General features: G+C 33.7%; 4 protein-coding genes across 6 annotated transcripts in view; 3 read left to right on the top strand and 1 right to left on the bottom strand.

Moving 5' to 3' along the window:
* The window catches only part of LOC123655376 (protein FAM76A), a 5,850-nt gene extending 3,488 nt beyond the window's left edge, over positions 1 to 2,362 (top strand). For 2 of the 3 annotated variants that reach the window (XM_045591189.1, XM_045591188.1), the window contains 2 exons: positions 983 to 1,122; positions 1,198 to 2,362. In XM_045591189.1, the coding sequence (XP_045447145.1) occupies positions 983 to 1,122; positions 1,198 to 1,434 (377 nt within the window). In that variant the 3' untranslated portion in view covers positions 1,435 to 2,362. The remainder of the gene's footprint in view (positions 1 to 982; positions 1,123 to 1,197) is intronic. The other variant, XM_045591190.1, reaches the window with a different exon arrangement.
* An 11,752-nt stretch (positions 2,363 to 14,114) lies between these two features.
* Positions 14,115 to 19,135, top strand: LOC123654999 (scoloptoxin SSD976-like). The gene is made up of 6 exons (XM_045590848.1): positions 14,115 to 14,255; positions 14,330 to 14,448; positions 15,521 to 15,602; positions 16,456 to 16,637; positions 18,044 to 18,141; positions 18,624 to 19,135. The coding sequence occupies exons 1-6, from the start codon at positions 14,201 to 14,203 to the stop codon at positions 18,724 to 18,726; spliced, it is 639 nt and encodes a 212-aa protein (XP_045446804.1). The 5' UTR covers positions 14,115 to 14,200; the 3' UTR covers positions 18,727 to 19,135.
* Positions 19,136 to 23,053: 3,918 nt separating this feature from the next.
* LOC123654868 (putative serine protease K12H4.7) lies at positions 23,054 to 32,578 on the top strand. The gene is made up of 10 exons (XM_045590730.1): positions 23,054 to 23,059; positions 26,290 to 26,484; positions 26,817 to 27,001; positions 27,891 to 28,123; positions 28,875 to 29,013; positions 29,923 to 30,068; positions 30,752 to 30,868; positions 31,355 to 31,493; positions 32,035 to 32,205; positions 32,432 to 32,578. Exons 1-10 carry the CDS (start codon positions 23,054 to 23,056, stop codon positions 32,544 to 32,546), a joined length of 1,446 nt encoding a protein of 481 aa, XP_045446686.1. The 3' UTR covers positions 32,547 to 32,578.
* Positions 32,579 to 32,643: 65 nt separating this feature from the next.
* Positions 32,644 to 42,303, bottom strand: LOC123655375 (S-adenosylmethionine synthase). The gene is made up of 10 exons (XM_045591187.1): positions 42,086 to 42,303; positions 41,674 to 41,751; positions 41,426 to 41,548; positions 40,651 to 40,763; positions 39,740 to 39,883; positions 38,779 to 38,865; positions 38,010 to 38,141; positions 35,868 to 36,050; positions 34,270 to 34,403; positions 32,644 to 33,760 (listed from the first exon to the last, which is right to left on the bottom strand). Exons 1-10 carry the CDS (start codon positions 42,198 to 42,200, stop codon positions 33,655 to 33,657), a joined length of 1,215 nt encoding a protein of 404 aa, XP_045447143.1. The 5' UTR covers positions 42,201 to 42,303; the 3' UTR covers positions 32,644 to 33,654.
* Between the last annotated feature and the right edge of the window lie 29,786 nt (positions 42,304 to 72,089).

Raw genomic sequence — 72,089 nt, 5'->3', positions numbered from 1 at the left:
TTCATTATTATTTTGTTATTACTCAGTATGAATATCCTATACATAACAAATAAAATACAAGTAATGTAAAATTATAATAAGAATGAAAAAAAAAATAGTTTTTGTTCTATCATAGCCCAATATTCTTTTAAAATAAAAGTGAGTGTTTCAGCTCCGAGCCGCGACTACAGTGTGCTTCTTAAGTATGATTATCGTGATATTAAATCATTAAAATGTTCTATTTAACAAGGCGAATTTATAATTATTTAAAACATTAAAAGTCAAAAATCATAACACAAATTGTCATTTGCTATTTATAACGGTACAGTAAATGCTGGTACCCCTAATATCTTACCCATATCTTGCTACATCTAAAAGCGCTGTAAAAGCAAACTCCAACATAATTCTCAGCATCACTGCTATTTCGTTGTTTCATGCAGTTTCACTTTCCGTATTTTTTCTTACCGTGCTTTATATTGTTTTTTTTTTTTTTTTTAATAAAGTCCAAAAGATACAATAATGTTTCTTTTGGACTCAGCATTAAGATGCAGTAATGATTTCCAGTAGTGTTCAATATATATTCATAGAATTTACAAAACAAAAAGAAATTTTAGATCTTGCAAATAACATTGAAAGAAGGAGACAACTATATATTGTTGTGGTATAGATGTGTTTGCGTAAGCTTTGGGGAGTCAGGCATTATAACGATTATAGAGTTAAAAGTTTTTCATAATTATTAAGTTATAAAAAAATGCGAATGTAATTTTTAAATTCTTGAAGACTGAATATTTGTCCTAATATATACTTGAATGGTGTTAAACAATACCATTTCTAAGTGTGTATGGAATTTGATAGTTACTATTATTTCTTTTTTTGTTTTGTTTGTTTTCTTGTTTGTATTATTGCTTGTTGCTATAATTTAGTTCATTATTATATAATATGACAAATTATTTATATTGTTGTTTTTTATTTGTTTTATATTAAAAAATGTTTTTCCTTATAGATATGTACTGTTTGTTAGGTGAACTAGACCCAAACAGTTCAGACCATGTTGTTGCTATGACTCAGCTCAAAGAAACTATCGCAAGTCTTCAAAAGAAAGTACAACAGAAGGATAATGAATTACTTTCCAAAGATAAGCTGGTGCGTACTATATTATTAACATATATTGTTTTATTTACATGAGTGTATTCTACTGATAGTATTTTTTTTTTTTAGATAACCGAGCTAAAAGCACAGCATCATAATGACACGACGGAACTACGTAATGAAATGAAAAATAAGGAACGAATGAACGAAACCAAATTCAATTTAATGAATACGAAAATTCAAAATTTACTCAAAGAAGTCGCGACGCTCAGCAAATCTGCTAAGAAAAATAATAAATTGACAAAATCCGCTCTCGCGAATACAGAGAACAGCGGAAGTGGAACAGACAGCCCTAGCACTAATTAGAACAATTACTGGCATATTATTCATAGTGATATTTCAATGGGAAATAGGTATTTTCCTTTTATTTTTTTACTCTACAAATGGTTTCATTTGTAGACATATTTAAAACTTAAGCTTAAGTAGTTTTCCATTTAATAATTTTTTTACTATAAGTAACCAATACCATTATTATTTTTTATTGTGCTAAGTAAGTTATTCGATATGATGGTGAGTTATAATTTTTATAATTAATAAATGCGGGTCAAAGTTAGTAAATCATTGTTCAAGGGGTTGCCATTTATAAACAAAAAACATTTTCATTAAATCTATTTCATTTTTCAGTGGCAACTCTAAATTACAAAAGACAATTAATTAAATTGTGAAAACTGTAAATTTCAAATTAAAGATAAAATATTCAAATGATGAAAATGCCATTAAACTATCAATTAAAAAAAAAAATTGACATGTGTTCATTGTATATTTTATTTTTGTATCATTAATTATTGAGTCTGTACCAAAATTAGATTTACAATAAATTATGTCATATCAATATTTAGTACCTGGGCGGCAGAACTAGGTTCCAAATTGCTACTTATTTTAAGGGTCACGAATATTATTAAACATTTATCAAAAGAATCTTGTAACATTAAGTTAATAAAACATTGCATCGTTCCACAAAATGTAAACTAGGTTTGTGTACGATTTCTTGAATCAAAAGTATTGATTTGTCATAATGTTGATTTCACAATTCCAAAAAATCAACAATTTTTATAATGTTAGAAGTTTAGCAGGAGTGTCGATCAACAAATGTGTAAAATCACGTTTTATTTTGTGTTTTATCTTAGAATTTTAATTGATAGGGTTTCAATAAGGACCCGCTAAATGTCTCACTTAAAAATCAACTTACTGGTGATACTAATTAGAAAGAAATAAATTGTTTCATTTAAAGAAATAAATAATGAATTCTGACATACCCAAACTAAGGACAAATAAAAATTTAACTCTTTCTCTTACCTCTATATGTTATAACAAACATTTTTTTTGTGTTGACACTAGAATTAATCTCCACTATTGTATTCTTTAATGGTACTAAGTACATGTGTTATTAATAGTAAAATACCTTAAAAATCGAATCGTTACACTGATATATAAGAAAAAAAAATTGTATCGTCAGAATTTACCGCCTCCGTGAATAAAAAATATGTAAATTGAAACTAGATAAACAATTTTTAACAAAAGATAAACGATTTTTTTACAAATACCAAAAAACATGTAAAAATTTAATTTAACATCATTCTATAGGTATGTGTAAAAAAAAATTATATACCTACAGGTATTTTTTATTTTAAGTCTGATTATACTTAATTATAAAAAGTAAAAAAAAAAAAACTTTCAACAAGACGTAAATGTGTAAAAATCGAATAAACAGTATTGTTAATTTAAAAAGACTATTGGAAATTCCAATTATGAATGGATGACATAATTAGTGAATTAAATAAATGTAATAAATGGTGTTAAAAAGTATTTTTTATTTAAACCCTTTCACGTTATAATAATTAAAAAAAATAATAATAGAAGCATTTCTCGTGTCTTATAAATGAGTAAGTGACTACGATATACGATACCTACATTTCATTTTATGATACACTCATGATGTTACCTGTAAAAGTTTGCAAGCATTGCACCTTTACAGCCATTTTATGAACAAAAATTGAATAGAAATGTGTAAATAAAATTAAATTTATAACGTGAAAAAAATTGGAAACATCAAACGTATCATAATTGTGCTTGCAGGCAAACGAAAAAAAAACGACTTCAATTATATCGACAAGTAATACAATGTAGGTAGATGAAAAAATAGTTAAGTAAATACGCATTACCAAAGATTACTCGAAAAGTTGCAATCAGATCTCGATGAAATTTATATGTAGTTTTTGTCTGGGCAAAATTTCATATTACGATTACCCTTTCTCGAGAAAAAACAAAAAAATACTAAATTTTCGACTGTTGACCTTGAATAGCCTTTTTTCAACAAACGGAACTTTTGGCACTTTTTTTCTACTGGCAAAATTCAGAAAAATTCATTTCATTCACCAAATTTCAGTTCTGTCGAAATTTTTGTCATTAAAAATGTCTACTAATTTTGACCGGACTTTATTTTTTCTTAACATATTTACCTCCACTATTAAACTGATCGCTTAAATTCGACATCTTATACGAAATAATACCTATTCATTTGATTAACGTTGTTAAATTTATAGATTACTGCACTTAGTTTATTTTTTAATACTTACAGTTTAAAAAATACAAAGAATATCTTATTTATTTTCTATTAACAACCCGGTTCGTGACGTCAATGAAATAATATAAATTATGAAAGTTTTATGCCAGATTTTAAATCCGTAATATCATCAAAAACAGCTAAGGCATTTATTTAGCTTTTCTTGACTTAAATCGAGATTGTTCATAGTTTTTTTCCCGATTTAAGCAAAAAAAAAGCATCTCTTACCGAAACAATCGATCGCTAATCATAAACCATGAAGTGCTATATCTAAGTTTGATTTATAAATGTTCACTACATAATGTGTGGACAGAAACTAGAACTAATAACGACATTTAGGCACTAGTGTGAATGGACAATATAGAAGGCGTTTAGAAATGTTAAAATCCAGCATTGCACTGGCTAGATTACGATTGAAACTCTATATAGGTAGTTTCTGTGGATTCACTGTCAAGGGAATCCAGAACCTCGAGAGGGTTCTTTCGCCTTTTGCTAACGATATCCGTTGAGGGGAACATTCACATGCGCTCACATGTTCTACTTAAAAAATTAATGATTAAAAAATGTCTTAATACCTAACTTTCTCAGCCGCACTTTCTCAGGCAAAGTGTTAGTGACTCAGAAAATCGCTGCATAACTCTGTTCGTAGCCGCACAAGAATTCTACAAAAAGATTAATAATTTCTTAATAACTCTTCTGGCAGAGTCCCAAATCTTCCAATTACTCTGTCTTATTAAACCATATAAAACGTTTCTTTGACCCAATAATACGTTTTCAGAGTTTCTAAGAGAAAATAAAAATTTACAAATTATAATAATATTTTGATATTTATACTTTTTTAATAGTTTTTCAGAGTAATTTTTTCGACACGGGAAAACAGGCCACTATACAAAATAGCTCGATATATGGGTACCATAATGGTAACATATGAACTCACTGGAAGAATCCTAATGGACCTTGTACTCATTTGCGATTCTTTCTTAGGCGTAATGTTATTGAAACATTTTTGAACAGATTGATCACTGGTGAGGAATAGTTGATCAGCTACGATAATAGTGTACGAAAAAGATCGTAGTTAAAGGTAAGGCAAGAAATTTAGAATAAGTAGCCAAATGAAAATGTGTGGTCTTTCATCGTGACTACGCTCGACCACATATGTCATTAGCCACTCAACAAAAATGAGAGATTTTATCTGGGAATAAGTCTTAATGCATCCACCATATAGCCTCAATCTTGCACCTTGATATTTTGATGTGTTTCGATCACTTTAGAATTTTTTTGGTTAACATCAAGAGGACTATCAAAACTAAGTACTTGTCGCGGTTTTTAATGAGGAGTCCTAAAATTTCTATAGTAACGGAATCATGTCATTACCTACGAGAGGGCGGCAAGTTATCGAACAAAATGGTACCTTCATAGATATTATAATTAATATAAATGGATTTTGTAAAATCTTATCTTGAAATTCTATATAAAATACGAAGAAACTTTTTCCCCGACTTACCTACTATTTATTTTTATTCTTATCTTTAATGCTTTTACGCTCTGCTGTCACTTTAAAATATTTATAAAATAAATAAATCATTTCACGTGTTTTTATTAAATATATATTTTTAGCGCTTAACAATTGACGGATACGGTCGTATTACGCTTCAGCCTGTAATATCCCACTACTGGGCATAGGCCTCTTTCCCCATGTAGGAGAAGGATCAGAGCTTAATCCACCACGCTGCTCCAATGCGGGTTGGCGGATATATTCCCTACTATGAGTAACGATCGCTATCAGGTGTACATGATAACAACCGGGACCGACGGCTTAACGTGCTCTCCGAGGCACGGTGGGGAGACACACAAGGACTGCACAAACACCCAGACCACGGCAAACATATATATGGCCAATATAAATGTTTGTCATGTGCGGGGATCGAACCCGCAACCGTCAGTGCAACAGCCACAAACCTATGCTGCCACAGGGCTATGACCGTTGCGCCAACGCGTCGTACCTATTACCACATAAAAATACTATTTGTCGGCAAAAAATTTCAATAAAAATAAATTCTAACGCTAATTTTCATAAGTTTTACTATATAGTACAAGTATTCCCGAGTAAAATAAAACAAGTATACTAAAATAACCTGTAATATCTTCGAAAATATTAATTTAAATCATATGCTGTAAAGGGCCATATATATAATATAGATTTATATTAAATCGACAATGTATTTAATGTATTTAATTAGATAAGGATTAATGCTGTATTGGTTAAAATCGCTTTAAAGATTAGGCATTATTTGTCGTAAAAAGTAAATGACAAAAAAAAATGTTATTGTGGGATATCCATAAGAGACATATACCATAGCGGAGTTTTCTGTAGACCTTTTCAATGTGTACAATACTTAGTACATTATTTTGATAAATCTCGTGGGGTTCAAGCTGCGTTTGCAATGTCAGCGGAAAAAATGTAATTATTTACGACATCATATTAGAAACCTCAAAAATAACAGTATTTCTCCACTATTTAATGGATGTTATTATTCATATAAAACTTCCTCTTTAATCACTCTATCTATTAAAAAAACCGCATCAAAATCCGTTGCGGAGTTTTAAAGATTTAAGCATACATAGGGACATAGGGACAAAGAAAGCGACTTTGTTTTATACTATGTAGTGATTTAAATGGGACTAGATGACACGCACCACCTTTGGATTAAAAAAAATCGAAATTGGTCCACCCAATCAAAAGGTTTTAGATAACATACGATACATAAAAAAATATATACTAGTCGATTCGAGAACCTCCTCTTTTTTGAAGTCGGTTATAAGCTAACATTAATTTAAGTTTTAAAATGACGGAATCAAACGTTTTTGTAGTCTAATTGTTAAAAAGCCATAAATATGTGTCAAAAATTAAGATTAAAAATTATCTTTTAAAAATGTTTTATAATTTGAATTTTGTTTAATATTATCGTATAATAAGTTAATTGTTTTGTTGTTATTATAAATATTAAATTCAAGGCAATAGCAAGTAGCGTTAAATTAAATCTATTTGTAATATTTCTAAGAGTTTTTGTTTTCCATGTGCTTAAGTGCTCTGTAATCGCTTGTTTTAATTTGTGAGATATCAATTCTAATATTTCCAGAATGTTAATACTTAAGATTAAAAATATATTCTACTTATCTGGTAGAATTGTACTCGTTTTGTATAGGTATATAGATATATCGCTTCAGCCTGCAATATCCCACTCCTGGGCATAGGCCTCTTTCCCCATATAGGAGAAGGATCAGAGCTTAATCCACCACGCTGGCTTAATCCACCAAGCTGGTATATATAGATATATACCTCTGTAAAAAAAAACGAGTATGCTTTACGACACGACTGAAATAAAACTTCTTCAATTACCCCTACAGTAATATACGAAACGTAACTCTTTCTCTCTTTTTATATTTACTGACTTATATCTCCCTCTCAACTTCCGTTTGCCTCGCCCTGTCACACTATTCGTAGCACTCTCGTCACGCATTCACCAGCTTACTCCTCAAGTCAAGTGTGCATAAAGAAGTTTTACTTCAAACAGTGCCGGATTAAGGTAGCTTGATGTAAGTTTAAATCTGAAAACGTATCATTTAAAGCGCGCGAATTTCGAAATTGCTTTAACTTTCGTGTGCTCGTTTTTTTTCTCGGTCATCTCTGGTTCCCTAAACGGCATGCCCTAAGCAATTGCTTAAAAAGCTTATATTCTAATCCAGGACTGACTTCAAATCGGGCGAGGTGGCGAATGCTAGCGCGACCCCATCTATCCACCCAGGCGGACGACTGCTCACACGTGGTGGTTTTTTAGTCAGTAGGAGTATGAAATAACCACGCCGAAGGGTGTCCATGACTGACTTCAAATAATTGTTTTTGCTTGAAACGAAAAATAAAACCGACTTCAATCACAAAAGTAGTTATCAGATCTCGATCAAATTTAAATGGGGCCACAAGACAAGCATCGGCTTTCGATCAAAACAAGAATCATCAAAATTATTTACAAACAAAAAACTGCCACTGCCCTCTAGTGGATATTATAGCTCACTACGTTACACGATAGTTCGAACCGAAGTAGTTTCTAATAACCTACGCACCGTTACATAAATACGCGTTATCAAAGATTACTCATTATATCTCAATAAAATTTAAATGGAACTACAAAACAAGCATTAGCCTTTATTTAAAACAAAAATCATCAAAATCGGTAACACCAGTGAAAAGTTATGCAGTATAATACAAATGTAGATCGACGAAAAAATAGTCAGGCAAATGGGCATTCTTAGATATAAATTAAAAAGTACTTGTTAGAACTCAATTAAATTTAAATGGGACCACATGACACGCACCACCTTTCGATTAAAAACAGAATCATCGAAAGCAGTAGTACTAAGGTAGCATACATAAAAATAATTGTGTTTGCAGGCAAACGAAAAAAAACCGACTTCAATTACATCGACAAGTAATACAACGTAGATCGACGAAAAAATAGTCAAGTAACTACGCGTTATCAAAGATTACTCAAAAAGTAGTAATTAGATCTCGATAAAATTTAAATGTGACCACATGATAAACATCAGCTTTCGATTAAATTAAAAATTATCAAAATCGGTACACCTAGTAAAAAGTTATGCGGATTTTCGAGAGTTTCTCTTGATTTCTCTGGTAGCCCATCATCAAATCCTGGTTTCCTTATCATGGTACAAAACTAAGGATATCTCCTTTCCAACAAAAAAAGAATTATCAAAATTGGTACTTCCAGAAGAAAATTATGCGGTATAATACAACGTAGGTCGACGAAAAAAGCGTCAAGTAAAAACGCATTATTAGATAGATATAACTCGAAAAGTAGTTGTTAGATCTCAAATAAATTTAAATGGGAACAATTGACACACACCACCTTTCGATTAAAAAAAAAATTGTCGAAATCGGTCCACCCGGTCAAAAGTTCTGATGTAACATACATTAAAAAAAAATACAGTCGAATTGAGAACTTCCTCCTTTTTTGGAAGTCGGTTAAAAAATACAGACGACTTGAGACTCCTTTTTTGGATGTCGGTTAAAAACGAATGTGCTGTAGACCACACGACTAAAGTAACACTTGCACACTAGGCCTACACTGTGTCTTAGATACACGAAACGTAACTGGCTATGAGAGAAAGAAAATGTGTGCTCGTACTTCTCTCTCTTGCTCTGTTCGCCCCGCCCGATGACACTTTTCGTAACGCTCTTTTCACGCATTCACTAGCTTATTCCCCAAGTCAAGCGGCTAGGTATATCAGTCAGCTGTTACCAATAACAAAAGAGTGAAGTTATTTAGCTTTGGAACAGGTGACCGTGTGAGAATGTTAAAGATATATATTTATTTAAGTATAGGGAGATATAAGTTAGAGAAGATAAAAAGAAGGAGAGTTACGTTTCGTATATTACAGTAGGGGCAAGAGAGAGAGGTGCGAGCATATGGAGCTAAACAAGTTTTAACACACTCGTTTTTTAACCGACTTCAAAAAAGACCTCTTATTTTTATTTCTCAATTCGACCGTACATATATTTTTTTACGTGTGTTCGCGGATAACTTCGTCGTCTATAAACTGATTTTGACGTTTCTTTTTTGTTTGAAAGGAGAGATCCCAAGGGTAATAATAATAATAATATGCTTTATTGCACACCATTAAAAGATACAAACAAAAGTAGTACAATTAGAGGAAGATGTGCAAAGGCGGTCTTACCGCTAAAAGAGCGATTTCTTCTAGACAACCTTTGGGTACAGGACAGGGCATAGAAAAGCGGCAAGGGAGTGTACAAATAATTGTTATAGAAATTAGAATAAATTAGAATAGAATATAAAATGATACATATATACATAAATATAAACAATTCATACATATTTATATCATCCAAAGGTGAAAAGACAATCATGGCGAATTTAGCGACAATACTTTTTGAAACTAAAGAGTGATTGAGCTTATCTTATAGAGAGAGGGAGATAATTCCAGAGCTTAACATTTGTTACGGAGAAGAAGTTGGCGTAGAACGAAGAAGTGTGATGTGGAATCTTAAGAACCAGATTTAAGTTAGATCGAAGAGACCGATCCTGGGTGTCGCAAAGAAACGCAAAGCGTTCTTTCAGGCAGTGAGATGTGTCACGATGGAATAATACACAATATAACAACGAGAGGATATGAGTATTCCTGCGAAGACGGATTGGGAGCCACTTGAGTTGCTTACGAAAGTTGAGACATTGTCATATTTGCGGAGACCAAATATGAACCGAATGCAAAGATTCTGAAGGCGCTCAAGTTTATTCAATTGCTCCTCATTGAGATCAAGATAACAGGTATCAGCGTAGTCAAAAATTGGTAGAAGGAGTGACTGTGGTAACGCAGTCTTAATGGGCAGTGGAAGGAAATATTGAAGCCTTTGAAGTGATCCGATGGCTGCGAATAACTTGCGGCTCAACTCGCTCAATTGAGATACCCAAGAGAGATGGCTATCGAAAATGACTCCGAGATTTTTTTACCTTGTCGCTAACTAATAGCGGAATTATTCAAAATGACAGGAGGTATGTGTGACCGATCTATTCGGCACACTAGTTTTGGACTACCAATAATAGTCACTTGACACTTCGATGGATTGATGTTTAATCCACATGAGTTGCACCAATCAAGAATGTTGTTTATAAATTGCTATTTATCCTTCGAATACATGTTAGTAAGTCAATCAGTTTGGCGTGGGAGTAAATCTGGAGATCGTCTGTGTAAAGGTGGTAGGGAAAAGATATATAGGGACAGATGGTATTTATAAAATCGAAATAACGAGACGAGATAAGACGCCTCCTTGTGGGACGCCAGCTTTTACGTCTAACTAGTCTGAGAAAATATCCTGGAAGCGAAAATTCAGTCGACGCCCAAACAAGTAGCTACGAAACCACTCAATTACCGATGGAGATATGGCAAGGGAACACATAACTGCAAGCAATATATCAAAATCTACAGTGCTGAACGCATTGCTAAAGTCTAGCAAGGTCAACACCGTGAGACTCTGATTGTCCACGGCGAGTCTAATGTCATCGGAGATCTTAACGAGAGCCGTAGCCGTACCATTATAGCCATATTATAGCCGTACTATACCGTTACGGAAACCAGACTGGTAAGGACTTAGGAGATTGTTCGAGGTAAAGGTTCGAGGAATGATGTAAGTTGTTGATGAACAAGGCGCTCCAAAACTTTGGACAAAAAAGGAAGGATTGTAATTGGATAAAAATCGGAAAATGCTCTTGAATTAGTTTTTTTGGGTAGAGGAATGAGTTGAGCGTCTTTCCAGGAGGTAGGAAAGGAATTGGAAGTTAAGGATTCATTAAGAATGTGGGTTGGGACAGGTAGAACAGAATCTATAATAGCGATGATCAGGTAGTACTACGATAAGGAAACCGGGATCTAATGATGGCATCCCAGGGAAATTGAGGGGAACCTACGAAAGTAGTGGTAGCGACTAGTGCGTTTTTTAATTTTTTTTTTTTTCGTCTTCTTACGTTGTATTACTTGTAGATGTAATTGGAGTCGGTTTTTTTTTGTTTGCTAGCAAACACTATTCTTATTTAAGCAATAACTTCAACTCTCTTAATTAATATGTAAATTGCCAACTTGTACGTTGTATGTTCATTGTAATTTTTTTAAACAATCAACAACAATAGTTATCGTTCTTATCCAGCTAGTACTATAACGTCTGCAACCACTTGGGCGTCATAATTATATTATTTACTAATAATTTCATTTGTTGAGATTCCGTGGGTGACTTGTATATTCAGACATAAGTAAATATGATAAGAAACAATCATAAACATGTTTTGCTCAACTCTGCATGTTTATCTCATAATACGATTTAGTACGCTGTCTATCTCCTGTCAGTTATTACGTTTGCCCATCACATTACAATGTCCTGAAAAATACAATTTAGACATGAATGAAATCATTCATAAGTATGAGAAAACAAAGGTCATCTAAGTCTTAAAAATACGTCATTTTTAAGAAAAAAGACAGCGTTTTTAAAAATTTAATGCACTGAACCTTGTTTTTTTTTTTCAGGTGATGTCTTAAAAAATGCAAAAATAAATAACAAAACTCAACAAAGTACGAGTTGAAAATGTAATCACAGGTTTCGTACTACAATGGATAGGTATCTACAATACTTAAAACCAATGTTTCTCAACTTTTTTCGGTCACGGGAGGACTGGTCCTCCCGTGACCATGGTTGCTGTAAAGTATCCGAAACGTCGGGAATCAAAAGTTTATTAATAAACCGCGATAAAATCCGAAAAAAGTTGTTTCATTAAATGAGTAAAATTCGCGTAAACATTAGAAAACAATATGAGAACCAATGTTTCTTAATTAAATCAAGTGAAGACGTTATTTTTGACTGAAATATGTTTCTTGTATTTATTAAAACTTAATTTCAATAATGCATGAAAAAAGGTTAGACATCAATCAATGGAGATGACAATACCGACATTTTAAAAACAATTAATATACAGCTAAGACTTATTACTTATACACACACACACACACATACACACACACACACACATATATATATATATATGTATGTATATAAGTCTATTACTATTATACTTGTTATACTTATTGTTAGTTACTTATTAATACGTGAAGCAAAAACTTGTAACCCTTTTTACTAATATTGCACGGCCGGAGGAGCATGAAATTTCGCACACTTATAGTTGATATAGAGAATGAGTGCAGAATGCTTATATATATGTATATATAAATTATACTTTTTCTGTTGCTTTTAATAGAAATCCCAAAAAAAACAACATTTAACGCCTTTATTTAAACTAATTTTCTAACAATCTTAATGTAAAAATATTTCTGTCATCACAACAAAGTTTTATTTTTCTGTCCTGACAATAAAATAAACAAAAAGGTTCTAACTAAAATTGTAACGAAATATAAAACAAATGTTGTGTTTTCTTTACATATATATATCAATATTCATTAAATCAATAAAAAATCACACTCTACCGTGAATTTGACACAACACGCATAGAACCTTAATAATGTTCAAACTTATGTGCTGAAGCTCTTATAATATTAATCGATTTTTAATTGTCTAACCATTACAACGCTTCAGCCTGTAACTGTGATAACAAGCGGGACCGACCACGCGGACCAGCTTAACGTGCTTACCGAGCACGGTAGGGAGACCCACAAGGACTGCATCTTAAAGACCCAGACCACAGCAAATATCTGTATGGCCAACACAAATAATTGTCATGTGCGGGTATCGAACCCGCAACCGCGAGTGCAACAGCCACAAATCAGTGCTGTGACCGATGGGCCAGCACTCGTAACTATTCAAAGTTTCACATTACAATGAATTCTTTGACAGGAGACGACAACCATGCTATTTTTAAATTAAAAATGCTATTTTTAAATTGTGCTGTAAAGGACTCACTATAGATGGCGCCACGGTCGCTTAGACCGAATATAAAATCATCATATAAGAAATTTCGATCTAACGGGTACATCGTTCCATAGCTTAATTGGCTAAAGCACCGACACGGTAAGTCAGAGACGCAGGTTCGATCCCCGCTGGAACGGTCGATTTTTGATATGATATTAAAAAATTGTTTAAATTTATATACATTTTGCGTCACATTGTTTGTCCGCGATGGACTCCTAAGCTACATTTAACCAATTTTAATCAAATGTGCACATCGTGTGCAGTTTGATCCAACTTGAAAGATAGGCTATATTTTATTTTGATATATGTCATTATTATATATAAGAAAAATTAATAAGGCGACGAAGTTCGCCAGATCAGCTAATAATATTATAATAATCTACATTAGGTACCTAAACCTATTTATTTTTTTTACTTATTTATTTTTTAGAAATTTTACTTTTGAAGTAAAAGTTTTTGACGCACGCTTGACTTGGGGAATAAGCTGGTGAATGCGAGACGAAAGCGTTACGAAAAGTGTGATTATGCGAGACGAACGAAGCAACAGAGTGACATGAGAGCAAACATTTTCTTTCTATCTTTCTCTCATACCCAGTTAAGTCCCGTATATCTAAGACACGGTGCAGGGCTATTGCGCAAAACTTTTACTTCAATCGTGTGTTCTTAAGCACGTTTGTTTTTTATCACATAATATAACTCATAAATAAAAAGGATCTTCATTGCAAGAATAATTAAGTTAAACAAAAATTCATTACAATATTTTAAAACGTGCCAATTTTTTAATGACATACTTGAAAATATTTGCAGACTTTCAACACGAATGTTGTCACATTTTAAAACGTTTGTTCGCTCTGAATCTGCTGAATGCTTTGTATATTTAATGCAGTATAAATTGTATGATAGACGTTTACGTGTACCTATAACTTGACATAACTATATAACTGAGCGACCAACGTAAACGAAATTCAGTTAAACATTTACCTTGTTAGCAGATCGTTACGACAGACATGGATATCCGTATATTCTTACTTGTTTGTCTTCTTCGTTTGGTCCAATCAAAAGGTGATTATTAGAACAATTTTTACGTTTTATATTATCGATTATGGAAGATTTCAACTACTTACATTTTTGTTTAGTTCTAGACTTATCGTGTAAACAAATTCGCGCTTTTGTTGACGGCCATAATTCGCGACGGCTCAGTTTGGCTAAAGGCACTGTATCAAATCAACCTGCGGCTTCGGAAATGAAATACATGGTAAGTAAAAATACTTATGGTTTTAAATCAAACATTTAATTCTTAAAATTTTGTAAAATTAAATTAATGACGTCGTTTAGACTCAATTTGAAGCGTGTACAAAACGCCGTAAAAGTCGCGCCAAAAAATAATCACAATTTTTTTTTTAAATCTTGTTCTACTTTAATCATAGGTTCTTTTTTTCATTTTTAAGCATTTATTTTTAAAGACCCTTGCTTTTCACAATTTATCAAATATACTTAGTTAGCGTAATTCTACCCGTTTTTAGTTTGGTCAAGTAACAGACGGTAGACACTAAAAATTATGTACGCTACTAATACATGTATTTTCAACACCTAAAACTCACATCTTGTCATAAACGATCAACTTAATGTAATAATAAGTATGGTGTATTTTCTCGAAACAATATTCCTACCTAAAATAAAATGGATACATTTATATATTTACTACCTGACCCAATGCTTAACATTGTTTTGCCATATATGTTATTAGCCCCCTTGATCCCCCACCCCTTATAATTGAGGGGTATAAAAATAGATTTTGGGCGATTCTTAGACCTACCCAATATGCACACAAAATTTCATAAAAAACGGTCCAGCCGTTTCGAAAGAGTATTGTAACTAACATTGTGACATGAGAATTTATCTTTGTCTACCCAAAAATTTGTTTAATTTTTTTTTTAATTTGCGTGCTATTATTTGTATTAAGATTTTGTTACGAGTTTAAAGCAACAAAATGATTGTTTTATATAATCACCATTTTTTAAAGCACCTCATAAACTTTGTAAATATGATAGGCTTTCAATATTTACAGAAATACCTAAAGATAAATATTTTTTCTTTTAAAGTTTTTATTTCACAAATCTGGAAATGTTCAATGGACAAATTGCGTCTTTTATCTTTAGAGTACCAAATGTTCTTTGTAATAAAAATGCGACTACTATGTGTGGTATCATACAGTAATGTCCGTTAATTTTGAATATAAAATGAAAATGCTGCGACTTTTTATACATTACTGCATAATTTATTTCAATACCTACATTTTAAAGCGTGATTATATGTTGTTTTACTAGATTTGGGACGAAGAATTGGCAGCAAAAGCAGCAAGATGGGCATCAAATAATGAGTTTAGTCACAATCCAGACCAAACTATAGGTAGGTAAATATTACCGTTTGACTAATTGTAAGCAAAATGGTTTTAACAATAGTAACACGAAAAAGTCTTAGTGTATGTCGAATTTTGTACATTTAATAATATAGCTACCTACCTACTCTATAGTTGGTACCTGGGTGACGGTAATTTTTTTTTTTGGTAAATCTTGTGTTTTGGAAACTATATTTAGATACGAATTACATACTGATGAAATATGAATAATATTTTTCCGACCTCTTCTTACCGACATAAAAATAAAAAATATCAATTTTTTTAAATATACTTAGATACAAATTAAGGATTAAAGGATACGGACTGGTGACATCTAGATTAAATCCGGTGTCATCCTGCGATATTTTAACTTTGTAAATAGTGGCCAAATTTACCTTCGTACCCTAATGATATTATAGCAGTTTTTGATTGCCTAAAAACACGGACTTTCTAAAAAAGAATCCTAGCTAGATCAATTTATCTCCCCCGGAACCTACTGCATACTAAATTTCATGAAAATCGATAGAGTCGTTTCCTAGATTCAAAATAGGTATGGGTATATACAAGAATTGCTCGTTTGAAGGTATTAGATTTTTAAGCAAATAACTGACACAAAGAAATTAGTAATTTTGAAAGTACCTATGTAGTAGTAATGGTTCCTATATTGTCTGTGAAAAAATAATTTCGAATCGATCGGAAACAAAATAAATACGTGATTAATAAACTTTTATAAAATATTTTGCGTAAGAAATACCACCTGTTTTAGGGTTTATTTTTCTTAGATTAACAAATATTTTATCACTTTTACAAGTATTTTCACATAAATAAGTTTTGAGTTTTTCTACTATTTTGGATTTTTCTCAGGATCTGGAAGATTTACAACAGGTGAAAACATATATATGGCGTCCTCTCCTGATCCAAATTGGAAACTTGACATAAATAATCCATTACGGTCTTGGTTTGACGAACACAAAGATTATACTTTTGGACCGATAAAGCTTTCTGATTTCAGCGGCTCAAGTAAACAAACTGGACACTATACGCAGGTGAAAAATAATTCTTCGGATTATTGTTAACAGTTTATAGGTTAAAGATTTCTTTTTACAATTAGTATAAGGATTTGGAACTTCCAGATGTACTAACATTACGATTTGGTATGTACCTAGGTTTCTTCACAATGTTTTATTTCGCTATTTATAAAATGAATCATAATTTTTTTTGTGACATGACATAAAAACTAAGGTACACGCTAAATACACTACGAGCAACTCTGTTAAGGTATTTTTGCATAACCGCCCAATACTATTCTTAGCTCTAAAAACGCCTATAAAGTAAAATATTAATATGTATGCCGCATACAATTAAAGAATCTCACATGGAAACGAATTATTTTTCTGGGAGAATGTTTTTATTGTAAGTTAACTGCCCGGACAACTTTGTTCTGTTAAAAGTGGATAGAATTTTTTTTTTTTAATTATTAAAACCTTCCGTGGGCCTTAAAAAACATACAAAAAAAAATTAGCCGAATTAGTTGAGCCATCTATATATCCTTTCGTTTCGAAATCGCTTGTTCAAATCGAACTAACTCTGACGGGCGACACCGGGCTCTTTCTCACACCTTCTAGAATGTGCTCGACATTATCGTCCGCCGTAATAATAGGTTCTGCAGCTGTAGCATACGTAGTAAAGGCGCGAAATTAAAAACTTAAATGTTAAAATGTTTTCAGAACTAATTTGAATAATCAAATTAAGTCGCTTTAAGTCCAAAATATAAGTTAGCTACTGCTGTATAAATACATAAAATTTAATAACTTTATTATAGTAACAAATGTAATTTAAGACTATTGAAATTTCCCGCCATTACTACATGTTGCTGCAATTGCTCGCAACGCCTTTCGAAATGCAACCCAAATAATTGTTGTTCTGAATGAAGTTCAAATACTTGACAACAGATGGCGCCACTACACTTATTTCCAAGTTGAAGGATTTGGGCTTATATCTTTAAAAATACGTCCTTCAGGTTAAAACGAGACTTTCTTGTTCGAGCGGGGATAAAGAGCTATCACACTATATAAGTTCCTTTATCGTGCCGGGACTCCTTTTTAAGTTTTATCGGCACGCACATTTTATCAACTTAGTTTTATTATATATAATGATAATAATTATAGCTCACAAAAAGTATAATGAGGAACGAGGCTATCAAAGTAGCACGTCTATTTCTAAACAAAGTCGAATTTAAAAATGGGCTAGATTTTTTTTCATGTGGTACGTGATCTATTACACCTACAAAACCCACCATTTGAAGGAATGCAGTTAGAAGTCGAAAACTTTATATATTTAACCTTTATTTAACTATCTTGAAGTATTGTACTTAATTATAGTATTAACATGTACTTTTTTATTTGGAGATGGATTGTTAGTTACAAACTAAGTTAATTTATTTATTTTTAAGATGGCGTGGTCTACATCGATATATCTTGGATGTGGAATTTCTGAAAATTTAATAAATGGCAAGAAAGAATATTTTGTCGTCTGCAACTATGGTCCAGCGTAAGTCCCACAAAGTTTCATAATGTTCTGTATTTATTATATTGCCCAAATGGATCAATAGCTAAAAGGTCGATTTCATGAACGAGCAAGAAAATAAAACGTAATTTTTTCCTAATACAATTTAGAATTTTACAAAACTTTTAGGAATAGCCGGTATGCATAGGTATATATTTTATCTTAAGATATGAACGAGTAACACAATTTATGAACGAGATGAATTATTAAACTAATTTAAATTCAAAAAGCGAACCTCCATATCGTCATCATATATAATCGAAATCAATTTAACATTTAGTGGACAAATAAAAATAGTTACTATAAGAAATCACTTGTGTATTTTAGCCTAAAAAGAGAGAAATGTAAGACTGACAGTACGATAACTTTAATATTAGAAAAAAAACTTTAACAATAGAAAGAACTAAAATTTACACCAATTTATCTAAATAACATAAGCTTTTAGCATTTTTTTATTATTATTTCAGCGGGAATTACATGGGCGAAACTCCATACAAAGCGGGTAACAAGAGTGGAAAACTGATATGTTCAACAAAAAACTGCAAACACCTATACGGAGACAAATGTTGATTAGCACGAAATCTATTTAGTAATTTTATTTTCACAACCACATTATTGTAATTAATACTAAATAATATTTACAGAGATTTATTTAATTATATAGTAAATAAAATATTGTTACGTTTGGTCGACATTTGAACTTGTATTTTACCTTCATATGCACCTATGTTGAACATCGTTAGTTTACAAGTCGTAATATGAAAATCGTAAATTTTTTTAAGGGTAAACCAAAACTATGAATAGGTTTGGTCATAGTGACACTCTTGATTTAATTAGTAAAACAGGCTTTAGTAATTATCAATACAAAATTAATGCTATACTTAGATATTTTGTAAACTAACTATGCTTACCATCCTTAGGTGATCTATATTGTTTGACTCTTAAAAAAATGTAGGCTAAAATATATTATTGTCAACTATAAAACCCTTTTATTTATTTTTGCTCTTCTTTCTCGAATATTGAAACACGGAGTTCCTGGTTCCTGCTTTTAACTATAAAGGCATCTATCTATCTACGGCCTTTACTTCTATTGCAAATGTTTTAAGCAGTGTAAATCCATGTTGATTTCACCGCTTTTGAAATTGCGATGGCGAAGTGTCCTCTCCATAGATTAACATCTACTGCTTTGCATGGGATTGAATTTAGGAAGTGCAGGTTTTCCCACTGCCTACACCACCATCTCGACCTTGCCAGCGGGACTCACAGGAACGACAAGTCGCTACGTGTGGAGCTGGTTCGGTTGCAGGCCCTGACTCGTGTCTTCCGCTCCGAGTAACATAGTCACCTCTTACGATACCTGGTACTTGAGGAGGGTACTATTCTATTCTGCCGATGCCCCACGGCTACAATAACAATAAGGCATACGTAATGTAAATATGTACATAGTCTTGACCTAAATACAAAGATATTTTTTTTTATTGCACGTGACATTTATTATTATTACAGCGTGCTAGCTTAATGCATTAATATAAAACAATTAAAAGTACATAAAGCTTATTAGAAGTGGTCTCCTTTGGCTACAATACAGTTCTTGAAACGTTGAAGCCAGCTAATTATCGATAGAAGCAAGCACTCTTTCTTTTCAATTCTTCTCTCTTTCTTTGCAATTCTTCACTGCCAATCGTATTGATTGTTTTAGGAACTCCAAATTATCATAGCATTTAGAGCAAGCTATACTCTCTAAAACTGACCATAAATCATGATCCAGCGGCTTAAGATCGAGAGTAGATGACGTTGGTTTCTAACCAAGATTGGGTGGATCGAGCTTTATGACCCCGCACCGAGTCTTGCTGAAAGGACCATTCTTGGTTATTGAACATGGTGATGTTAAGGGGCTTAACTACCTTCTCAAGAACGGTATCTTGATGCACTTGTGCCGATATTTTTAAAACCTTTTTCACAAAAATATGGCTCAGTCACTCCTTCATAGCTAACAAGACAAACCATCACTGGAGTCGGATAATGCCCACGTTGTTTTTTTTTTATTACTCTTTTGATTGATTAGAAAGCTTCCTTAGAGCTTTCAGCATAAATACGGTCATTTAGTTTGTTAAAATATTGCACGATTGTATAAATTTTCACATCCGTAAACAATTTTTTTCTGTGACCTCCCTTTTCGTACCGCTTATGTAGTTGTTTTGATTTTACCAACCTATTCTTTTTTAACACTTCAGCCTGTAATATCCCACTGATGGGCTTTTTTTTAAAATTATCAGTTAAGAATTGACCAGTGCGGCTCTTATAGGCTGCAAGAAGTCACCTTTTAAAATACTAATAGAGTAAATTGTAAAAAACCTCTAAAAATCGCTAAACATCGTAGAAATGAAATGAAAACTAAAATATTTCTTATGTATTTCGATGTGCGACCCTCCAAATAAGGAATAAATTGCAAAAAATCGATTATAATCGCTAAAAAAATCGTGGAAAATTGCAATTATACATGAACATTTTTTTCTTAAACTAGATCAAGTATATCATACTCTAGACGCATATTAGATTTGATTTGATTGATGCTTGCGACTAGCTAAGGTATGGTACCTTAGCTAGTCGCAAGCATTTCCCATTGACAGGTAATTTACCCGATTAGCCTGAAAACTCTGATTATTAGTACTTGATTATGATTTAATAGTTATGTTACGTAACCAATTATGAGTGTTAAACTATATAGGACATGTCAAATAAAAGTTTACATACATAATATGATATGTTAAACAAAGGTTAAAGATCAAATATTTCTCAAAGGAATATAATTCACTAAAATTAAACAAAAATTTATATGTTGGTTACATCGCAATACAATATATAAACAATTTATAGTCGAGACAAGAAATTAACAATGTGTAGGGTAGTATTAAAGTATGTATACGAAAATTAACAGAAATATGCGCGACTGGAAGTGTCATTGTTAAGGAGTTATTTTATGTTTCATTATATAACAAAAAATTAATACAAGTATTAATTTTTTTAAGTGAAAACGTATCAGTTGTTTTTCTTTATTATAAATTTTAGTATTTTTTTTATTATAATTAAAAAAATATATATTATTATTATCCTTTTTTCCTTGCCAAATTACATAACCCGTAGTTTAATTTTAATTTAATGACATTCATGTAGTTTAATTTTTAATTAGATAATTTTTATGAAATTGAAATAATTAGTGCTTAGTTTATAAATTATTGTTATTTATAAATATTGCGAGCTTGGGGAGGCCTATGTCCAGCAGTGGACTGCCATAGGCTGAAGTGATGATGATGATGAAGTGATTATAAATTATTATGATTATATTATTCGATTTTTTAAAAACAAAAACCTGTAGTTTCATTTAGATTTTATAATAAAAATAATTCTTTAAGAGTGAGGGATCCCACGGGGAATTAAAAAAGCTACAGTATTGCAATTCAATACATAGTAATTTTTACTTAATATTAATGAAACTCGTAAATCTCAAAATAAAAATTCTACTTTTTATATTTTATTTTTTGGAATAAAGAGAGTAAAAGCACGTAATGCTGTCTGTCCCGGTTTTTATCCTAACCTATATATTGCTATAAGGACACCTAACAGCAATCATTACTTGTCATCAGGAAATTATATGCCAACTATATGAAGAAAGGTGGAATCAATCAAATTCGCAGCTTAAATTTTTTCCTTCATGTCACAATATCACCTTTACATATATTTTGATTAGCCCGTTGGCGCAGGTTGAAGTGACCCTGCTTTCTGCTCCGGGGGTTGGGGTTTCGATTCCCACTCCGAGCCAATATATATATTTATTTATTTATATTACTGCAGAAAATTGAAACTAACATATAAAATTTAAAAAAAATACTGCACGTATTTTATATTGAAATAGTTAAGAACTTGTGTGAAAACGGCTTATTCTTAAAAAATGGATAAAATCGTTAAAAAGGTCTTATAAACCATTAAATACAAAATCTGCACATATTTTACAAAGAACTGATGAAAACCGCTTGCTGATAAAATTTTGCTTACACATAAATTACAGTGTACGCATTACGTCTATATACTTTAAAAGTAGCAAATAAGCGTACACTTCCGCCTGATGGTTAGCGGATAAGTAGGTACCTTAATATGGACGCCTGCAACACTAGGAATGTTATAAGGACATTGCGGATCTTTTCTGCTCTAGCTATCATTTTTCACCACAAGGACACAACACTACTTGAGAACGTACTATTTGGAGTACTGCCCAAGTCGGGTTGTCTTAAATTTTATGCAAGATGTTTCCTTCTGTGCCTTTCCTCAATAAATGAATATAGGCTATTAGAACTTTAGTAAAAGGAAGATCGAAGAAGATGTTCGAAATTAAACGGGTCAAAATAATTTGGGCCTGTTTCAGCAGAAATTATAAACGACGGCTTTTTATTTCACAGGCTGACAGAGAAAATGGAATTTAATAGGTTTCAGAAAAAACATCTCAAATTCTTTTATCCGATAGATGTAGTTATTATTAACATTGCCAAAATGCCATCTTTATTATCAAGTAGTGAAATTGACCGTAAGACTAATTAAATAAGTACCTACAGTACCTAGTAAATTAAATTTGAAACGAAATTAAATAAGGGTACGTACCGTTTTATGTTACATAAAATAGTATGCTTATTGTACAATTAATACTATATTATTTATCACTATGTACTGTATTGATAACCGATAGTACTAATTAACTGTTTACAACTTCGATAATTTATTGATATGCTAATCGTATTTTTAATAAAAATGTGATAAGAAATATCTTAATCAGCGATTAAATGTCCCTATTTTAGCATTATAACTATTTCAAGTAACATTTTCGTGTTTGATACATTAGATATACATGATGGTAAGTAAAAATTTATTAACGTTTTCGGTTTTAATATATTAACTAGCTGACTGGTGAACTCCGCAAAACCGTGTTTATTTTCGTGTATATGGGTGACCTTTTTAAATTTTAGTTTATACAAATCTAGTCCTGAAAATAACAAACACAAAAAATAACTATCTAATTTAGTGCAGCCTTTCGGAATTTAACGATTTCATACATTACGGTAATTTGTTTTGAGTTATGGGTCGATTTCATGAATCGAATTAAATGGCATTTTTTTTCGCTTTTCGAAAATTCTCCTTTAGTATTGGGCTTTCCTTTATTATAGGCTACTATAATGTTTACAATTACAGATTTATGTGCGGAAAATCTAAAATTATGCATGGTATTTGCTTTAAAGTACCAGATATTCAAGATTGAGTTAACACGAATGAGTGAGCAGATGTGTCGAATGAAAATATTTCATATACAAATGAAGTATACATATATGTGACACTAATGATTAACTTTGTGACAGGTTAAATATTTTAATAGTAAAATAACAGTTAAACTATTTGATTCGTTTCTTAATTCAAAACGAACAATATAAATAAACGTTGTGAAATAAAAAGAACAAAATCAAAAACGATAAGAAGAACCAAAAGTTCGCAATTTTTTAACTTTAAATATTTATGTTATAAAGGCAAGGAGACGAGATACGGAATAACAGCGATCTTACGTAATAAGTGTAAACTAAAAAATAAAATAATAAAATTAAATGAATCGCTTAATATATACAAAAATACTAAGCGAATAAAAACAAGAGGAATGGGCATATAGCTAAAGTTGTCACTGTAATTTCTATATCTTTTCTGGTTGGTACGAGTATTAGTTACTTCTTGCAGCTTATAATATTATATTATTTGATACTAATTTTATGACGTTTATTATTAGTTGCATTGCATTTCAGTTTTTTTTTTCATTTTTATTGATGTTAATCAATCTTTGTTAACTTGTAAATTAACATTCATCATTCTTCTCTCTATGATCATTTACTTTGTGAACATGGTACATTAATGAAGCGCAAGGAAACCTCTTCGTATCGAGATATCTTTTGATGATTATTTATCTATTGGGACTGTACATCTAAAAGCCTTTTTAACTTACATTTTTTGGTTTTACATGTGTCGGAATTTGATACAGTATTATGATTGAGGTATTGGGAGGAATAACTTTAATAGTTTCAACAGCCGATGAGAAGGCACTTTTATAAATTTTATGTAATTGCATATGATTTATTTCATGTTCGCAAATTTTAACTACGGCAAATTTTAGAAACAGCCAAGTCTTCGTAACTCAAGAAATTCTGATTCTGAATTCTACTTGACTTAGTGAGTTAACATCTGTCCCTTTAAAAAGCGAAATGTCTTTAGGAAGAAGAATTTCTTTTTCCAAGATTTTGTGTTCCTCTACTTCTATTATCCCCACTTTTTTAAATTTTCATGAACAACTGCCAGGAATGAAGAAAAATCTTTATTCATCTTTTTCTTTCTTTTCGTTTTTAACGTTCAAAGGGTCTAAAAAAAATCAGGGCCAGTTATTTCTAAGCTAAGGGTACTTTTTGCATTTTAGTAGTCACTTCGTGCGTCTTTCGTTCTTTTACTTTGTTTTCCAGGTAACGTTTCGATTTTTTTCTTCTAAGCTTTTGTTAGAGCTTTGTTCCCACAGAGACATTTGTTCGATACTTTTTAATTTTTTAGCTCAGTTTTTCTTCTTAGATAAGCCTCTTTTTTCTTAGATTTTTGAGCAGTAATTTTCTCTAGATCATTCGTTTATAATTTTCCCTTTTAGGTATCCCTATTCTTCCTAACTCAGATTCACTTTTCTTGATTTTTTCTTTAGCCATTATAATGCTTTAAATAAATAACAGCATAGTTTTACTTAAAATTGCAAATCATTATAAATATGTATTTCTTTTAAGCTTTTAAATTTAAAAATAAAATAAGGAAAAAACTAATATTTGTAGTCAGAGTATTTCGTTATTCATTTTTTATTATATGAAATATATTAGAAATCCCAAAGAGTCTAAGAATGAGCTAATTCATTCGTGGAACATAGAACTTCACTTGTGTTACGCAAAAATCGTCACGAATGAAAGTGACGCGAATTAATTTTTTACAAGTATCAATATAAATATTATGCGTTTGAATATTCTAGAAACTATACAAATTACGTGAAATATTCCAACTATTAGTTGCTTATTTCCGTACGTGGCACATAATATACTGTCTAAATATTTATGAAGATATTAACTTAAAAACGAATGATTTCAATTTAGAAATAAGCACTGAAATTTAGTAAAATAGCTATTTCTTACCAGAAAAACGAAAAGCACGTCCACTGTTACTGGACGATTAATATACGACTCTGGGGTTCCTTTTACCGGTGGCGTAGCGTGCCCTGTATCAAAATTAGTTCGGGCTTCCGAAATGAAAAGTAAAGGTTTCTCACAAAATATAAAATGGGATTGCTTTTTTTGACTGCATGCATTTCTGAAATGAAAACTCTATAGGCACGTATGATAGTTTTTTTTTATATATTTTTTCTCGGGAAGTACGAGATTAAGTGACATCGTGGATAACGTTTTACTAATTTTTGCTTTGCTGCTTTTGCTCTGTAGCCCGGGGCCCCCGTATCATTGATACGGCTAATACGGCGGTAGCTATGCCCCTGCCTTTTACATACAGTTAAAACGAAGGGGGTGAGAACGCGCAGAATATTTTTCTAGAGCTATGTTTTTTTTGTTGACACTAATGATATGTAGAATAAAATGGTCTCACTGTAAAAGACAGAGAGATCATTACTAACCTTTTTTTTCTCTGCAGATTTACAAGGTTATTTTGATGAGTTAATAATCTGTAACAGGAATTTAAAATATACCAGTTTCCAAGAGTAACTTTTTTTTTAAAATTCATATTTGCTTTTTAAATCGCTATATAAGCCGTGAATGAATAAAAATTGTATAAGTTTTTTAAATAAACTAAATAATATTTAAAAGTACAAAAATATCACCCCATCAATTAATAATCACTGGAATATTGACAAGTAGAAACAAGTTATAATCCAAACAGTTTTTACAGCTGTTTTGAAATCGACCCTTAAATAGAAAAATCAAATAAGTAGTAGTATTGGGAATATTAAACGATTGTAATTCATTCATCAACTTGTCATAAGAAATGATGTATTGCTTTTTTTTTTAATAATTTCAGATTAAAATATGTATATTTCTGAATTTGCTTGCTTTAATATGGGCTGAACCACGATTGGTCGAACCTCCTTTGCGTGTCGATCTCCAACCTCCCGAAGACTTTCAGTTTAGATCAAGTAGAAGCAATGTCAGGACATCCTGGATTACAATGCCCGTGGATCATTTCGATCCACAAAACAAGGATACGTACCAAATGGTAAGTAGTTACTTAAATCAATTTACACGAATATAGTTATTAAAGTGATGCTAATACGATACATATCAGACGATATGACACCTGAACTGAAACCAGGAATATCTGTGTTCCTATAATGCTTAGAACATTAATAGCTGTTAGACAAAAAACCTAGCGGACCAATTGATAAAACAACTACTTAGATTGAAAGCAATACTGCCTGGAAGTTGTTGTGTCTAAATTTCTTAACGTGCTCGGCGGTAATTAAAAAAAACTGCATGCCTGATCTAGAATATTTGTAGTTATAAGAAAAATATATACCCATGTAAAAAAATCGTTTTAACATTTTTCAGCGATTCATGTTTAATGATGAATTCCACGGAGGAGACGGTTATCCCATTTTCATTATGGTAGGTGGCGAATGGGACATATCGCCTGGTTTCTTGCAAGGTGGAAATATGTATCTGAATGCTCAAGAGAATAGAGGATATCTGATATACACTGAACACAGATATTACGGGCAGAGTCGACCCTACCAGTAAGGCATTATAGTTTTATTCTTATATCATAGATACCAAAGATTGCCGCTGCTCTTCTTAGTTCTCAATTGAACATAGTTTGTATCAAGTTCTGTAAGAATAAACCTCATAATTGCGAAAACGTACCACATCAATTTTCTAATATTATAATATTTTATTGAATTTTGTTCTTGTTGATATGTGATACAAATAAGTCAGTCAGTTAGTCAGTTCAGTCTATTGCAGCCGACTGCTAGATATAGGCCTCCCCAAGTTCACCATCCCGGTTTTCCGTAATCTTCATTCAATCCACACCGGTAATGTTACGTAGATCGTCGGTCCAATGGGCCGGAGGACGTCACACACTGCGTTTACCAAGATGCGATCTCTTCTCCAGGACCTGTCTGCTCCAACGGCCATCGGTCCTGCGACACAGATGACCAGCCCACTGCCACTTCAACTTGCTAATTCTGTGGACTATGTCAGTTACTTTCGTTCTCTCGCGAAGATAGGATTAGAAATGAGAATTTATAATCCTATCTTTCAGAGATACCCCAAGCATAGCCTATAGTAGTCTATATATAGATGTCTGGCGCGAACTTGGGGAGACCAATGTCCAGCAGTAGCCTGCAATAGGCTGCAATGACTGACTGTATAATATATGTATATCCATCTAAAAATAATCTAGTTACCTACTTTTAATTACTATTTCGGAAATTACCATCTACTTGTTACACAAACATTGGAACGTCATAAAATGTTTTCACGACTTTTCATAAACTTTTATTATTGAACTTTGTTTCCATACCCGTTCCGTACCAAAAGTAAACAGTTTCATGCTATAGCCTATTCTGTTAACAATACGGTACCCTTTGGACGTAGAATGCTATAAAGAACCTATAATTCCAGGAATTTCACCACAGAGAATCTTCGATTCTTAAATGTAGATCAGGCATTAGCAGATCTCGCTTATTTTATAAAGACAATAAAGGAAAGCCCAAGGTTTGCTAACAGCAAGGTGATATTATACGGCGGATCCTACGCCGCAAACATGGTGTTGTGGTTTAAGCAACGGTACCCACATTTGACTCTTGGGGTTGTTGCTTCAAGTGGTCCTATTCTAGGAAAAGTGGATTTTACTGGTTTGTATAGCATTCCCAAGTAAGAAGAATATTTTGCTTTATCAATACATATAATAAAAATGTAACGGATCGCTGTGTGTACATGGAATATATACGAGAAAAAATATTATTGGGACCTCTGTACAACGCTAATAGCACCCAAAACGATGATTGTTAAAATTTTTATCTGTTTGTCTGTGCGTTTGTGCAAGCTAATCTCAGAAATGGCTTATCCGATTTGGATGTGTTTTTCACTAATATATTTATTTATTTACACTTTTGCACACCAATACAAGTTTTTAACAGTATTACAAATGATATATAAAAATAGAATTTGCATAAGTTGCGGCAGACGACTAAATAAGGAGTGTGGGATGGGGTGCAAAAATGTTATGTAACATACACATGATCATATTATACTCATTTACGTACATGTACACCACATACATAAAGATATACACATATACAGACACATAAATATACATACAAAAATACATATATATTTCTATAAAAAACTTGATAAATTTTAAATCAAAGACAACCATCATTATATCACATATTGTGGTAACCTTTACTTAACATTTAGTGTTTGTTTCATGTTAATCGGTTCATAAATAAAAAAGTTATGCCAATTTAAAGAATCACGTTGAACACGTAAATACCTAAAAACGCGGACATAGTCGCAGGCACAGCTAGTTGTAAATAAAATTAAATTTACTTTAATTTATAATTTCTCAAAATTAGTTTTTTTAAGGAAATAATCGATTTGCAGGGTATCTGGAGGTGGTTCACGAAGCATTTACATCAGAAGGCGGAGAAGAATGCATGTCCATTATAAGGGAAGGCATACAGCAGACTGTCGCCGCCCTGAACACAGAATCCGGACGACAGGATGTTCAAAGGCTCTTTAGGTAATGTAATTATTCTATACTAACTGTGTCCGCGGTGTCACCAGCACATGAGTTTTACTTAAGTATCTTCAGTCATGATCATATTAATTAAACGCGATTCAGGAAAACCCATCAGGCATCCTAATCTATTATGATAGCGTTATACCTAAGTACTTCTTTGGTTTCTAAGGTTTGAAGGTTTTTAATAATAATTGTGTTTGCTCGCAAACGAAAAAAAAACCGACTTTAATTACATCGACGAGTAATACAACGTAGATCGACGAAAAAATAGTCAAGTAACTACGCGTTATCAAAGATTACTCAAAAAGTAGTTATCAGATCTCAATAAAATTAATATGTGACCACATGACAAATATCAGCTTTCGATTAAATTAAAAATTATTAAAATCGGTACACCCAATAAAAAGTTATTGCGGATTTTCAAGAAGTTTCCTCGATTTCTCTGGGATCCCATCATCAGATCCTGGTTTCCTTATCATGGTACTAATCTAGGGATATCTTCTTTCTAACAAAAAAAATTTATCAAAATCGGTACACCCAGTAAAAAGTTATTGCGGATTTTCAAGAGTTTCCCTCGATTTCTCTGATATCCCATCATCAGATCCTGGTTTCCTCATCATGGTACTAAACTTGGGATATCTGCTTTCCAACAAAAAAAGAATTATCAAAATCGGTACATCCAGTAGAAAGTTATTAGATATAACTCGAAAAGTAGTTGTTAGATCTCAAATAAATTTAAATGGGACCAATTGACACATACCACCTTTCGATTAAAAAAAAATTTGTCGAAATCGGTCCACACAGTCAGTTCTGATGTAACATACATTAAAAAAAAATACAGTCGAATTGAGAACCTCCTCCTTTTTTGGAAGTCGGTTAAAAATTTATGAGGTTAAAAATTTTCCGCAGGCTCTGCTCGCCACTAGCGACAGATAACGAATTTGAACTGGGCTACTTCTCGGGACTGATAAGTTGGACCTTCTCGGGGTCAGTGCAGACTTCACGGCCCGGCACGATTACTGCCATTTGTCGCAACTTCCTCACCGATGTTTATGGTAATTATCAAAATAACTGTGGCGTGTCCTTTTTTACACTTCGAACAACCACGCGTGTGTCGTCTGTGCCTAAACTAGGCAACTGAATGCCTGGGGGCGTTGTGGTAGTGTGCGAAAGCGATCCCATGGAGTCCCCACTAAGGTGCCGGCGGAAAAAAGATGAGGTTTTAGTGGGTAGTATGGCATTGCACCTCACGCCAGGAGTTCCACACTCCTCACCTTCGTGTGGTGGGGTTAGTGCGTAAATGCATTTCCCCGTCTATATAAAAAAGGCAACTTAATGCATATATTATAAGTAACAGTCAAAAAATATGTATATAAGTATAAATATATATTGCACCCAGACTCCGGGGTAGCTCCGGGGATTGTGGGTTCGATTCCCGCCTTGAGTCTGGGTTTGATCAATGTATGTATTTACGTAAGCATTATTTTTATGTATTTATCGAAAAAAAAATGTAGCTATATCAGTCGACTGTTACAAACAGATGACTGTGTGTACCTATGTCATAGATATTTATTGTTAGATATATTATTATTGTATGAGATAACTTGTTTAAGCATATTCGAAGCGTCAAAAAATGTACCTACCTACGTAACAATTACTCTAAACTCTAATGATTATTTATTATCTAAATAAATATAGATTAAATATACCTACCTGTACCTATTACTTTTTTGTCAAGGTACAACTCCTATGGAAAAAATCGCTGGTTATATAGTGGCTACTCAGAATGCTGCTAATTCTTGCTTCCAAACATACGAGGGATACGTTCAAAGGTTAAGCACTGTAGACAATAATTGTAAGTAAAATATTTAATTATTATTTCTATAAAAATTTGATTCGTGGTGAGTCTACGTCAATTGGTGTAAAGCTAGTAAGTATATAAGACTGCGACCGCTTTAATTTGATTAAGAAAAATATTTTATAGGCTGTACAGATGTTCGGAGATGTGTAGTGTGTTTTCAGACTCTCGAAAAGAGTTTCTAGTTTCACTTGGAGTCGTTGTTGCGTCCGAGTGTGAGGCGATAATTATTTATCTCATCATACTTTACAGAAGACCACGACTAAATAATACCTACTGGTCTCTTTTAGTGTTGTGTTCCTGTGGTGATTTAGGTAGCCAAAGCTTCTTGAGAGGGTAAGGGATAGAGTCGCAAACGCGCTTGTAATGCTCCTGGTGTTGCAGGAGTCCGTAAGTTACATTAACCACTTACCATCAGGCGAACCGTACGCTTATTTACCGCCTTTGTAAAAAATACCTAAATGTGCCCAAAATATTTTCCAGCTCGGGCATGGTATTACCAAACTTGCACCGAATACGGGTACTACCAGACCGCGCCGCGCATAGGGACCGTTTTCGATCCCCTCGTGTGGCTCTCTGTCCCGTTCTATGTCGACATTTGCAAACGGGCCTTTGATCAAAGGTAAATCATTTTTTTATAAGTATCTAATATTTCAAGGTTTAGGAGTCTTATTTGTTGCATATTTACATATATTACGGGACGATACGTAGGCGCAACGGTCATAGCACTGGTTTGCGGCTATTGCGGATTCAATGCACCGCACATGACATACATTTGTGGTCTGAGTGTTTGTGCAGTCCTTGTGGGGCCTTTGGGCTTCCCATCGTGCCTCGGAGAGCTCGTTAAGCTGTCGGTCCCGGTCATGTACACCTAGTAGCGATCGTTACTCATAGTAGGGAATATAATTATCCGCCAATCCGCAGTGGAGCAGTGTGGTGGATTAAGCTCCGATCCATTTCCTACATGGGGAATGAGTCCTATGGGTAGCAGTGGGATATTACAGGTCGAAGCGAGTGAACGACTTTCATTTAAATTCATAAAACTTCGATATCCTTGACCGCCTTGTAAAATGGAAAAATCTAGAAAAACTCAAACGTATAGCAGGTCCTCCTCCAAATATTGTAGTATTTTTAATCGGTCTATCAAAGTAGTATACCGCCAGATTCGACGAAGTCTTCGTGTACAACGCGGTGGACCGCGTGAACCGCGTGTTCGGTGGCTTGCGGCCGGACGTCAACAACACCATCAACATCCACGGCACGGCGGACCCGTGGCACGCGCTGGGCGTGCACGAGGACATCAACGACAGTTCTCCTACCTACATGGTGCCTCGGTGAGTTATTGACTACTTCAATCATTGTTTCAAATTACCAATAAAATAAGTTGAAGTCTGGCCAGCTTCCAAAGAGCCTTACCATACTCACCATAGATCTGGTAATTTAATAGATACTCTTTTTGCTTATTGAAATGGCAGATACTTTACTTTAATTGTCTATGATTATATTTATACACCAACATGAACAATGTTTGTTATTGTAAACTTTTATTTTCATTTTTAGAGCGCCTCATTGTTTCGATTTGAGCAATTGGCGACCAACGGACACAATTAGAATGACAAACGCGCAACAAGCGGCTAGAAGACTCGTCACTCAGTGGCTTTCGGAAAACATTTAGATGTTTTAATAATACAAAACATTTCTGGTTTACATGTCATTTATTTAATCATCAATATTGTTCTTATACTATAAGGGTTTTATAAATAAAAAATCACTTCATATTCCCGATATTGTGCCGGGAAAACACAGTTTAATATTAGTTTAAAACTTTACATCCAGAAAAATTGAGAATACACAAAATTTGGGAATTAAAAACTTTTAACAGGTCGAAAAATATCGAAATGAACTATACTCGCCCTACGGACTCTAGGAATTTCGTAGACAATTTCATTTAATGTAGATAACAACTACGCATATCACTGGCGGAATCATATAATCCATATTGTACTAAATGTACAGTGCACTACTGCCCCGGACGAGTCGGTGTGTTTTCAAAATGGCTCTTTTCCACGATAATTCCTTTTCGGAAACACAACACAAATTGTATTGCGAAATAGGCGACACGGATATTACTCGATGCACTTACAAATACGTTTTCGACACTTAGTATCTAATGTAATATAAGCTTAGAATTAAAATGACGCCTGTCCGCAGTACTACATTTGCAGTGAACGAGAAAAGGCGAGACTTGTCGTCTGTCCTCCACTCGTTCCACTGTGACGCTACCGGGGAAGTAGTATACTTTACAGGAACATAGCACTGAAGTTATCACAAGCTCACTCATAATGAAAAAAACTTACGAGATATATTGGCAGTCCATTTAAATTACTAAATTGTCAATGTTTACTAGAAATAAATACGAAACGGGAAATTATAGTGTTACATATAGCTGAGACTGAACATTTACGATATGTAAAACGGCAGGTTGTTAAAATGAATTAGGACTGCTCCAGATAGTCTCGAACTAACTCAAAATTCATGAATGACGACACCCGTTATGCCTAAAAATCTATATATTAACGAATACTTAACAATAAACTGAATCGCACAAACGAATGGCAAATGCTAAACACTCACTGTCACCTGCGAGATTAGTCGTATAACAAATAATAATAACCTATTATTAGAGAGTCGTCGGCAATGTCGGCTCTCGCTCTAAGAAACACACAAAGATTCGAAATAAACTTGTGAAATATTTACATTATTCTAAATGTTCTGGTTTCAAGTCAATCTACTACAAGGGGTCTGGGGTTTTCCCATGGGAATCCCTCTCGACCGAAGTGTCCGTAGGTACTTGTTTTCTGATAAATTGGCGCCCTCAAATTGAGCTCTCTGAAAATAATTAAAAAAAAAAAAAACAACGTTATTACATATATTATAAGGTTATTAATATTATAGAGCTGAAGGGTGTGTATGCATGTATATTTCAGAGATCTACTTAATCAAATAAAATATTTTTTTTGTCCTTAGCCTGTTTTCATAGTGACAACAAAACACTGGTGAAGCCGTGCAAATTGTTTGGTGATATTCATAAATCAGATGGTCAAGAATTTTATTAATAGTAAATTTCAAATTATTACATAAAATTGTGCTATAAAGTTATGAATGCCATTGAATTATTCACACAGGCTAAATACGACGATATACATTTTATGGTTCATAAAAATCCTTTTGTTGTTGATTATGTATACATGTTATATTTCTTATTTGAAAAGTAAATAATTTCTGTTGTACTTATATATATATATATATATATATATATATATATATATATATATATATATATGAAAATTCGTATTTTCATTTCGTTTTAACGATTAATAATAATAGTTTAGACTTACTTGACAATTTTCCCCGGTCGTAAGTCAAAGTTCTTTTGTACAATGGCAAGTAATTCTTGCTGTGTCTTGTGCGATGTACCGTAGTCGAACACCGTAATAGATAGGGGTTCGGCGACACCAATGGCGTACGCAACCTGAAATAGAATAAACATACATACAGTATTAGATTACAAAAACATGAATAATTATAATCTTTATACTATATAAGATTTGTTTATTTGTTTAAAAGAAAATCCTAAGACCAACTGGTCTGACCCTTAAAAATCTTTTTTATATTTGTTACAATGTTGTTTTAGACGATAGAATATGAAGTAAATATAATCAGGAAAAATTATTAGTATAGTAAGGATTATTTACAAAGAAATAAATCGACACCAACAATTTATACTACGCCAACTCGAATTTTCGATAAGTTGGTTTTCTTAATGCAACTTGAATGTGTTTTTTTTTGTAATAATATAAATGGTTAAATTGCATGAATAAATTAACTATTAAAGATACGAAATTTCAAATAAGTTTCTTAATTAATAAAATACGTTATTCCCTTTTAATAAGCCTCTGTTGTAAAGTTCACTTTTATGAGTTAGCTTAGTATAAATTGCTGGTGTCGAAATTACCTATTATCTATTATCATGTGAATAAAATATCTAACAGTTTTCTCACAGACTGTATGCCCAATACAAATGTATGCATGTGCAGGGATCAAACCCGCAACTATCAACACAGCAGCCACAAGGCAGTGCTGGGACCGTTGCGCTAACATTTCATCTATGACTAGTAATGTTTTCTGAATCTTTCACTTACTATACGAGAACAACTAAAACCATTAGAGGGTTGTCCATGTCCAATCATGCATATTATTTTGTGCCACCTTTATATCAAAATTTTTATAATATATCTTTAAATATAGATATGATCTAATTAAATACTGGAAAATTAAGCATCATGATACAAACTCCCAGATAAACATGGAGGTTGTAGTGTTTTTTGGTAAAGATATGATATCTCACAGCACCCCTGCTTGTGATATTTTCCGACAAGTCCCGCCCTCGATTCTTATTTTAATATATATAACTTGGTAGGCAAACAAATGCAGGGCTCACATGATGGTAAGCGATAACCATAGCCTATAGGCATCTGAAATACTAGAAGCATCCCAAGCGCGTTTCTGACCCTATCCCCAATTCCCCCCAGGAACACTGGTCACCTTACTCACCAACAGGAACACAACACAGTACAATACAATACAAATACTCTTTATTGTACACTATCAGCGAAAAAAAATTTTTACACCGAAAAAGAAAATATAGACATGTACAAAAGGCGGTCTTATCGCTAAAAGAGCGATCTCTTCCGTCAACCTCAAGCATGAAAAGGACATGACAAAAGAATTAGACGGCTTGGAGGTGTACATACATAATATATACATATAATACGTAAATATACATACATATACACATTACACACTCATAGACATATATATATATATATACATACACATATATATATATATATATATATATATATATAAAAGCTTGTATTATTTAGCTGTGATCTTCAGTAAGGTCACAGAGGCCCGCCCCCCGGCAGTGGCTCACCTGCACCATGCAGCGGCGGCACAGGCCGGCGCGCACCAGCGACTTGGCGACCCAGCGGGCCGCGTAGGCCGCGGAGCGGTCCACCTTCGTGAAGTCTTTGCCGGAGAAGGCGCCGCCGCCGTGAGCTCCCCAGCCGCCGTACGTGTCCACGATGATCTTGCGCCCCGTCAGCCCCGCGTCCGACTGTCGACAACGCAAACACATTCTTGACCGTACAGTATTTTAAACCGGTTTTTGACACCAGTCCTTTAGGCTAAGCGCGCACTGGCGGCCAGGCCACAGCGGCCAGTATTGCGACCAGGCCGCGAGTGTCGCGACCAGCCGCGAGCGTCGCTCCCAAGCTATAGCCCATAACGATATAATTTGAACACTCCGTAAACAGTAAAACATCTATCCGCGGCGACCAGTGCACGCACACTAGCGCACGATCGTACAATTCTTCGAATCTCGGCGGCCGCTGGCTGCTCGCGGCCAAGTGCACGCTCTATGATACGATGTACATACATTTCGCTGGCCGCCGCGGCCCAGCTGCTGCGGCCAGGCCGCCAGTGCGCGCTTAGGCTTACTATTCGAGTTGGCGATTTTTGTATTATCGATACATCTTTATTAAGATTTCGATTGGAAAATAAATAATTATTACTATTGTATTATAGTTTTTTCTTTATTGTACGACTAGGGTGGCAAACGGGTGTTCGGCCCACCGGTAGGCGGTTACCGTAACTTATAGACGTCTGCAACACCCCCGAGATTTTCTTCGGGAGATCTGGCTACGTTACTCGCCATAGGAACACTAATTGACAACAGTATTATCGTATTATTTTGCTATAATCTTTTGTATGATTCGAGGCACTTCTCCAGAAACTGTATTATAAATATTGTATTAATATATTTCTGGCACGTTGTTAGTTTATGCTTGATAAATTTAAACACGAAAATATATTATGATAAGTTTTTTTAATGGCCGAATACAGCTGCGAAAAACAATTCCGTCATATTATTTCCTTTGGAACCCTAAAAATTAGTCAGACTAAATATTATTTAACAAGATATATTATTGGAAAGTATAAAGTTTTTTTTTTTTTATTATACAATATTTTATTTACTTCTTGCTACAAAACATAGAATCAATTACATCTTCTATATTGGACAATTAAATATAATAATTTCGGTCCACTCAATCAATACCTTTATCATTTGATCAATAATCTACTAAAACGACTGCGCGTTATTTTTTGTGCGACGCAGAGCAGCTGACGTGTGTGGTATTTCCGCAATAATACGTAATTATAATAAATTCCCAAGGGCGGAGTAATCGCGATCTTGCTCATTAGCCATTTAAATAATATGTCGATAAAATTTAATAGTGATTTTTTTTTATGTCCATCGTAATTTTTTTTTTTTTTTTTTTGTTTTCTACCTAATTTCGTTTACGCTCTTATCTTGCATAGGTAGCACAATAAGCGGTAGCGTTTCCAGTTGACAAAAAATAATTTTACGTTTATTAAAATAATAAGAATATATAGGAAACGATACTTTAGAAGTTTTTAGAATATATTTTTTACGTTTTTGAAGAGCTAATGTTGTATTCTTTCAAATAAGGTATTTATTTAAATAAAATGAGCACGTCGTCTTGGCAAACGCAGTGTGGGACGTCCTACGGCCTGTTGGACCGACGATCTACGTAAGATTGCCGGTATAGGCTGGATGAGGATAGCAGAAAACCGGGATGTCTGGCGAGAACTTGGGGAGGCCTATGTCCAGCAGTGGACTGCAAAAGACTGACTGACTGTACCACCGAATCGCGAATCATGCAAAAACTATTGGAAGAATTAGAAATGGAACTGACTATTATTTTAGTCCATAATATTAGCTAGACTTCTATTTTTATCTCAAAATTCATTTCCCTTTAGGACCGAGGTTCTAGATCTGTTAGTCCAGATCTCAACAATCATCATAAACCTTAGACCTTAATAATATTATGTATGTTCAAGTAATTTAGAGCCCAGAATATCGAGAAACCTTAGAACATACTGCTCACATGAAACTGACAATAACTTAACATTCTCTTAACAAAATAATAGTCACAAACTAAGCAGCAGGCACTGCAAGTGTTAAAGTAAATTAAAGATATTTTCAACTTACCTGAGGACCACCGATGATAAAGAGTCCACAAGGGTTGATGTGGACTACAGTTCGCTCGTCCAAATATTGTGCTGGAATTACTTCATTGATTACTTTGTTCCTTATTTCCTCACGCAGCGTTTCAATTGCAATCTGTTTGTAAATTTTTAATAAATTACAACTATATTACACATCTTAATGAATACATACATTTTTCCTACATTGAAAAAGAGGCCTATGCCCAGCATTGGGATGTTACAGGCTGAATCATGATTGTGATCATCACATACCCTCCCTAGTGCAAATGTCCGTCATTTCATTTTAATTAATTTATTTCACATGATTTACATGTAGCTTGAGATATTCATTTATCTAAAAATGACTATTGTGAAAATTTTAATAAAAAATATTATTTCACTTTTATTGTATTCACTGGACAGAATGTTTACATTGCATCACATTAAAAAAATGACGATAAATGAGGTACAATCATTGCTTTATTTATAAATATTAGTTTTTGTCACAAAGATAAAAAGAGACTGAGTTTAAATAACAAAGATAACTAATTAATAAATACGTCAATAGATGTGTTTTTAATTACATAACAATATTTTCAAATCTTTTGCATGTTTTTGGCCAGTTTTGTTACTCCTTCACAACGAAAGAATAGATAGAATCCTTTGAAATGATATTGGGCATGCAGACTTACACACGATTATAATACAGGATACTGTTTGTCCTAAATTTAGAATGGTACCAAACTTAACGGACCTGGTTAGTTAATAATTACCTTCTCAGAATGTTGAAGGGAGACAACAACAGTATGCACTCTTTGTGGCACAGTGGCACCTCCTGCAAACACATATTCGCAGGTCACCTGGAAACAAAAAATTTTTTTTTTAATACATACCTATTTCAATTATTAACAGTTGATTATTTAGTTCAAGGTTAGTAATGTAAGGCATTACAGATTGGACATTTTATTTTTGTAATTGGTAGTGCATGTATAGGAAAAATTATAAACTTCAAAATATTTTATACCCTACAAGACATGAGTACAGACAAATACTGTTCTATGAATCGACAAGAAGCAAATGAAAAATGAAAAAATCGACTTAAATTTTCATCAACAAGTAACAACATAGGGTAGTCAAAAAAAATATACATTATTAATAAAGAGTCTGAAATTACTCTTCTTCAATTACAAAAAAAAAGGGAATAATCAAGGTCGGTACACGCAGTAAAATGTTATGAGAATATATATGCATGTTCGGGGATGGGATAACATAACATAATAATTCTTTTTTTGTTGAAAAGGAGATATCCCAAGAGTGGGTCCATGATAAGGAAACCAGTATCTGATGATGAAATCCTAGAGAAATCAAGGGAACCCTCGACAATCGTAGTGACGACTAGTGCGCTTGTTAATTTTTTCGTTTGCGAGCTTTTGCGAGATTATTTTGAAGTTGATTAAAAACGCCAACAATACATGACAAACATTCGAATTCAGAGATTACAGATACCGCATGGGAGAAGTAGATTCGTGATTCGATCTAGTGCTGATACAAGTCGCTAACACGAGGCTAAACATTATAATTAATAATTCTGGGTAAAAAATACTTTGTGTGCGTCAGTAACCGTGTGTACGCGGCGAGGAACAACCATTAACATATTTTTTACATAAAATCGAACATTTATGACAATTGTTGCCTGCATCGTGTGCAGATGTAATGTTACTGTGTGAATATTACCTGTGTTTTTGAATCTGGACGAGCCCACCAGAATTCACCACTCCTTCTAAGTTCAGCAATCTTCTGATTAAGCCTATGAGCCAGTACTACAGTGAGTGGCATACACTCCTCTGTCTCATCTGTTGCATAGCCAAACATCAAACCCTAGTAAAGAAAGATCATATAGTTATTTCCATGATTTGATATAATCTTGTCTTACCATCATTGTTTTTGTTTTAAAATTTATAATATTTTAAAACAAAACTTTTATCTGAAATTTTTTACTTGGACGTTTACTGCTCCGTACTGCCCAAGGAGCGATAAAAAAATTAAACATTTTACAGATTAGTAATACACATATTTTAAAATCATGCACCACATAATATTTCCCTCTCCAGGATATAAATTAAACTAAGTACCCACCATCCCATTGATAATAAACAAGATGTTCTGTCCATTCACTGGCTTAATTCGCTTTGAGATTAGGTTATGATTATGAATTAAGAATATAATTATAATAGTTGCTTGTATTTATGTTTTAATATGTATGGTTGATTTAAATGGAAAGACAAATGAAAACCCATCGTATGATGCCAAAATAATGGCAATAATGATAATATTATATATATATATATATATATATATATATATATATATATATATATATATATATATATATATATATAATGAAATATAATTTTCATGCTGCATGGAAAAAGTACTAAGTAAAAATGGAAATATTTTTATCAATAATTATTTTAATTATCACTAAAAACCAATTATGATGTACAGTATACTATTATTTTTTATCTAGAAAACAATAAAGTAGAAAAATAATTACTATGTTGATAATAAAAAATTACATATGGAAATAAATTAAAATTTTGTATTTGTAAAATTACACTACTTTTAATGAATATCATATTACCAACCTGATCCCCAGCCCCAACTTCATCTTCATTTCTGTTTTCATGCACCCCAGCAGCAATATTCGGTGACTGTTGGTCCAGGGCTAGCATCACGCTGCATGTCTTGTAATCAAACCCTGGCCCAACATGCATATGATAAAATAAATTTACTACCCAGCACACCACTTCTGAGTTTATCAAAATATTTGAAATTGTGTAACCTTATGAGTATATTTTGATATGCATTCAGTAAGTGGCTACCAGTGGTAGGACTTTGACGATTGTAGGTAAGAACACAGGCATTTATATAATGAACTCAGGAATCAGGTACTGAACACTATATATGTTAATGAAATGATATATTTCTAACTTATCTATAACTTTTCCTAAAATTATCCTTGATGAGCAAAAAACATGAGAAGATATCTTATTTTCTGAGAAATGTTATGACAACCTCATAATTACACCATATTTGTATTCATGCAATTATGTTTTGAATGATTTATAGTCAGCCCAATATATCGTGCATTGAGACTCAATTTGAATACCTGGTCTCCAGCCCCAATATCAATTTCATCTCGGTCCTGATAGACCCCCTCGGCTATGTTTGGACTTTGTTCTTCAATAGCCACTAATAAATTTAGTGTACGCCAATCAAAACCTAGTGTGTACGAAATTATTATCGGAATGGTTTCATAAACGGAGGTCAAACTGAAATTTTGAACACTAATTCTAACAGTATTTGGCTCGAGGCCAAACGTATATGCTAATGTTTTTTTTTTGTTTATTATTATCATACCTTTAGAAGAGTCGTCGTAGCCGATGTGTTTCACGGTTTCTCTAACAACTTTTTGATAATCAACATTGGCTTTTGACGTAATTTCACCACACAGCAGAATCATACCAGTTTTAGTGACAGTTTCTGTTGAATATAGTTGACCAAAAATTACAATACATTTTGTAAATAATAATAAATACTATATGAGCATTTATATAACATAGAACAGAATAGAATAGAGATAATATAGACATAATATAGGTACTGACCGCACGCAACTTTAGCATCAGGATCTTGTTTCAAATGCGCATCAAGGATAGCATCACTTATCTGATCACACATTTTATCTGGAATATATGATAACAATTAAGATATTTTTTATTCGATTTATTTAAAAAAAATATATTAATTTATTAAACTAAATTCAACCACGTGTTTTAGGTAATTAGAGATTCATGGTTAAACCATACAATAAAATGTGATGTAACCTAACAATAACATTGCATTGTCAGACAAGACATACGACAAAGTTACTTTTGGCGTAATATATCCAATTTAGTTGAGACAACAGATGAAATTGCGATATCAAAATATTCTGTATTGATACGATATCTGCGCGCATGTTTGAGGCGGCCATCTTTCATACAAATGAGACCATTCCTGTACTCGTGAAAAACTAACCTGGATGACCCTCGCCGACAGATTCCGATGTAAATAAGAACACAGATCCATCTTCCATATCATAGCTGTGACCATTTGTTTTAGCATATCCATTCATTTTTGATGTTTCCGGCATTCTGAATTTAGAGTTAGTTCACTAAAATAATACGAGAATACCCCCTCGAATTAATACTGTGGAAAAGAGGCCCGGCGCGAATATGCGCTCTTATTTATAAGGTCGGGGTGGCGCTATTGAGCCAAGAATATTCGCCAATCAGGTTTTAACTTTAGTGACACTACGCGACAATATAGGGCCCGCTATTGGTCAGAATATTTTGTTTTGATTCTGCTATAACCTAAAATATAGACAAGTCTATGGACACAATATACTAATTAAGCCGCCAGATTTAGCTGTGATTTTTTACAATTTTTAATGTGCTTCTAAAAAACAAAAATTGAAAATATGGCAATAATAATTACAAAACAAAGTAATAGAACAATTTAGCTTAGCTTCAGTACTTACACTAGTTCATTATAAACTCTTATAATTTAAATTACCTGGTCTATTACTGTAATATTCTAAAATTTATTGTTGAATATGATAACTGAACAACACTTTATCCTCTTAAATTCGCCCTAACGCTTTAAAAACTTGTCACAAACTGACGGTTTAGTACGATATGAATTTATTTAAAAGATAATTCGCTATGCAAAATGTATAGTTCATTGTTAAGATAAAATAGTGTAGGAGCTGAAGACACTTAATATTGATTGCATAATAAATTTTACTAATGAATATTTACACTAACGATGTCATTATTATTATCGATAAGTAGAAGTTAACAGACCTCGTAAGAAAATGTTCCACTTAACTTTAAATTAACGTTTATAATTAAAATTAAATATGCGAGTATCCACGATGAATATTATTTTAAAAAAATGAGTTCAGCTTATAAGCGCTATAATCAGTATATTTTAATAGATAATATTATAAATATGATATACAAATACACCATAATTATACTTATGTTGTTTGAATTTTATAAAAAAAAAACAACTCTTAAAGTATAAGAAGATCAAACTTCGGTGAAAGTTCAAAGATTATTCTAGTCCAAAGATAATAAGCATATTATGTTTTATTACTAAAATAGTATGTGAAAACAATAACGATATGTTTTACTCTGGTGTGAGAGAGAGACTTGTTACCGATTTTTAAAGTTCTTCGTTAAGAGTGCGTTACCAATTATGCTAAATTATTTTCATTTTAGATGGATGTTTATTTATTTAAAGTATATCTATACCTGCAGGGAATTTAAAAAATCAGCATACATAAGGTAAAAAATTTGTACTCTTGGCCCATCTGTATTTTTACTATAAATTAATTAAGAAGTTAGTTACGTAGATCATTTTTAACCAACTGCTAAAAAGAAGAGGTCTATGATAAATTTTCTTTGAAAGGCTTGATTGATAGTTTTCAGTTTTTCTTAAAAAAATGCTCATAACTAACATTTCTATTGCATTTTTTTAAATTTCATTTAGATTTTTAATCCTGTTTATTAGAGCGGTTTTTAGAGCTTATTCTATATGGTGGTCTCATAGAAATATGGTGATGATTAAACGACTATATTTGAAATCTTCAGAGTTTTTTGGGTGGACCGATTTCGATTTTTTTTAATCGAAAGGTGGTGCGTGTCGTGTGGTCCCATTTAAATTTTATTGAGATTTGAGATATACTTTATAAGTTATCGCTAATAATTCGTATTTACTTGATTATTTTTTCGTCAACGTACGTTGTGTACCACATAACTTTTTTACTGTGTATACCAATTTAGATGATTGTTTTATTCGAAAACTGACGCTTGTCTTGTAGTCTCATTTAAATTTAATTGAGATCTGACTACTTTTTGAGTAATATTTGATAATGCGCATTTACTTGACTAAGTATTTTTTCGTCTACTTACGTTGTATGACTTGTCTGTATAATTGAAGTCGATTTCTTTTTTACACAATCTTACTTTACCGATCTATGTATATACACCGGTGTTACATTTTTTACATTTATCTTTTAAAAGTTGGTACGTATCAATATCAAAAATTTGATCGCTTTTTAACTATTAACGGATTATATTACTTATAAGTATTTTGGTAGTCATTATGGATGGAATTCTTTAATAATTAAGTTTTTGATTATATGCTTTAAAAGTCTAAATTTCCATAGAAAGATAACTTTTACTTAATATTGTCATAAACTTTCATATCATTCACTTTATGTATCTAACCCGTGACTAACAGTCGATTTCTTATGATAGGAAGCTAATTTATAAAGTCATTAAAAAATACATCACATAATTTAAACATATTTCTCGTTATCAGTAAATATTGATAAACTTTAAACTTTAATGAGCAGCGTAAATGTGATGTTAGAAATTGTTGATGATGTAAGAAAACAATCAAAATATTTATAACTATTTTACTGCTTCTAGTTAACTAATGATAACTGTTTTATGCAGTACCAGTATGTCATCGCGGCTTTGTTCGCATTTACAATTTACGAATAGCATTTAGATATATAAACTACTTAAATTACGGCTTCAAATACAGTAGGTAGCCGACCGAGACTAATCAATTTTTTTTTACATTTATGTTAATGCTATGGACCTAATTTAGAGTTCTTCTATCTATGTCAATGTAACAAAGATAAAACGTTTCTATAAAATAGAATTTTGATGTAACGTTGATATTATTTACGGATTGATTATAGAGGCATTAAAATAACATGATACAACAGTATTACATATTTACTTAAACAATCTAATGCATTATATTTTTAGGTTTAAATTTGTTTCCTTTAAAAACAAGAATCATAGTAGAAAATTAGGTCTATTATAAAATTATCTAGGTATTATATCTAAGTACCTACTGGTTATAAAAAATAAATTAGTCTTAATTGGTGAAACTAATAGGAAACTGGCTTAAAAAAATTTCTATCATATTTAATTTTATTATTACTAATTTTGTATAATTTGAAACTTGTTAAAATTATTCAAAAACAGGATATTTACCATGTTTTTTATTTTCTTTTTGCGGATCTCGATATTTCGACATTAATTGCGAATGTCTTGTACAACAATTTTACTAATAAAAATATAAGGCCATGTTAATTTAAAATCTTGCAACTCGTTTCCCCATTACAAATATTTTTAGTTTTTAACATTGTTCCAATGATTAATATATAAATTCCACTACATGTTTGGGACGATTATTTACGTCAGGGGTCAGATTGGCCATCTCCTATATTAAAGTACCTATATATTTCTATTTTTAGTGTGGAACATTAATGTTTTAGATATGACGTCACGAAACTTATCACTCGTTCCCTCTCCACACAATTTCAAGCTTTAATATCTCGAACTGAACTTACAAGAATTCATCTCATTAAATTTCATTTATTTTAAGTATTAGTTTATCAAACTCATTGCAAGCACTGTGTGGCTACGGTGTACTGTGTGGCTACGGTACTAAAGAATATAGCCACCCCCTCTCTTCCCGTGGGTGTCGTAAGAGGCGACTAAGGGATAACACAGTTCCACTATCACCTTGGAACTTAAAAAGCCGACCGGTGGCGGGATAACATTCCAACTGCTGCCTTTGAAATACACAGGCCGAAGACGGGCAGCAGCTTCTTCAGTGCGACAAAGCCAGTACTGCGGTCACCAACACGCCTGCCCAGCGTAGTGACTATGGGCAAAACATATAAGTTCACGTTATTTTTGGCGTGAACTTGTGGAGGCCTATGTCCAGCAGTGGACTATATAGGCTGTAATAATGAATGATTGCAAGCACAATAATTTTCTTTATGTTCATCTACGTGTATATGTCACCACGCGTGACTACAAGTAAAAAATAGTAAACACGATATCTTATTTTTAACTTATTTTCAAAAAAGGAAGAGGTTCTTAATTTCGCTATATTTTTTCATGTATGTTACCTCAGAACTTTTGACTTGTGGACCGGTTTCGATGATTTTGTTTTCAAAAGGCGGTACGTGTCATGTGGACCCATTTAAATTTAATTAAGATTTGACAGTACTTTTCAAGTTATAAGTATCTTATAATAAGTACCGTAAAACCTTACTAGATTGCCCAGCTTATCTAAGTTTGCCCAGCAAGGTACTTTTCACAAATATTTAAAAAACAGCCAAATTTTTTTTGCTGTGCTTTATTTTTAAACTATGGAAGAAAATTGAATATGTCTCCTGCAATTCTAAGTAACTAATTTTTCCTTGCGTTACTTCAGTTGGCTATTAAACTGGGTTGAAGTTGATGGTATATTTTGCGGGCCAAAATTCGTGTGGAAAACTTTCTTTAAAACTCGATTTGTAATCAATCAAATCGGGGAATCCCAGGTGGACAAGTTTTTTACCATTGTTAGTTTTTGATAAATAAACAGGAAATCGAATATCCGATGCGAAATCTCACTTAAATTCAAAAATATGATGTTGGGCAATGTCAAATTAGTTTTTCTAGGGTTGTTGTTACAACTATGCCCACCAAAATATTATCGTTAAGGTTGTCACCTCAATGTTAAAATTGGATTCGAGATAAGTAGATACTTATTTTTTTTTACATTAATTTCGAAACTACCTAAGCACATACCTAAATAGTGATTTTATAATGCTTTGTTTTTATTAATTTTGTTATTCAATATTGTAATCAATACATGAGCTAAAAATTAAAGAAAAGAGGTTCGGGATCCCTCGATGAACGGTATTAAATAAAGTTAAGAAAATTCACTTAAAATCACTTGGAGATCAAACCAAGCTGACTGACGAAGAGAAAGAAAATTGGCAAACGTGTTGTTAGCTCCAGCAGATTATGGCAGCCCCATGACTAAAATGGATTAAAAAATGTTAGTCTATAAATATGTTGCAAAATTCACGGACTGATTTGTTCGATGGAAAAGTACCCAGTAATACGTGCATGTACTTTAGACTACTGCAAATTGTATGATAGTTCAAATATTTTTAGATTAATGTTTAAGAGCGAAATAAATCATAGTGACATCAAGTACGTTACCGTACTGATTAGTAATAAAAAATGTGACAACCCTTGTTCATCGTTTTATTTGTATGAAAAATCACAAAAAAATTTCGACTTTGCCCATTCAAATTTGACAGGTAATATTAATATTTCAACTTTCAGTCTTAAGGTCCTATAATAGATTAAGCATTTTTCTAGAATTATCCCTAAATCTGGTGTTCTTAAGGTAGAAAATACCGAAGTTACAAAGGTTTCCGCAAACTGGGCAAACTTGTAAAAAGTACTATATATTTGGCCCGGTGTCCAAATAGAGGTTTTTGGCACATAAATATTCATTATCTTGATATTATCATAGATACTCTGCAAAGAACACTACATTTACTAATTATGTAGCGCAATAACACATTAAAAATAGTATTATTTAAAAAAATACTTAAAGTTGAATTCAAATTCGCAAGAAATCTGGGCAAAGTTGTACGGTTTTACGGCATTTACTTGACTTTTTTTATGTCAACCTACGTTGTATATACCACATAACTTTTCACTGGGTGTATTGATTTTGGTGATTCTTATTTTAATCGAAAGCTGATACTTGTCTTGTAGTTCCGTTTTAATTTGGTCGAGAACTGATAACGACTTTTTGAGTAATCTTTTAAAACGCGTGGTTGCTTGACTATTTTTTCGTTTACTTACGTTGTAACTTTGTCGATGTAATTGAAGTCGGTGTTTTTTCTTTTCGAGCAAACGCAATATCACAACGCATATTATATTTACCTTGCCTTCTATCCCGTTAGCGCAGTTTGTAATAGGTCCGGTTTCTACTCCGCGGTTTGCGGCCACGATTTCCGCCTGAGTCTGGGTCTGGGTATATTATTTATAATAAAATATATTTAGCTGTGTGTATAGTCCACTGTTACCCAAAACAAGCATTAGGTTGTTTACCAGAGTGACCGATAAGATATTTATTTATTTATGGCTTATTAAGACCACGTCATGGGCTGAAGTGATGATGAGTGATATTAAGAACAAATAAAATAACGGGTGACAAAATCAGTAACCCTCACCCTGATGTTAGGGATGCATTGCATTTGCATGGCATTGGAATGCACAAGTCTTAGATTCGGATAGCGTAGATCTACGTGCACCATCGCGGTGAGGGTGATCCGGGGGTACCGTACGGTATCGTGGGCCGCAGCTACTGCTCTAGCTGGCGACCCCCCGTGAGAGCTCGTGGCGGACGTCCTTGCCGAGACCTACTCATACGTCTAGGAGGGCTCTCGGTGAAGTGGTGCATGCTAACGCGACCCCATCTCGCCCCACTTAGGCGGAGGTCTGCTCACACGTGGATGGTTTTTATTCAGTAAGAGTCTGACTCCCCTCCGGTGCCCCCTCGCCGGTGGGTGTCCATGAGGATTTTCCCCACGTTAAAAAAGGAGGGCTCTCGGTGAGAACCCGCCATTGGACGGAATCCTACGGGTGCGCCGGATGGGACAAGAGCACTAATGTGGAGATGGGGGAAGGGCCTGGCGGAGCAGCCGTATGGCACACGCGTAACGGCTGCCTGCTAAGTAGTTCTAAAAGTCTAAGCATACAGACAGCGGGAAGCGACTTTGTTTTATACTATGTAATGATAACATAAGCTTTGAAAGAGCAAAATTTTGGTAGAGATCTTAGGTACACCAGTGAACGCGAATTCAAAATTTGAAATTGTCAAAATTCTATCTCTAGACAACCACAGCAGCTGAAAGCAAGTGTGACAGAGACCAAAACCGGAAAGAAATATTTGTACAAATACAATAACCATCCCGAGCGGGAATCGAACATGCAAACCGCCGGTGTTAAGATTGTTGTTTGTTGATATTTTATACTTCGATAACAGTCATTTGTTTAAGCCTGTGGTGACATTTTCTTTTTGAAAATATAGAACAAATGCCTCCTCCTCCTCAACCTCAACAACCTCAGTCAACAAAAAAAAGTTCTCAAATAAACATATGACTTTGGAGATAACAAATAACAAAGTTCTAGTGTGTTGTGTCCAAGAGCTTGAGGAAAAATAAAAATTATTACGATTTATTTCATCAAAACACAAAATTTTATTTCTAAAAATATTAAACAAGAAAAATAAAAACAGTTAGGTTACATGACCTGTTGAATGTTTGTATTCGAGGACTTTCAAAAATCCTAATTTTTTTACGAATAAGTATTATCGCAACTTTAACCACACAATTACAAAATTATTCAATAGTAACCCTAATTGCGTAATATTTTTGGGTATTCGTTGTTTTTCAAGCTCGTTTAACGTAACGTGTTATCATATAACGAGAGATGACTGTTTTTTAGTTTCTGGTCAAAGGTTATGAATAAGATTCGTGACAGAATGTATTTTTATGTACATTAATGCATATCTTGCATATAATTGTGGAAATAACCAAAACGCTTGTTGTTCTATACTCAATTTAAAGATCTTAATAGTAGCAAGGACACTCGAAATTCAAGACCAAACAATTAATAAGTATACGTTTTATTTTATGCTAGCTGTAGGTATTCGCGTACTTTGTTCGTAAATACTTTTTCATTCATATGCATATACCTATGTATAGATCAGATCAGATTTAGAGACATCTGTGCATTTCAAATTTTAGATTATATGGATTTAGAACTGAGACATTTGATTTTTGTAAATACTGTGCTATCAAATCTTAGACCTACTATCTATCAATATTTACCGCGTAAAATTAAAAAAACGGACTAGTCTATTATTAAATGTACTGAACCATAAATATTTGTATAAACACGAATATCCACTCCGAGCGGGAATCGAACCCGCGACCGTCGGTGTTTAGGCACCGCCGATACGGTACACGCACCATTACACCAGAGCGGTCTTTATACATACTATTACATACAAATACAAAAGTACATAATAAAATTAACCTTCCTTGTGATTATGGCGGCACAAGTAGTGTACAATTAATAATAATAATTAAAACAGCAACAAATTACTAGAGTTTTGTCATAACCTATGTGCGGTATCAAGATACAGATAAACACACGAACAAAAAAATACATTTTAGCTTCAATGCCCGATAGACATGAAAAAGGCAAAAAAAAAAAATCAAAATAAAATCAGTGTGCAAAATTAGTCCTGTTACAATTTTATCATGTACCAATAAAATGGTAATGTGTTAATGTTTCTGTTTTTATTTTATCTTACTTTAATAACATTCTTTAAAGCGCTGATATAATGCATTTAAATAGGACACAAGAAAAAATACAACTCAAAATCTGGAACTGCCCGACTGAAGACCTAGTCTTATAAAAAAATAAAGGTACATAAGATGATAAGAGTATTGTTTTTTGCATTTAAAACAATGTCTTTAGTTCAACTATTTTTTGTTTTGTGGGTTTAGGAAGCTTTTGTCATACCTTTCGTTCTTATAAGGCGATAGAGTAGCTAGCAAGTTTTAGTTAAGTAATAGCGATTTGTAGTAATTAACTTTTTAACAAAGTTTGCGCGCGATATCACTAATTATTAATGTAAGAAATGTATAAAACTACTTAATATTATAGCTAAATGAATGTAATGCTATTAAAATTACTATTATTAATCCCAAAAATGTACAAATAAAATATGCAACTTACATGTCAACTTACATTCTCAACACCTACAATTAAATATTTAGGTACATATTTCCTGTTATCATATTTTAAGAAATATAATAATATAAAAATTAATCGAAAAATGATAAGCAAATTAGTCTGAACTAGTAATTTATCTGAATAATAGGTTAAAAGTTATCAGACTTTATTGAGTGTGGCTAAATAAGAATTCACTTCAGTGTAAATATTGTTAAAACGTTTTATCAACGATTAAGCGAAGCCATATTAATATATATCTAAAATGTAGTAAGTTACTATAGTTTATCTTTGTTAGTCATTATTTTATTGGTGTAATTCAAAACTCATTAAAATTTTAATTATACGATAAAATGTCGGTAAAACAATGTACCTCAATTCCAAAATGAATTTTAAGAAAACATTAACTAGCAAATCCAATTCAATGAAAATTAAATGAAATCTGTCAACACCTATTAAGAATACACAAACAACAACAACCAGCCTGGTGCGTGTAGGCGCCTAAAACACCGACGGTTTGCGAGTTCGTTTCCCGCTCGGAATGCATATTTATATTTGTACAAATATTTCTTTCTGGTTTGGATGTCTGCCCTTGTGGGGCTCCCGACCGTGTCTCGGAGAGCACGCTAACCTGTCAGACCCTGATATTATCATAAATACCTGATAGCGATCGTTACTCATAGTAGAGAACATATCTCCCACGAGAGTTGCTGGATCTTCTACTGGGCGCGTCCTGCGGGTGGCGGATACACAAACGCCACTCGCTTGCAAGTAGGGATCTTCGGATCCCGGCAGACCAATAACCAGTAAGTGAGGGCACACTCCGGATACTGGACTATGGTAATATCAGAGCGGACCCGTGAGCGCCTGGGTGGTTGGCACGAAGAGTGGTTGAGACGGGTGTGGCACTGCGAAGGCGTGGAGAAGTGGAGTGAGGTTTTTCTCCCCTACTAGAGCGACTAGAGGGACGGGGCGGGCGGTTTCGCTCGCCCGCTCTAAGCTGGCCGGGTTATGCTGGTCTCTCTAAAGTTTCTGAGGTGCTGCTCGGTGCGATTCGGTGGCGAAGAACGAGCTGACCTCACGGTTGCCAGGTTTTGGTGGGACGCTTTTGGACCTTGTCTCCTTCCTGCAAATGGCGGCGGACGGATTGACTTGGACCGGTTAAGTGTCCATTCCAACGGGGCTGAAAGGCCAACACCGGAGGCGTCGTGGTAGAATGCGATATCGACCCAATGGCGTCCCACTAATCTGCCGTCAAAAAACAGATAGGGTTTTGGTGGCAGTCGGCTGGGAGCTCCACACTCCCGTCGCCATCACGCTGCGGGTCTTGTGCGTAAATTGTATTCCATCCCCATCTATAAAAAAAGGGAACATATCCACCAACCCGCAGTGAAGTAGTGTGGTGTATTAAACTCTCTTCTCCTACATAGAGAAAGAGACTTTTTCCCAGCATTGAGATATTACAGGCTAAATCGTGATATGTATGAAGATTAGTATCAGGTCGAAATACTTAGGTTTTTCAACCAAACGCCACAATGAAAAATTTCGAGCTTTTTCTGAGTTTCGGCCGAAACCGATAAGTACTCAAAAGTGTTCTTTTACATCTCTATTTGGTTTTACTACAGACGGTTTGATTATGAGTATGTTCAATAAAATCAACTAAACACACCATATTTAGCGGAACATAAAATAAAGGTTTGATATCAGTATCGTATAAGGTTGCTGGCTGGTTTATATGTCATTTAATTTAAAAAGAAATATTTTCAAATTAAGAAAACAACTGAACATCACATTTTATGCAATTGTTTTAATTTTATTCAAATACACCTTATCTGGAGCAAACTTCGAGTATTTTTTCCTTCTGAGTTTGATTTAAAATTTCATTGAAATACTGGTTTTTGTTAGTTTTTTTTATCGCGTATCTTTATGGAGTTGAGGACTGAATTATGCCTAACTTGGCCCCGACGGAGATTGCCAGGGCACTCGAATTGCGAAGAAATGGTCTAACCTACAGAGTGATATCTAGAGATCTTCGTCGACCAGTTTCAACGATCCATCGCAGTATCCAACGGTTCAGGGAGACCGGTACTTATGTGAGAAGAGCAGGACAAGGCAGAAAAAGACGCACTTTGAGTAGGGATGATCGTTTCATTCGGCTTCGTGTACGTAGGAACCCCCGTTTGACAGCCGTCCAAGCCCGACATGAGTTAGAAGCAGTGCGGGGTGAAACCGTAAGTGAGCGTACGATACGAAGAAGGTTCGAAGAAGCTGGTTTGGGTTCATTTGTGCCCGCCAAGCTCCAAGGCTCGAGGTAAATCATCGTAGAAACAGGTTAACTTTTGCTCAGGAACATCGACTTTGGAACGCGGACCAATGAAGTAAGGTATTGTTTAGTGATGAGTGCAGAATTCTCTTAAATCAAATTGATGGCAGGCAAAGAATATACAAACGCAAAGGAGAACGACAGACATTACATTCAGACAAATTTTGAAACTACAGTTGCATACGCTGGTGGATCAATAATGGTTTCGGCGGGCATTTGTTTGGGAGCTCGCACAGACTTGGTAGTGATTGACAGAGGGAGTCTGACTACAGATCGCTATATCAGAGAAGTTTAAGAAGAAAATGTCGTACCGTTTGCCCCATATATCGGTGACGATTTTGTTTTTATGCAGGATAATGATCGGCCGCATACCGCTCGGGTAACTCAAGCTCATCTTAATGATATGAATATCACTGTTATGGAGTGGCCGGCGAGATCACCAGATATGAACCCAATAGAGCACGTTTGGGACTTGCTGAAAAGAAGAGTTAAGTCCAGAATTCCAGCTCCTGCCAACGTGGGTGAACTGCGAATCGCCGTACTTGAGGAATGGCTGAGACTATCCCAGGAGACCATCGATAACATCATTCTCAGTATGCCTAGACGGGTAGAAACTTTAATAAGAGCACGTGGAGGAAATACGCGATATTAATCACCATTTTTCTAATTTAATTAATTGTTATTTTAATATTAATTTTCACTTTTCCCGGTTACATGAAAAGTTCAAAAATGTACCATTTTTCACAAATAGCCTTTACTCGCAAAATCTGTTAATGTGATCTCATTTTAAGAAAAACAAATGAAACTAAATAACAAAAGAAGTGTAAGTAAGTAGATTTTAAAATAAAACCATATTTTTGTTAATTATGGAACTTTTTTTGTGTTCCGCTAAATATGCCGGTGTGTTTATAATACTTGAAACATCTATGTCACAACTCCGACCGAAACAAGTTTTTTAGCGGAAACCGAAACAGAAATTTCGATTCATTTAACACCTTTAATTTAACATTATTGAAAATTGACAAGAATAAAAGAAAAATAATGTGCAAGTAGTATCAACTCTTAGATAAAAAAGTATACCAAATTTTAATCTATGTTGATTTCGATGGTGGATTGGCTCAGTACAACTGACTGTTGCGCTAGTGGTTCGATCTCCGCTCATGAAATGTTGCATAGTGGGCACACATTAATTACGTGAGCTATTTTTCGATCAGTTTACACCTCTTCCAAGTGAGATTTAGTGAGATTTGGCTGGACCTCCCCCCTCCCTTTACGAGAGATTAACGCTGAATATAATAGATATTGACGGAAAATAATCAACTGTTCAAATACACTGTAGTTAATTTATTTAAATGAAATAAAATTCAAAGCAAAAGTAAATGATTTTAATAGCAATTTATTTTAGAGGGCAAAATGAACACTCTTTAATTTTTTTTACTATCTGTAATATTTTATATTTTTTGAAGTTGATACGAGATTTTCGATTATCCTCCCTCAGCTTAAAGGAGATTTGGTGAGATTTCATAGGACCCCTCCCCCCATTCTGAATTCACGTAATTAATGGATGTCCCCATACGTCATATTCTCATGGTCACATTTGAGTTAGGCGTAAAAAAGTTTTTTGCATTACTAAAATTTTGTTACATAAGTGAGACTTTAGACAAAAAAACGAGTAGGTTTAGTTATAATTAAGAAAAGTTTACATTTAAATTTGATGTTATTATCAACACAAATTATAAAGCACGAGAAAATCTGAACAAAAAATGAGTGTCCTTTAGACCATACGACTTAGGTAAAACTTCTGCACAATAGGCCCGCATTGTGTCTTAGATATACGAAATGTAACTGGCTATGAGAGAAAGAGAGAAAGAAAATCAAATATGTGCTGGCACCTGTCTCTTACTCCATTCGCCTCGCCTGATTACACTTTTTGTAACGCTCTCGTCACGCATTCACCAGTTTACTCCCCAAGTCAAGCATGTGTAAAGAGTTTTACTTTCTAAAGATTTCAAATTTTCCAACTTCTTCGCATCAATAAAATTTCCATAAAAACAATAGCTATCTGAAAAAAACAAATACATTTCCACGTATTACTCATTAAGCCGTATGAGAAATATCGACATCTTCTAGAAGTCAACCTTGTGAGTCACTCGTCGAGTGCGTGAAACGCAACGTTAGCAGTCCGCTACGTCACCGACGCAACCTGCCCGACTTGGGACAACATTCTTAATAGTATAATCATAGCTTAATAGCAAAATTTAAAACTAAATAATTCGATAATTTTTTACATTATTCTTTTTAACAAACTATAGTATTACTAGCTGACTCAGCCACGTGTTGTTGTGGCTCAGTAATTTTATATTAAAATATCAGTAAATTCTATATTCAAACGTGCCATCTATAATCTAGAAACAGAAATACGGCGCCATCTACCGGATATCTTTGCAACTTAGACCTCAAACCGCCATCTTATAGAGGGATAGAAATACGGCGCCATCTACCAGATATCTGTAAACTTAGATGCCAAACCAACATCTATTAGGATTTTATAAAACTCATCGACAAACACACTAAAGTCGTATAATAAATATTTAATTTGCAATAACAAATATTGAAATCAATAATAATTGAGATAAAAACTACCCTATCTCCCAAGTTGGACCAAATTTTAGATGCTTACAAAATTTGATAAAAATTGGTTTCGTAGTTTCGGAGTTTAAGTTGTAGGAAATTTTTATATATTAGACTAGACTGGCCCTGGCACTGACACCGATAACAACAAATAATATGTTGAATAACATGATTACTGATTTAATGTCATTAAATGCTAAACACAGTATAATTGTTGTAAAAATAATAAAAATCGCGTTTTAGACCTAGTAATTAGCTCTCTGGTTATCTCCCAATTGAGCGAAAGCAAGGACCCTCTTTCCGGGATAGAACCATTACACCCTCCATTGAGTTTTTCGTTAAAATTAACTTTCAGGAAAAGCTCGAATCTTGTATTGGGGCTATGACCAAATTAAAAGTGCCCTGAATAATATTCTTGGGAGAAGAAATTGTCAAATTATGATTGCTGTTCTGAGAATTATCATTGTTAAACATGTGCCCAAATCTAAAACACGGTCTAGTAAATATCCGCTATGGTTTTCTGCAGCACTGATAAAAGTCATCAATGAAAAATTTAAATATCGTAAAAATGGCAACCCTCGCGATTTAATTACTTTTAAGTTGCTCAGGGAGCGTTGCGCGAAGCTTCATAATCTAAACTATAAATTGTATTTGAATAGCCTGGAAACAACTTTGTCTTCAAACCCTAAACTTTTTTGGAGCTTTATCAAGCGCAAAAAGGGTAAGTCAATTTCCTATCCTGCCACGATGTCCTTAGATGGGGAAGTGGCTTCTTCCGGACCTGGACAGATATAATATCATAAATAACGGTTCGTTATTAAACAGGTTTGTTATTTTTGTTTGCGTCCTGTCGTGTTGGCGAATTAGCGCGTTGGCACGTTGGCGCATTAGCGTGTTGGTGTGTTGGCGCATTGGCGTGTTGGCGTGTTGGCGTGTTGGCGCATTGGCGTGTTGGCGTGTTGGCGTGTTGGCATGTTGGCGTGTTGGCGCATTGGCATATTGACGTGTTGGCGTGTTGGCGCATTGGCGTATTGGCGTGTTGGCGTATTAGCGTGTTGGCATGTTGGCGTGTTGGCGTGTTGGCGTGTTGGCGTGTTGGCGTGTTGGCGTGTTGGCGTGTTGGCGTATTGGCGTATTGGCGTGTTGGCGTATTTGCGTGTTGGCGTATTGACGTAGTGGCACATTGGCGTGTTGGCGCATTGGCATATTGGCGTTTTGGCGTGTTGGCGTATTGGCGTCCTGTCGTGTTGGCGTGTTGGCGTATTGGCACATTGGCGTGTTAGCGTGTTGGCGCATTGGCGTATTGGCGCGTTGGCATGTTCGCGTGTTGGGCTGTTGGCGTGTTGGCGTCTTGGCACATTGGCGTATTGGCGTATTGGCGTGTTGGCATATTGGCGTGTTGGCGCATTGGCGTGTTGGCATGTTGCGCATTGGCGTATTGGCATGTTGCGCATTGGCGTTTTGGCGTTTTGATGTGTTGGCGTGTTGGGGTTTTGGCATGTTGGGGTGTTGGCGTATTGGCGTATTGGCGTGTTGGCGTGTTGCTGTATTGGTGTGTTGGAGTGTTGGCGTGTTGGCGTGATGGAGTGTTGGCATGTCGGCGTATTGGCGTGTTGGAGTGTTAACATGTTGTCGTATTGGCGTGTTGGCGTGTTAGCGTATTGGTGTGTTGGCATGTTGGCGTGTTGGCGTATTGGCACATTGGCGTATTGGCGTGTTGGCGCATTGACGTATTGGCGTGTTGACGTGTTGGCATGTTAGAGTGTTGGCGTGTTGGCGTGTTGGAGTTTTGGCATGTTGGCGTGTTGGCGTATTGGCGTGTTTAAGTTAAGCTGACAATAAAAAAATGTCGATGTTTCCGATTTTAGTAATTTTCCAATATGCAATGAAACAAAACCAATGAATGAAAATTATTGCTAACGGGCGTCAGATGTAGCCCGGACGACGACCACTGACTACTGCGCTCAGTCAGGCGTTATACACATTATATAATTTATATGTAGAAAGCCGGTAGAGATAACTCTAGAAGAAGTCTCTTCCAGCTAACCTGCGGTAGTTGTTTTATTTATTTTTTATTTTATTACTGGACTTTCATTTGGACAAAATATCTGTGTTGTTACGGCAATAAAATACATATATAGCCGCCCTCTATCTTCCCGTGGGTGTCGTAAGAGGCGACTAAGAGATAACATAGTTCCACTATCACCTTGGAACTTAAAAAGATTTGAAATACACAGGCTAAAGACGGACAGCAGCGTCTTCGGTGCAACAAAGCCAGCCCTGCGGTCACCAATCCGCCTGCCCACCGTGGTGACAATGGCAAACACACATGAGGAGCTTGAACTTGTGGAGGCCTATGTCCAGCAGTAGACTTTATCAAGCTAAAGTGAAGATGATGATGATGATGAACACGGAATCGACTATCTGTTTAAGTATTATATCAAGTCAGTCAGTCAGTCCACTGCTGGACAAAGGCCTTACTGAGTTCGCGCAAATCATCCCGGTTTTCCGCAATATAACAATATATTTATATATAATTACTAGCTGTGCCCGCGGCTTCGCCTGCGTTTAAATCAGTGAGTCACAAAGTTTTCCCGGCAAACTTCCAGTGAAACTCAAAATCTCATCAAAATCGGCTTAGTCGTTCCGTAAACCTTCCTCTTGAAGCCCTCTCTCCATTGGTAAAACCGCATGAAAAGCCGTTCAGTAAATTTTGAGGGAATCGATCACATACGCTTTTAGGAACTTTGTTTTATAATACACAACTGTTGGCCGCGACTACGTCCGCGTGGTTATGAAGATATGCATTACTATCAAGATGTTTAAGCAAATATTTTTTTTTTTCAGTCACTTGAAATGCTTATCACGCTGAGTAATTTTTTAAAAGGCACAATTTAGTATAATTTTACAATCCTCCGTCCGCGCAATTTTCGTAAAGTAGGGTAGTTACAAAGTTTTTGCTTTACGTATATAGAAGATTTCATATTAGCCATTAGTCAGATTTGATTTAATTATGCAAGTAATAATCAATATGCTTAAATTATAATGTTATTATATATTATGTCAGATTTTTAACGAAACTTTGACAAGGTATTAACCTCATCATGCTCATAATTATACTGCCGTTTAAATTTCATCCTTTCACAGTAGCTTAGATATATTTTAAGTAGCACGATAGAAACAATTTTAGTAGATGAAAGGCTGTGCATTATTTCTTCTTTCTATCATCATCATTACAGCCTAAACAGTCCACTGCTGGACATAGGCCTCCACAAGTTTACGCCAAAAATAACGTGAACTCATGTGTTTTGCCCATAGTCACCACGCTGGGCAGGCGGGTTGGTGACCGCAGTACTGGCTTTGTCGCACCGAAGACGCTGCTGCCCGTCTTCGGCCTGTGTATTTCAAAGCCAGCAGTTGGATGGTTATTCCGCCATCGGTCGGCTTCTTAAGTTCCAAGGTGGTTGTGGAACCTTGTTATCCCTTAGTCGCCTCTTACGACACCCACGGGAAGAGAGGGGGTGGCTAAATTCTTTAGTGCCGTAGCCACACAGCTTCTTTCTAAAGAAGGCTTATATTCTATTGATGCGACAAAGAATCTAGCATCTGTCTTTCGGCTATGTCGGCTTTCCTTAGCTGAACTAAAGAAGTAACTACTATTACTTTTTTTTTTAAAGTTATATCTTTAAGTTATCTATTGTGAAGCTACATTATCCAGGTGTAGATTTTATATATTAAAAATTGTATGATATATATCATAAAAAATGCCAACGCAGGTGGTACGCGTTATATGACTAGTAGGTGTAACTGATATGGCTAGATTTTAATTACGCTTTAAAAGTATTCTTTTACTTATTTGCAACCTTTTAAATTAATTTGATAGGTATTTTAACGCAGACGAAATGTTTTGTTGAATTTCCAGAAGTATGTTAAATATACAAGAAACTTAATCGGTTTAGTAGGTAAATTCTGTCAATTTACTGCGCAATTGATAAATAATTCTTGTTTATACAAAAAAAAAACTGGATCGACCAAACGATGACATTGCATTTTTGTGACTGCCTTACATATAAATATTCTATCTACATTTTCTATCACAATGAGGATTGAAGAATACAAATTAGAATTCGAGATTTAAACAAAAATAAATGTGATATACCTACATTATTTAAAACGAGTGTGTCACACAACTGAATTTAAACTTCTTTAGTTGCCCCAACAGTAATGCAACTTTTCTCTTCCTATCTGCACTAACTTTTATCTCCCTCTCAACTTCCGTTCGCCACGCCCGATCACACTTTTCGTAACATTCACCAGCTTACTCCGTAAGTCAAAGTCAAATTTTAATTCAAGAATCTTATCGTTGGTTGTGTATAACGCCAATACGCACCAATTTGCGTGATAATTGTTAATACATACAAACGGTGTGGTCAATTGGATGCGACATCCTTAACCCATCACATCTTAGAATGGCGCATTGCATCATATTTCGTCATTAAGAGGAAAGGTTACCGGCTCTTTCTCCATACAAACGTAGTCGACTGTTTTCTCCCTGGATAATGACACTAGATCAAAAATTTTTGTGACATAGAATTCTTTGCTGCCATGACCATGCCCCTATGTTTTGATTTTTTTCATATTCTTATTATTATAGGAATTAGGAGACTTCAAAAACTCGAAATATTGCATAATTTTTTTTACATTTTCAGACACTCATTAAAAAAAATATATGCATATTTTCAAAAAAATGAAAACATAGGGGCATAGCCGAAGTCTTCTTTTATTTTTTAAAAAAAATTAAAAAAAAAATTGCCATGTTTTGAGGAGAAAACAGTCGACTACGAAACACTGTTTTGGTCAAAAATTATCTACCTAAAACGGTCTGAGCTGCAGTTGTCCCTTTCTTGCTTTTTGGGGGATAGGTCTGGGGGAGGGAAGGGTCAAAGCAATACGTATATACGCCAGCGAAGTGATGCCTCATAGTCGATAATTATATCGATACACTAGTGATGTAATTTTTAGTCGATATTTTCTAAAATTCGTATTAACAAAATTAAATAATTTCTCTTTTCATAACTACAATAGAACCGTATTTGTATATGCGGTTTTTATTGTAACACTGTGCAAACCTGGGCTAACGAAGGGTTTCGCTAACAAATAACAATGATAATTATGGTAAATAACTGTGTTGTTTGTTTTTGGTATCAAATTAAAAGGCTCAATACAAGGATTTCAAAAAAGTATATTATGATTATTATTACCGTAATACTAATAAAAAATACAATAAGAAAGTTTAAAAAATTAGAAATCTGCTTTTTCCCATGCCTATGCCAAGAAAACTGCGATCCGCGCTTCTTCCTCGCTTCCTAGGCGAAAAACAACTTCGGGGTTTACTCTTTCCAATATATATTTTTTTATCAATTTCGGGATACTCTGTAAAAAGTTATGCATGGTCAAACATAAATAAATATAGGTACGTGGCGACTTTAGAAGCTCCTCTGTTTTTTTTTTTCATCGGTAAAAAATTGCTTAGTTGTTTTCTTGACATTACTGAGGAGCAGATTATTAAATTTGGTCGAATCTATGTACCTATGCGATTCGTATTTGGACTTCGCAAATAGAATCATATTTCTGAATTGCGTAAAAACCTCAAGTGGCACCACTGGCGTAGCATTCCTTGCAACCCCGGCAACCTTAGGGCCCTGTATCAAAATTAGTGGGAGGGCAGTCAAATGATGGGTAAAGATTTCTCACAATAAAATGCTTGCATTGAATTAAAATAAATATTTATTGATTATAAGTTATTACTTCCTCCTAAAATAGACAATAGTGAGTGTAGTCTGCAGTAGCTGTTCCTGTTCCATCGAAATCCTTAGGTAATTTTTTATCAGTTTTAGTTTTGAAAAACATCAAGTTAATACCTCCAGAAAACTGGATGCAAGGCTATTGAATTTTATCAGTAATAATTCCATGAGTTCTTTTATGGAATGAATGTTTTGAATTTCGGATTTTAAGCTAATTTAAAGAGCTTGTAGTTCCAAGCTGGAGAGTTATTAGCCTTGATCTGCAGCAATAGATGCGGGGGATCGTTCGCTTCAGCCTGTGAGGCCAATACTGTTAGTGAATTCCTATGAATCTTCCGCATCTATATGGGGGATTCACAGGCGCATAACCTGAAGAAGAGATTCAACGCTGCCTCCAGGTCTTACAGGTAGTAAATCGCTAGGGCAAAGTTCAAACACAGCAGAATTGGCGAGAGACTATTGGGCTTTCCAAATGGAACCCGTGCCTTTTGTTTCTTACAAAAGCTGTCGAAGGTAACTTTTTTTAGTCTACACTTCCATCATTGTGCGAACCTGAAGGCTCTCTGGCACATTATGCGAAAAAGTAAGTGAAAATTCTTTGCACTCTTTTTGCGTCGAATTCAACTCTTGACGATGAGGGAAAAGCACCATCGAGCATTCCTCGGTGCGAGCACGCGATGCGTAATGTGCACTATGAGCAGTGTCGTTTGTCGTGTTCTGCATTCTTTTGATGTCAAGAAGTCTAGTGGTGCTAATTGTATCCACCAGTGGTTTGCAACCAATGTGCGAGCTTCGTGCGCATTCTTTCCGCGTACATTCAAAGTGTGGAATGACCTTGCTAAAATTTGGGGGTTTTCAAGCGTCTAGTGTCTACATCTTTTCTCTAAAGGCCATGGGCGACGGTAGCCGTTATAAATCAGATGGTTTCGTCTGCTCGTGTGCCCCATTCTTATATAAAAAAAGATTAATTCATTGTTCATAATGATTAACTGAATCCCGAAATAAACGATACAGAATGTTATCAACAATTGGGCGCAGCTTTTCAGACTTCAGTCATTTCTGAAGTGAAAACTCTATAGGTGTGTATGACAGTTTTTTTATTCTTTTTTCCAGGAAGCATAAGATTAAGTGACATTATGGATAACATTTTACTAATTTTTGCTTACACACCTTAAAAACCCCCTTAAACACCCCTGTAAATAGGGGGCCCCGTATCATTGATACGGCTGATACGGCCCTGAGTGGCACCCAATTCCCTACTGCGGGAATACGTATATTCTCAACTTACTTTACTCTATCCTTTTAAACCCTGTTGTACCTGCTTATCTAAAACGACGATTTAAATTTCTTAGTGATACCAATGAACGCAGTCTTCGTTCTGAGGAAAGCTCTTCTTTCTTGAATTTCCCTCTCACTCCTCTTTATTATATACTTAATCTTTCACTGTTCAAGCTTGTCGACTTAGGAATTCTATAGACGTGTAAAATCGGTTTCTATTTTTAGCCGACTTCCAAAAAAGGAGGAAGCTCTCAATTTAACTGTATTTTTTATGTTGATTTACTTCAGAACTTTTGACTGAGTGGACCGATTTCAACAAATTTTTTTTTAATCGAAAGGTGGTGTGTGTCGTTTGGTCTCACTTAAGTTTATTTGAGATCTAACAACAAATTTTCTAGTTATATCTAAATGATACGTTTTTACTTGACTATTTTTTCGTCGACCTACGTTGTACCGCATAACTTTTTACTGGGTGTACCGATTTTGATGATTTTTAATTTAATCGAAAGCTGATGTTTATCGTGTAGTCATATTTAAATTTCATCGAGATCTGATAACAACTTTTTGAGTAATCTTTAATAACGCGTATTTACTTGACTATATTTTCGTCTACCTTTGTTGTATTACATGTCGATGTAATTGAAGTCGGCTTTTTTTCCTTTGCGTACAAGTCGAACTCGGTCCACCCAGTCAAAAGTTCTGAAGTAACATATATACAAAAAAAAAAGAAGAAAAATACAGTCGAATTAAGAACCTCCTCTTTTTTTGGAAGTCGGTTAAAAATCAATCTGATTCGTATTATTATTTTCTGTTGGTGTACAATAAAGTGTATTGTTATGTTATGTCATGTTAATCAACCACTCTAAAAAAATTCAATCGATTACGTAATTTGCCTAACTAAAAAAACATAAATAAAATAATAATTGAAAAAGTCGCCTTCATGATTTTTGTAAGTGTACAGTACATAATGTGTGAAATTGGTGTGATTTATTTAGCTATCTTTGTGTAATTATTGAATTTTTATCTGGTTCCAGCCTTTTCAATTGACTTTCTAATAGTTGTTCTTCACGCAGGCGGCTTTTGTTGTTTTTTTTTTAATTATAATATTATTTTTAACCATTGTTATATCGCCGCAATTATATGTTAATTAATACATATAACCTATACCTATGTATTAATAACTGCGACAAACATGAGACATTACAAATTATATAGGTACTGAGACAAACATTTTATACTATGTATGTACTACATTACATATATATACTATACTTACACTTATACTATGTACTACATGTATACATTATAATTATGTATGTATTTCATTATCCATTCTCACACACACCTCAACCATGTACCTACATTACATAGGTACCTAATTCATAAATAAAGTACCTAAGTATTTCGATAATAACCCACAAAAATATAGACATGTATCAAGTCATAAAGAGTATCCAAGTCAAAATAATAAAACATAATAATAAGTAGTTTACGAAATTCAATAATAATAAGCCGAGTCACAGCAATACGATGCAGAAAAAATTCAATAAAACAAGCCAAATTCAGAAAAATAGCACTATGCGCTATATGTACTCGTAGTCAATCACAAACGAAAGATGCGAATACTAAAATATCGTCAACAATTAGTAGCTGAATAGCCGGCGCACGCACACTAACAACACGACAGTCACACATAGAAAAAACGGGGCGGAGATGGTGCGGGGCGCGGTAGCGGCATGCAGCGCGACAGAAACATTTTATTCAAATACCTATTCTTGAAAAGTCTCTTCGGTACCCTTTCCTCTTAAAGCTACTACTGATCTACAAAAACAACCACATACATAACAGATATTGCTATAGTTATTGTTATTAATTTTGTATTATGTGTTTGTCTGTCAAAAGATAACATATATGAGTATATAAAACATTGATAGAGAAAATCATAATATTTACCTACATTAATAAAAGGTTAGGGTATTTAAGCTGCATAACATTTAATAAATTAAACAACATTTTATAACATTTTTAACAACATTTATTAACATTTTTAACTGCATAAATTTTGATTAACATTGGTAAAGTGATCACTTAAAAAATAAATACATTTATATTTTATCGAATGCTCTGAATAATTTGGTATCACTTTAACGTTATTTGTAGCTATTTTATGGTTTTTGTGAATGATACCTACTCGTAGGTTATACACATAGGTATATAATATACAATAATTATCAAAGAGTAGGTTATACTCGTAAAGTTCATTGGTTGACTGTTGATCTATAATCGTGAATTGGTGAATCGATCGCCTTTTAAATTTATTTTATGCCAAATATATAGATACTATTACGCAATAACACTGACGACAATTAAAAAAAAAAACTTGAACGGCGCGATGCTAAAGACTAAAATGTATTTTTTATTTCTCAGTTTTGTCTATCTGTATCTAAGTCTCGTATCGCACCAAAACTTCTTAATGAATTTAAATGAAACGGAACATGATTGTTATTCAGACTACGAGCTAGGATACCAAAAAAGTTATAATTAAACTGATAGATTCGAATTCGAATTACAAAATTCTAAGTCTTCTCTTTTAATATATTATTCATTATATAATTCAATATCGTCAAATATCTTGTCTACAGATAAAGTTTGTTTAAATTAGTGCTGTCTTTAATTTTTCAGAATAAATTGTGTTAAAAAGTGTAAGGCATTTATTTATTTAATTTGATTTAATTATACTTATTACTTATATTAAACTTTTTGTCGAGATTTTTCCATAATGAGAATCTCACTTACTTATAACTTATAATAAACAGATTTAAGTGCACGTCATGCTCGTTTGATATTGAAATAAGTATATAATGACGAAGCATCTCGTGACACTGTTTTTACCTAGAAATCTTTGATAACGTTGTAAAAAATTTTAGATGCGTGATTGGTACATCTATACCTAATATTATAAAGAGATAAAGTTTATAACTTTGTTTGTACGTAGGGGGTAATCTTCGCAAATACTGGTCCGATCATGTAAATTCTTTCACTAACAGAAAGCTACACTATTCAGGAGTGACATAGGCTATATTTTATTGTAATTGAACAAAAAATTCAGTAAATAAGAAAAAGATTAAAATATAATATCGAAATGGTAAATAAACTAGCGCCATCTATTGCTATTAGAAAACAATTTATTAGTCTTTCGACGTTATTAATTTAGTCTTATTTTAGTTTAGCGACGAAGTTTTCTCAATTTTTGATGGATGGCGTTAGAGCAACATATTATTTATTTAAGTGCTATAAAATTTGTTCTTTAAAGTATGTTATTTGGTTAATATAATAATAATTAACGCCCAACGAAGTGGGCACGGGTCGGCTAGTTATTAATGAAAGAGGTGTGTGTTAGTTGCGACACGCGACTGGAGTTTATTTCTTAAGAAATATTACGGTATTTACAATACAATACAATAGAAATATACTTTATTGTACAAGCAGAATCAATACATGTAACATAAAAGAAAAAGAAACAAGCAAGAAAAAATAAAATAAATAATAATAATAACAAAAAAAGAAATGTACAAAAGGCGGTCTTATCGCTAAAGAGCGATTTCTACTAGACAACCTTTAGAAAAAGGAATTTTCTCCTTTATTTCAATTCTTTATTTAAAAATTAAAATGAATAAAATTCTTATTAATTAAAATAATAAACTTTAAAATCATAATTGTGTTTGCTCGCAAACGAAAAAAAAACCGACTTCAATTACATCGAAGAGTAATACAACGTAGATCGACGAAAAAATAGTAATACTTTGTTCGTATTCCATATAACACGACATTATAAAATTGTAGAATTATATAATGTTCTACTGTTATTTCTAACATTTGTTAGCGATTGTAGGCAGAAATTTCATAAAAGGCCCGTCGTCGATTCGCGCGAAGCGCTGACATCGCTTATTACGGCGGGTTTTTTAGTTGAAGCGGATTTATATTGAATTACGGTTTATGTCTTTTTTATTAAAAATATGTAATGTTCATGTTTTCACACAGCTCCGATGCACGACTGGAGTTTACCCCTTCAGATCAACTGTCTAAATAGGCACAAAAAGGCTTACTAGTCTAAGAAATATATTATTACTATATCAAATTGTAAATAAATGAATGCAATAACGCCATCTATCGGAACCTAATTGCGTTATTAGAAAACGTCTGAACGCCATCTCTAACAAGGTCATTCGTTCAGTAGATTTTACTGTTCAATTTTTTCATTCCGGGGCCTTAAATGAAAATCGATTCTTAAGGAGAAAACTTCAAAAACAGTCAAGTAAATACGCCATATCAGATATAGCTCAAAAAGTTCGAGTCAAATCTCAATTATATTTAAATGGGACCACATGACAAGCACCACCTATCGATTAAAAAAAGAATCATCGATATCGGTCCACCCAGTAAAATAGTAATGAGGTTAATATAACGTTGGTCGACGTAAAATAGCCAAGTAAATACCCAGTATTAGCGATAACTCAAAAATTAAAAGCTCAAATATATTTATAACAAATAAACTGCTACTCTCTACTCTAGTGGAATATTGTAATTTGATCGATAGTGAACGAAGTAATTTCATTACATTTTGATAGATGGCGTTGTGGCAAAGTATTGAACATGACCACAGTCGTCTTAACATCGTCATGTAAATACGTGTCATCAAAGATTACTCAAAAGTTGCTCATTATATCTCAATCATATTTAAAACGGACGACATGACAAGTATTAGCTTTTGATTTATACAAAAAAGATCAAAATCAGTGCACCCAGTAAAAAGATATAACGTATAATACAACGTAGGGTGACGAAAAAACCGTCAAGTAAATACGCAATATTAGATATAACTCACAAATTACGAATCAAATCTCAATTAAATTTGAATGGGACCACGTGACGAATAGTAGCTTTTAATTTATATAAGAAACGTCAAAATCGGTGCACCCAGTAAAAAGTTATGAGGTATAATACAACGTAAGGTGACGAAAATAATGTCAAGTAAATACGCGTTATCAAAGATTAATCAAAAAGTAGTTATCAGATCTCGATAAAATTTATATGTGACCACATGATAAACATCAGCTTTCGATTAAAGTAAAAATTATCAAAATCGATACACCCAGTAAAAAGTTATTGCGGATTTTCAAGAGTTTCTCTCGATTTCTCTAGTATCCCATCATCAGATCCTGGTTTCCTTATCATGGTACCAAACTAGGGATATCCCCTTTTCAACAAAAAAAGAATTATCAAAATCGGTACACCCAGTAGAAAGTTATGTGGTATAATACAACGTAGGTCGACGAAAAAAGCGTCAAGTAAAAACGCATTATTAGATATAATTCGAAAAGTAGTTGTTAGATCTCAAATAAATTTAAATGGGACCAATCGGCACACACCACCTTTCGATTAAAACAAAATTTGTCGAAATCGGTCTACCTGGTCAAAAGTTCTGATGTAACATACATAAAAAAAAAAAAAAAAAAAAAAATACAGTCGAATTGAGAACCTCCTCCTTTTTTGGAAGTCGGTTAAAAACATAGATATTGACGCTTGCTATTCGTATCACTACAGTAAAAATTTTGTAAACTATCATATACTTTACTTATATTAAAGGTATTTATATTATTTGACTGAAATGTATATTATCAATAAAAGAGGTGTAATAACCATAACTCCGAACACACGGTTTTTTCCAAGGCTTTATTTTTTAATGGTTATTTTCTGACATCTTCCAAGCTATTTATAAATGCCATGTTCTCTGTCTAAGGCCGGTTTAACCCGTTAAGATGACGTTACAATCAGGTAAAAGTTAGTGATATACCTGTTATTCTTTTCTTACCATCGAATATTTGCGAGATATTTCTATTCACAACTGTGAATCTAAAAGTTGTAGTTTCTTAATTGAGGCGAAAGGTTTTAGGAGCTTATTCTACTCTACCTCCTGCTGTTAAAATCTATTCGTAACTTATGTGCAGGATAAACTTTATTGTCAAACGGTGAAACGGTTCACAGTCGAATTCTAAAATTGTATGGGATAATTCTATGTTTAATTGTGGATGTAAAAGCCGTAGTTTAGTTGAGGCTTAAGGCTTAAAATGCTCTAATGACCTATTTCACTTCCTGCGGTTAAATTCTATTAGTAACTTACGCTGACGCTACGCTTCCGCCTGTAATATCCGAAGGATATGAATGAAGGGTCAAAGCTTATTACATCACGCTGCTCCAGTAACGGTCGTTATCAGGTGTACATGATAACAACCGGGACCGACGACTTAACATGCTCTCCGAGGCACGGTGGGGAGACCCACAAGGACTGCACAAACACCCATACCACGGCAAACATCTGTATGGCCAATACAAATGTTCGTCCTGTGCGAGGATCGAACCCGCAACCGCCAGAGCACCAGACAAAAACCAGTGCTGTGACCGTTGCGGCAACGCGTCGTCATTAGTAACTTATGTGCAGGATAAACTTTATCAACCAGTGAAGTGGCATGCCCTAAATGGCAGTCAGTCAGTCAGTCAGTAGGTGAATGAGCAAGTTATAACATCCGCTCGAAGTAAGAGATAGTAGAATGTAAATATTAAAGCATGATGTAGAAAGTTTATTCACGTGGTATGTGATAAACAATGACGAGAAATTATTACATGTTCTTACCGCTCATCTAGGTTCAATCAGTAATGAGATATATCGACTGGTAATTACTAAAAGGTCATGAAAGTAATTAATCATCTAACACGTGTCTTTGTTGTGAATTTATCATTAAAATAAATTTTATTGGTTTGACTTACTTGTTTTACAATCAGAGAAAAAACTAATTCTAAGAACCTTTTTCACTAGTTTCTGATAAAGTGCTGAACTTAAAATGGTATCTAAATCTAACAGATAAAAGTTATGTTGTATCAAAGTTTGAATTTTTTTTTTTTTATATTCTCACATCCTGTGAACTGTAAAGTTGTAGATTATTGTTAATTAAAGGTAAACAGAACCTACTTTATCTGCAGCTAATAAAATCTATCAGAAACATGCAATTAACTTTAAAAATCTGTTAAACTGGCCTATAGTTGTGTTGTAGGTACTCGTGCTACTTATATAAGAAATTCATTTTGAGAAAAAATAAACTATTCGTACCGATAACGAAGACCACAAGTTCAAGTTCGTTTCGACACATTGTATGTTATCTGACAGAATATCTAGGAAGTTATTCTTTTTAGCTACCTACTTCGACCTACCGGCGGTAAAAGATAAAAATACAGAATAGTATGCCGTATTGTCTATTATCTCTTCGAATATTATAAAAGCTATCAACGTTTCTATCGCAGTACAACAGAAACTGTTTTGCATTATATTTACATTTAAATGAAATATTAATTAAAAATAAAAATGACATGCTCAATTTTAACTACTACTAGGTATAAACCTATTTTAAAATTAATTACTTTTCTTATTTTGAAAATTTTCATTTACTTTTTTAGAAATTTATATATCTAACTTCTTTGCCGAAAAAAAATCTGGTGCGGCTAAAATACTATTACATTCTGCAACATAGGTATAAAATAGTTTATTACGAAAAAAAAAATGGCGTTTTCTAGATTCGTTCTTAACACATTCCATTAAAATATGATAGGCATACTCTAATACTCCACAAACTGGGCAATTAGGGTGCCGGGTTATAACCTTAAAATGGCCAAAGTTATTGAATGGAAATGTCCTGGCCGTAACCGTAAAGCAGTAACCACGTCATTTTAACCGACTTCCAAAAAAGGAGGAGGTTCTCAATTCGACTGTATTTTTTTTTTTTTTAATGTATGTTACATCAGAACTTTTGACTTGACTTTTGAACAGAACCGGGTGGACCGATTTCGACAAATTTTGTTTTAATCGAAAGGTGGTGTGTGCCAATTGGTCCCATTTAAATGTATTTGAGATCTAACTACTACTTTTCGAGTTATATCTAATAATGCGTTTTTACTTGACGCTTTTTTCGTCGACCTTCGTTGTATTATACCGCATAACTTTCTACTGGATGTATCGATTTTGATAATTCTTTTTTTGCTGGAAAGAAGATATCTCTAGTTTAGTACTATGATAAGGAAACCAGGATCTGATGATGGGATCCCAGAGAAATCGAGGGAAACTCTCGAAAATCCGCAATAACTTTTTATTGGGTGTACCGATTTTGATAATTCTTTTTTCGTTGGAAAGAAGATATCCCTAGTTTATTACCATGATAAGGAAACCAGGATCTGATGATGGAATCCCAGAGAAATTGAGGGAAACTCTTGAAAATGTACAATAACTTTTTACTGGGTGTACCAATTTTAATAATTTTTAATTTAATCAAAAGCTGATGTTTGTCATGTGGTCACATATAAGTTTTATTGAGATCTGATAACTACTTTTTGAGTAATCTTTGATAACGCGTAGTTACTTGACTATATTTTCGTCGATCTACCGATCGAGTTTTTTTTCGTTTGCGAGCAAACACAATTATCTGTGCAATAGCACCCTGTCTATCCAAGGTACGTTGGGCGGTTGAGGTTGCATAGTCCGGTACCAGATGCCTTTGTCTTTCAACCTTTTATCAAAATATTCTTACATAAATCAATACATTTGATTTTACTATAATATGTAAACATTGGGAAAAAATAGGCTCTATCCCATCGCAAGCTCCATTCTTAGCAAGAGTTATATTCATAGCATAGTTATCTGCGATATCGTTAATAACCATAATAGATAGGCTTTTTTTAATTTTTTATTTATATATTTAGAATAACATTATAGAAAATAACAACAATCTAACATATAAAAAAAGTTTATTTTGGACAACTTGGCTCCATAAAAATTGTCTTTTGAGTACCAGAAAATACTTAAAAACTTAATTTTTTAAAGTTAATAATAGGTTTGTTTGATAATTTAAAACTTAGCAGAACAAAGTCCTCCTGACCATATTGGTCGATCAGCAAACAATCCCCAGTCTCGGCAATCTCACTCAGCACAATGTGGCCGCTGTAGCGCACTCTGTTGAATATTGACGCGACCTTTTTTTTATAGTTAGCATATAGACTACAGAAAAATAAGGATGTACAATGAACTTTGAAAAGCGTAATCTTAACAGTATCAGTGCAGCGCCCAAATCTATACACCAGCATAATTGCTCTGACTGACAGTGGCCTACGTTCTCTGCCAATGTTTTATCGTCTTAAAGACTGTCGGTAATGATATAGCTTAGATATTAAAAACTGTAGATTCCTATCTAAATGCACATTATAAATCTTTT

Source organism: Melitaea cinxia, chromosome 7 (assembly GCF_905220565.1).
Source record: "Melitaea cinxia chromosome 7, ilMelCinx1.1, whole genome shotgun sequence".
In the NCBI taxonomy this organism is placed as follows: domain Eukaryota; kingdom Metazoa; phylum Arthropoda; class Insecta; order Lepidoptera; family Nymphalidae; genus Melitaea; species Melitaea cinxia.
This window is presented reverse-complemented; position numbering and strand designations above follow the sequence as displayed.

Coding starts and splice junctions, on each gene's coding strand:
- LOC123654999 (XM_045590848.1), top strand. CDS start 14,201: ATGGATATCCGTATATTCTTACTTGTTTGTCTTCTTCGTTTGGTCCAA. Junction 14,256..14,329: donor TCGTTTGGTCCAATCAAAAG/GTGATTATTAGA, acceptor ATTTTTGTTTAG/TTCTAGACTTATCGTGTAAA. Junction 15,603..16,455: donor CAATCCAGACCAAACTATAG/GTAGGTAAATAT, acceptor GATTTTTCTCAG/GATCTGGAAGATTTACAACA.
- LOC123654868 (XM_045590730.1), top strand. Junction 30,069..30,751: donor CTTCCTCACCGATGTTTATG/GTAATTATCAAA, acceptor TTTTTTGTCAAG/GTACAACTCCTATGGAAAAA. Junction 32,206..32,431: donor CCTACCTACATGGTGCCTCG/GTGAGTTATTGA, acceptor TTTCATTTTTAG/AGCGCCTCATTGTTTCGATT.
- LOC123655375 (XM_045591187.1), bottom strand. CDS start 42,200: ATGCCGGAAACATCAAAAATGAATGGATATGCTAAAACAAATGGTCAC. Junction 38,866..39,739: donor GTCCAGATTCAAAAACACAG/GTAATATTCACA, acceptor TTTTGTTTCCAG/GTGACCTGCGAATATGTGTT. Junction 33,761..34,269: donor CGACCGGGGAAAATTGTCAA/GTAAGTCTAAAC, acceptor AATTATTTTCAG/AGAGCTCAATTTGAGGGCGC.